The sequence below is a fragment of the Glycine soja genome, chromosome 10 (genome assembly GCF_004193775.1).
Source record: "Glycine soja cultivar W05 chromosome 10, ASM419377v2, whole genome shotgun sequence".
In the NCBI taxonomy this organism is placed as follows: Eukaryota; Viridiplantae; Streptophyta; class Magnoliopsida; order Fabales; family Fabaceae; genus Glycine; species Glycine soja.
In genome coordinates, this window is record NC_041011.1 from 51,028,804 (window position 1) to 51,100,892 (window position 72,089).

Here is a 72,089-nt window from a genome sequence, read left to right on the forward strand (position 1 = left end):
ACTTTTTATGATTGGTTAAAATTTATTAAAATTCATTAATTTTGGTAGTTTTATTTATTGAAAAAGTCTTGAAATTTTGTATTTTCATATTTATAAAATTAATGTTAAATTATTTCGTGTCTATAGTCTAAAAAAAGTTCAAACTCTCAATATCTCATGTAATGGTCGTAAAACTTATACTATTGACTAAAGTTAATAAAAAGTAATTTTTAATTCTCAAATCTATATAAAAAGAAACTAATAGAGGCATTTCATTGCAAATGCAATTATTCATAAAAAGGAATTATCATAAAAGTAAGAACTTTAAATGTCAATAAACAATAATACATTATACAAGGAAATAACATTAGAAAAGTAATACTTTAATATTTGGTCTCAAGAGGAAAAAACACATATCAACAATTGTTTTAGGTAAAAAAAAAAGAATATTTTTATATCCGCATAATTTCCTTATATTCACATCAATATTTGTTAGTACTAAATATTTTTATATTAAAAATAAAAAATTAGTTTAAATTCATTCTTTATATAATATGATAATATTTTTATATATCCACATAAAAAATCTAACTAAACAAGTTTAATGAACCAGTGAGTGAAAACTTGCTGTATATAATTGGGGACAGGCATTGACCCTACAATTAAACTAAAAAAAAAGAACTTCGTCATATAGCGGCACGTATTTACATTACAGAAGCCATCCCTATATACGACTGAAACTGAATCGAGTTTTTTTCTGTTCCTGCAAATTCAAAACCCAATCTGAATCTTTTCCTTTCCTTCATTTGAAATTGACCTTACCCACCCAGATCCCAAATTCCCACCTTGTAAATTATCCGCCTTATTTTCCCATTCCAAGGAAAGAAGCCAATCCACGACCGATCCAATGCCGCTTTGAATCGCGTGCCGTCCTCCTTCCGTGGGAACATCTTTGTTGCTTTTGAATTCGATTTTTGGAGCAGTTGGGCCGATGAGTAACATGTCACACTGTTTCTGAAACACAAAAAGACCCTTTTCTTTAATTCCCTTTGGAACTGCTCCGTGTTTGAAGAGTGTAAGAGAGAAGGAGAGTGTAGTGAATGGGGATGGGTTCCAAAATGGAAGGACCGTCTACCCCAGCAATTCGACGTGACCCATACGAGGTATTGTCCGTGTCGAGAGACTCAACCGATCAAGAAATTAAAACGGCTTACAGAAAGCTTGCTCTTAAGTACGTTCTCCTCTTTCGATTCCCGTTTGAGTTTTTCTTTTCTTTTTCTTTTATCATTATTATTGTTGGAATTTTTCATGTGGGTACTTGCATATGCGGTTCTGTTTGTTTTGGAAGCTGCTGTTTTTTGTTTTCTCCAAGTGTGCTAGGTTTTCTTTTGTTTTGTTGTGTAGTTTTTTACTTTCTTATGCAAAGGGAATGGTTTCCATCTTGTTAGATTTCGGAGATTCTTTTTATGCAAAATAGGGTTTCTCTCTGAATTTTTTCTTGTGTTAAACGCTACTACAATCTTCTTAAGCGAGGTTTGTTAATTGAAGAACCTTTGAGGGTGACGAACATTCTTATCTAATCTGATAAGTTGTAACCTTTCGTGTTATAAAGTGCACTGAATCGAAGAAAGGGACTAGGGTGCAGAGATTGGGGAGGAGGATTAAATACGGTTAGGATAAAACTTATTCAGAGTTTCACTTCAGTAATCTATACAATAAAGCTTTGCATCAGTTTTTTAACCGAAGGAGCGGTCTAGTATAGTGGCCATAGCGGACCAAATAGTGGGTGAATAGCGGCTGGGATGACATTGCCTTGTGTTGATTCCAAAAAAACCCTCTGAACAGAGACATTAGGGTTTTTTTGGGGGGCTATTTTTGGGATTTCATATTTCTAAAAATGAAATCTACAGCTGTAATAGTAGTGAAAATGACTAAGAAGACTTGGATTCAGAAGATGATGATTGGTGATTCCTATCTACGAAACTTGTATTTGACTTTTGTTGGTATTTAAGACACCTATGACTTTCTATTGTTAATTATGATCATGAATTCAGAATAAATTTTTATCATTTTTGAGAATTTGTATGCATACAATATACATTGATAAACTATAAAAATTTCAGAATAACAGCTATCTTGCTATAGCGTTTTATGGGGTCAGCCACTACTCGCTGCCATCTGGTATTCAAAACTCTAATTCTGTTTTTTGAACCACACCAAAAGCATCTAAGGAAATACAAAGATTTATCCATAGTTATGTCAGTTTTTTGTTTTGGTCTTGTAGAATTGAGGAGTTTGTTTACTTGTTTTCTGGTTAAGAATGACAATTATGATGATAATGTCTGGAATCTTTTTACACATCTCTATACGATTGACAGGTATCACCCTGACAAGAATGCCAGCAATCCTGAAGCTTCGGAGCTATTTAAAGAGGTTGCATATTCTTATAGTATCTTGTCTGACCCAGAAAAGAGAAGGCAGTATGACAGTGCTGGATTTGAGGTCCATTTCTTATTGTCCTTTCCATGTTTTCTCTCCTTTTTCTGTTTTTCATTTTCAACTCTTCCTACAGTGTGAAAACAAAAATATGGTTTTTGACATGGAAGAAAGATAATATTATTGGGCTGGCCAAAGTAGCTAACAGATAAGAAATGCATTGCGTGACTAGTTTGCTGTGTTTCTTATGGGGAGCATGTTTTAACATCTTAATTTTCTGGTGATCTATAACCAAACCTGCCAGATTGTCTTATGTTCTTAACTTTTACATCTCAGGAGAGAGGAATTAAATCATTCATATTGCCTGCCTGCAACTTGGAATTCAAGTAAATTGCATATCTGCAGTTATTATATTTATTTAACCAAAATTGGTTTCATGCATGCTAATTGGGAAATTTTGGTCATTTATTTCAGTGCTGACTTCCTTTACATAAGTGCTAGTTTTTAGTTTTCCTATCTTGATTTCTTTTGGTAGATTATTATCTTTGCCTTCAATCCATACATTCATCTTCATTGATATGGCTTGCCAATTCTCAGAGAATTTAAGTTTCATCAGTATTCTTCTCCTTTTATGGGTGTAAATGGCTCGATTTATGTATCATTATCTGTATATATATCTCTTGAAAGCTTTTTGATGTTTTCATTCATATTCTTCATGATATAGTTCTATTTGAAATGCAACAATCTTTAAGATGTTCTGCCTATACTTATCAGGCCCTTGATGCTGATAGCATGGACATGGAAATTGATTTATCTAATCTTGGGACTGTGAACACAATGTTTGCAGCTTTATTCAGGTGTGCATTTTATTGCATGACTATTTGTTTTCAAAATTATTTTGCTTTGTTTCTGATTCTATTTTGTTACAGCAAACTGGGTGTCCCTATCAAGACTACCATTTCAGCTAATGTTCTTGAAGAAGCTCTGAATGGAACAGTTACAGTCAGACCCCTTCCAATTGGATCATCAGTCAGTGGAAAGGTTCTTACTTTCATCATGATGGATGAAGCAAATAGTCTTCTTGGTGGTGTATTTGTTCCACTTATGTCACAATTTGTTGCAGGTAGAGAAGCAATGTGCTCATTTCTTTGGTGTGACAATAAATGAGCACCAAGCTGAGTCAGGCATTGTAGTAAGAGTTACTTCAACTGCACAAAGCAAATTCAAGGTATCACTTGTTCACTTGTGCCTTTATTATAACAATTCCTTTGTCTGTTCATCTGTTGTGATTTTGCTTCTGGTCAGTATGGTATTGGATTGAAATATTGAAGGCTGATTTTTCAGTTACTCTACTTTGAACAAGATGCGAATGGAGGCTATGGTTTAGCATTGCAGGTAATCTTCTTTGTTCTAGTGCCTCTACAGAATCTACACTTACTCCCTCCTCCCCTCGTGACTTTTTGGTTTAATGGATGAGAGTATAAATCTTGTGATACCAACTCTAGTTAGAATCATTACCCTTGATTCTGTTGAGAGTTCATATCTGGTGTTTTTTTCAACTGTGGATGTGTCTAGACTATTAAGATTATCCAACTGTTATTCATTAACAAATAGCTCAATTTCTCTCTCCTCCACTCTCTAGCCTCTCACTTTTTGTAACATAATATTGACAGCCATTGAGCATTAGAAAAAAACTTGTTTTTTTAATAAATAAAGTGAAAAGCACGACAGCACAAATCTGAATACTAGCATTAAGCCTTTGGCATTGTGGTAGACTGTTACTTGTGTTTCTCATCTGGATAAAACATCAAAGTTGGCCATGGATTATGTAAAGTGATGCTAAGCTCAAAAGTCACAGACATAATTATTTGTAGGAATAATGTTAAGATACACCACATGAATTGTTCTTAAGCTACTTGTAATTGATTTGTAGATTGCAAAAACTGCAACTAGTTATTTATTGATGCAACACTTATGCAATCTCATTGGAGTGTATATTTATATTTAACTGATATTGTAACTATCTTTCTATACAGGAAGACAGTGAGAAGACTGGCAAGGTGACATCTGCAGGAATGTATTTCTTACATTTTCAAGTGTATAGAATGGATTCGACGGTGAATGCGGTATGAAAATTATGTTCGTTAGGTTTCTTTTTCCTTTGGTGCTGGCTGTTTGGGAAGTGGTGGTTACTGTTAGTGCTATGTGCAGTTAGCAATGGCCAAGGATCCTGAAGGGGCCTTCTTTAAAAGGTTGGAAGGTCTTCAGCCTTGTGAAGTCTCGGAACTAAAGCCTGGCACTCATATATTTGCTGTTTATGGTCTGAATAATTTATCTTATATTGTTCTTTTGCCAGTTTAGGCTATTTTTATGTAAAACTATTTTAAGTTACATTACATATACTGATTCAAGTTAATATTGTTTAGGAGATAACTTCTTTAAGACTGCTAGCTATACAATTGAGGCAGTATGTGCAAAATCATATGAAGATACCACCCAAAAACTGAAGGACATTGAAGCTCAAATTTTAAGAAAGAGGAATGAGCTACGCCAATTTGAAGCAGAATATAGAAAGGTTATTATTCTCTTAAGTAATTTATGGTTAGAGTTTGTCTTGAGACACTTGTAGTGAGTGTTGTTTCGCTTAATGCTTTTCAGGCATTGGCACGCTATCAGGAAGTGACAGACAGATACACAAAAGAAAAACAATCCGTACGTACACTTTGTACTTGTGCCACGGTTACAACACCAATGTATATCTAGAAATGCAGGCATTTGCATTATTTTTAATACTAATTTTGCCCACAGTTTAGATGATAATTAGTTGAAAAAGTTGTATCTGTTCCATATAGTTGTGGAAAGCCAGATATGTCACAATTTTCTCACTTGGCTGGCCAAAAATAGGGCCAATAATCAGTAGTTATTTCAAATGTATATAATTAAAAGGGGGTGGGGGCTGGGGAGGCCCGACCAAGAAAAGGGTATAATGGAGTTGGTGGTGGATCTATGGACATGGAGATCCCTTATATCAAAAGTCTTCCTGGTGGGTGAATCTGTACATGGAGGCTAGGCGGCATGTCCCACGGCCGTGGAATGGTGGAGAGCATGGCGGTGCAAGGTAGAGCATGTTTCGCTTGAGGGAGAGGCTACCTTGTGAAAGAATCTCATATTTGAGGGAGAGGTTGTTGGAGTACAAGTGAGGTGAAGTCTCACATTAAATAAAAATGAGAAAATTGAGTACTATAAAAGTGAGAAGAAAATTCATAAATCCAAGCCATAAAGTTTTGGATTAAAGTGTGATGTTAAGTTCATTTTATGTGGTTAACAAAGACATTGAGGAAATTATGGAACCATGATTTAGTTGATTTCACCATTTCCTTTGCAATTTTTTTGAATTTGAAAAAAAAAAAGTGAGAACAAGGTGATACTTTTGTAGTTATAGGTGAAAAATATGTGAACTGAAAATAAATTGTTATTTTTTTTGTTAAATCTTTGTGACATTATTGAGGCCTATCTGCTTTGGTATCCAGGTAGACGAGCTTCTGAAACAAAGGGATGGTATCCATTCTTCCTTCTCCATTGTGAAGTCAACCAATATTAGTGGAAGTGGTAGCAATTTAAGCAATGGAAGTTCTAGCAAAATTAATGGTGACGAGAGTCCAGGGGAAGATGGAGGGTCAGATGGCAAGGATAAATCAGGCAAAAAGAAATGGTTTAACTTGAATCTTAGGGGTTCTGATAAGAAGTTGATTTAATATTATTAATTAAACACTTGATTTATTTGTCAGTTTCAATCAGCTTGGGTTGCAGTTTTTGTCTAGATTATTTTTCTCTGCTTGGTTCAGCCAAGCTGGTTAATCTGTTCATTGGTAATGTGATGCATTCGAATGAAGGTATACAGTATTTATCTTACTGTTTCCAATATTTTTGTTACTCCGACAGACCCACATCATCCAATTTCCTTGTAGCGACCTGTATACTTATAATTTTTATATTGTTATTTTGTAATGATATATTCATTCTTGTAAGTTACTTTCTTCATCCTTGCTCTGTGACTGTATTTAACACTGCAGCCTCTTCGAAAAAGATAAAAACTGTATACATATATAATATATTTATATTACATAACTGAATCTTTATTTTTGAAAAGAGGATAATTTTTATAGAAAATAATTATAATGTAGCGATTATAATATTTTTTAATTATAAATTATCACTCATGATAAAATTATTAATTTTTTATTTAAATGTAATTTTGGTTTTATTATTTTAAAATTGAGTCATTTAGTTTTTGTATTTTTTAAAATCGGTAACTCTAGTCTCATTATTTTAAAAAAGAGAGACATTTAGTTCTTCGATTTTATAAAATTTGTAATGAGAAAAAGGAGTATATATTGATAGTGTAAATTTTTTTACCGTCATTTAATTACAATTATGTTTTTTTTTTCATTTATAATATTCGAATCCGAGACCTTACTTAAAAAAATTAAATTCAAATTCAGAATCATTCAAATCAATTACTTATTAATGAATGCTTTGATACTTCCTTTGAGAGAGAAAAAAACATATCATATCAATTAAGAAACTAAGTTAATTATATGTAATTGCATCAACTTCAATTAAAAAATTATTTTTTTCTCAACTTATTCTTCATTAAAACTTAGAATTAAGGATATAAAAGAGTCATTGAATCTAATAACTTAATTAAATGAAGGTTATTTTAGAAATGTTAACATTATATAAAATATAAATAGTTAAAATATTTTTATATTTGAAATTAAAAAAAAAAGTATTTTCTTATATTTAAGACCACAAAGAATATATGTTAAAACATCAAGTATGTCGTAATTGACTTTGACTTAATTTTGGTATAAACTTATACTTTCAATCTCTATTATTAAAAACTTTTTATCCACATTCATTAATTTGTATGTGTAATCATCTAACATTCAAACATTCATGTGTACCCAAAAAAAAAATGTCACATTTATTAATTGGTATGTGTAACAGTGTAAGTGTTGGCACTTGGCTGAGATTCTTTCCTCCCCAAAGCTTTTGTCGTGCCTTTAACTCCTTATATTTTGATAGGGCCTAAAATTGGTTTTTTAGTTGAGCCTAAGATAATAAGCCCAACTCTTTGAGTTTGGAAATAGTTTGCTACTTTGTTTGAGCAGAAACTTTGGGTTGGGCTCCTTAAAATTTGAGAAAAATGTTATACACTAGAATCCTTTATCAAGAATTTTTTGACAAAAAGAAAACGATATTTTTTTTTATGATAATTGCATAATCGAGTGGGTTGTACCATATTCGATCTAATAATTACTCTTTTGAATCTTATTCAATTTTTTTTTAAAAAAAAATATTTAATCATTAAGGTAAAATATATTTTGGGTCTCTTTAAAAATTTTCAAATTTAATTTGTCTTCCAAAAAAATTTAGTCCTATTTTCATTTCTCCAATTTAGAAACTCATTTTTTCTAATCCTCAAAGTGTCTCTTCTAACAGTTTATATTCACCATTAAATGTAAATTATAACCAACAATAGCTGAAATCATCAACTTTGTTGAAGTCCCCTTTATCTATTTTTGGATCATAGTAATCTTGAAAAGTGATAATAACTCTTCAAAGGAAAAAAGTTAGAAAAAAAGAAGTAAATAATCATTTTTGTTCCTAAATGTGTAATTCGCTAACTAATGCGTCCCTTAAATATGAAATTATAAAATTTAGTCTCCGAAAGTGTAAAAAGTGCGACAAATATATCTGATCATTAACTTTTATCCATCATCGTTAATAAAATAGCTTACGTGACACAGAGGGACAAATTTGTCACTAAAATGATTGTCAACGTGATCATCCTTAATTATCAACATAGGGACATATTTGTCATATAATATTTTCTTAACTTTTCGTCTTTCCACTCTCTGGGAATAGGAATGGTTATATAGTCACTTTTGTCTCTAAATGTGTAATTCGCTAACAAGTGCGTCCCTGAAAAATGAAAATACAAAATTTACTCTCCGAAAGTGTAAAAAGTGCGACAAATATATTCAGTTGTTAACTTCTGTCCATCACTGTTTATAAAATAGTCAAGATTTGAAGAAGTAAAATATGAGATATATTTATCTTTTATTTATAGTAAATTTTGACTAATTATTATAATTTGAAAAAAATTGTAATAATTGGTACACTGTTACAATGTTTATTTTGGTAAACTGATGTAATGTTTATTTGAGATAATTTCTATTGTGACATACAAATTATGGTTGATAATCAATATTATCGTTATTATTATGTTTGTGTTTAAATTATGTTTGTCAATATATATTTTTTAAGTGATTATTGTAATGTTATGCTTGAAATTATTAAAAAAAGATAAAAATTTATCTTCAAATTATATTTTACCCTTAAATGAAATGAAATTTCAAGCCTAACAAATTACTCCAATAGAAATATATTAATATTTAGGTCCAATAAAAAAAATAGTGACATTTTCATCCAATAATGATAACTTATTGACATTTTGGTCCAATGGAATGTATTGGTATTTAGGTCCAAAAAAAATCATTGACATTTTCCTCCAATAAAAAATATTAACATTTTCGTCCAATAAAAAATTACTAATATTTACGTCCAAAAATTGCATCTTCCTGATATTTTCGTTCAATCTAGTCAGCATTATCACGTTGACCATTTCAGTGACAAATTCGTCCTTCTGTGTCACGTAGGCTATTTTTATTAATGGTGACATACAGACGTTAATGGTCGGATATATTTGTTGCATTTTTTATATTTTTTGGGACTAAATTTGATATTTTCATCTTTCATATATGCATTTGTTAGTGAATTACACATTTAGTGATAAAAATGACTATTTATCCTATGATTTATTTGGGGAAAAATTAAAAATGTTGGATGACTCAAAATTACAATACATGAGTGAATGAATATTTTCTAAGATGCTATGTAATAAAGGAGTTTTTTTCTTTTTTCTTTTTACTGAATATAAGAAAGGAGTTAAGTTGTAAAATAAAACGACAGTTATATTGATGTCATTTAAGAAGTAATAATATTCTCTAATAGCCATTTTAAAAAATAAAATAAAAAATCAACTCCCTGCCATATCGTGGTACTTTTGAAAGGAACAAATCAATATATTGGTTTCTCTTAAAAAAATTATTATTGACCTTACCGTTTGACTCATAAGAAACTCTACACTGGGTCTAAGATGCTATTATCATATCTTCATTAACTTGCAAACAATAAATTCCAAACCTAATCCAGCAAGGTTTCTTGTACACTCTATACTTGCTCTCGTGACTTGGTTTTACTTGATTTCGATTCCTAACCAATATATGCCGGCATCGATAATTTGCCGAAATTTTCCAATGATTGATTAGAAATTTGAACATTCACGCATAACATAATATAGTCATATATATATGTTGAAAATAAGTACCATAAATTGGAACACTATTTAGCTTTAGAAAATTTGAGCAGACCAGTTTTTTTTTGTTGGAAATTCAAGCAGGCCAGTTATTGGACGTTTACTACTGCTAACTTTGTTTTCGTGGGCTCTATCGGCGAAAACTTCTAAGTTTAACAATTTGGTTAGAAAATAAGTACCAATATTTAAGCTCTATTATCTTTTTCTTTTTCAAGAATTATAGAAAGGCACAAAATGCCTCTTTTTCCCTTGTTAGGATAACATTGGTAATAATACATTGACTTCATTGCAATTTCTTTTTTTATTTTTCCCAATCCAACCTTATTTGGAAAAGTACCTTGATTTTTGACAAAAACTTGCTTTCAACTAATTCCATGTATTAGCCAATGTGGCAATTTGGTTAAAAAAATGTATTGGCCATAATTTGACAAAAAGTTATTATTTGAAGATAAAACTATAATAATAATTCTTAATTGGTTGCAACGAATTTAATTATTTATTTTGGGCATAAAATTAGTCTTGGATTTACTGAATTAGGTTCCTCCTTCGATCAAGCTTAAGGTATGAGAATCTAATGTAGAATTGGGTTTATATGCAACAGTTTTGTGGACAGTTTCCTTAGCAATAAATTATCTCATTTTCGTACGTATAGGTTGGTGGGTAGCTAAGTAAAGCATGTTTTTTCTCATTGTTGTTTAAGGACAAAACTTAATTTACTCAACGGTTCTATCAGGAATTCAGCCTGAAAGTTCTTTCACATTAAGACTATATGAGTTCTCTTCTCATATCAATTCTATTATAATTCATTTTATATTTACTACTACTGCCTTCGCATGCAATTGAAAAAATAAAGAGGAGATCATAATAATTAATAAGACATTATTTGAATTGGAAAACAAATATTTCTGGCATATTAGTGAATATATAATAGTCTAAGTATAGCAAGATTTCGAGCACCGTTTCAGTCAACTTCATCTAATTTTACATTTATATGAATACTTTATTGTTATATACTATAGTCTCTATTAGTTTTGATCATAGGAATCTGAATCAATATTAATTTTTCTTTACAAGAAAGACAAGAGTTCCAGAAAAATGAAAGTTGTCTTATGTTTGGCAAAGGTGGGGGGAATGAACATTGAGAATCTAGGTTGGAGAATGAACACATATAGATTAAAAAAATTCCAATCATAGGAAATGGAACTTAATTAAATAGGAATCAAGGTGGAACAGCCAAAATTGGTATGTGGTATGTGGTAAGTGATCACTGGTCAATGAAGATAATTAATCTGGAGGGCTGCAAACAGTTTAGTGCCCATGTGGAACTAACAAAAATCCTGTGAGAATACCTCTTGTTTTCTTTATTATAGATTGGTGATAATGTTAGATTTTGTCATATATGTCACGTGAAAATGTCCCCTAAGTATGGATGCCTTTGGGTTATATGTTATGTGAGTGGCATATTACATTAGCATATATAGTCGTCTAAATGTTCGTCACTTTATTAGCAAACCGCGCACTTGTTCTTGTCTCATTGATTGACTACAGTTCCCTGCCCTAAGATCTATCAAAAACTTCATTCTCGGGAACTTTATATGCATATTTAAAACTCATAAAAAGCACAAGGGATTTTCGAATTACGTTCATTTTTTTTGTTATAAATGTGGACATTGTTGACCATTTAATCTAGGCTTACCTTTCACGTTGATTACATTATTAATTCTTTAGTTTTGTTGATTATACGAGAGAGAGAGAAAGAGAGAAGACTACACATACTTAAAGCTAACTCCACCCCCATAAAACATCCAACAATTTGGTTTTTAAATAGGGAGAATATTAATTTTTAAATGAAGTAGGTAATGTCACTTGGAATACATGGAGGGGCTAATTGAGTCATACCCACATTGTTTGGGGGTGCTTAAAAAGCACTTTGAACATATCTATAAAAAGGATTTCCAACTTGAAATCTAAGTCACATTGAGGTTATCTTTTAATCCTTTATGGATGCTTCCAAAGTAATGGTTGCAAAAAGAAACAAAGATGATTAGAAAGTTAATGGGGGGTTCTAATATGATAGGATTATGTCTATCAATTATCTTATTAAATATTTTGATTTATGATTTCATTGGTTAAATTCACTATAAGCACAACTTGGTGGGCCATAATCACGATCCGGGTGATCTTAATGATAATATGGGCGTCACTTCAATCAACAACAACAAAAGAAAGCATGATTAATGCCCTCCAGGGAAGTGTTTTTTTCTAAATTTGATGGTGGAAACCATTACAAGTAGTAGTTCAAAAATTTAATAAATTAACACCAATTAATTCTTTTGAGGACAGTTGTTTATCAATCAATACTAATTGTAAAGTGTGATTGGGCAATCTTCTCAGCATCCCCAACTTAATCATATCAAAGACATACTATAAATTTTAAGTGTTCATGTGGAGCAAGTGCATGCCATAAAACTTTCATGTGGTCCCAACGCGGGTAGTGCCTACTTATGTAGGTCAAAATAGTATAGGTAAAGAGTTTTTTTTTTTTTTTTGTAGTAAGGTACTAAATAGCTTAGTTAAGTGTTTATTGCATTGAGTATTTAGTATGTATAAATTATTTCCGTAAGTTGTTTTATAAAGCATATTCAAATAAGTTTAAAATAACTTGTGAATATATATTAATAGTAAAAAAATATTAGTTATTGGTATTAATTACCTTTTGTTACTATATAATTTTCATTATGAAAATTATTTTTTTATATAAATGAAAATTAAATTATTAATAAAAATATTTTATATCTATATTATTAACACAATAGATTAGACATGACAATGGGGCGGGTCGGGTACGGGTATTGTCTCTCCAATCCCTTACCCCGACTCCTCGACATATCTCCATACCCGTACCCGATACCCGACGGGTTTGAGTTTATTGTCCCATCCTCGTACCCGTCGGGTATCGGGTATCCCCAACTCCGTTCCACACACCATTTAGAAAAATATTTTTTTTTGTAAAAAAATATTAAAAATTTGATTTTAGAAAAAAATAAATTGATTGTTAAACATTTATTTTTAACTACTTATATATCAATAAATTTATTATAACACGTGTGTCTACATAAATAGTTAAGAAAATAATATTAAATTATGTAAAAGTTTTAAAATAAAATTAACTAGTAATAAAAATTATATGTCTTTTGATTAAATTATGCAAAAATTCTAAAGATTTTAAGTGGCAGGGCGGGTTCGGGTTCGGGGTCGGGACAGGTCTAGTAATCCCATACCCGTACCCGTACCCGACTTTTGGTTATCGGGGAAAATCCGAACCCGTACTCATACCCGGTCAACTCGAGTATTACCCGTCAAAGTCGGGACGGATTCGGACGGGTACCCACGAGTACGGATTTTCTTGCCATGTCTACAATAGATCATATTAATTGATTATTATATTAGAAAATATAAATGACTATAACACCAATTGACGTGTCAAATAGTTAGTGTAAAGTCATAATATCTATATTAAAAAAGATAGAACAACATAAGAAAATACGAGTAATAGAAAACTGGGTAAAAAATCAAAACAATTTAGAGACATTTTGGTTGTTAATTTTAAAAATTAAAAAAGATATATTAATTTAATTTTTTAAAAAATATTTTATCAAACAAGATTTTTTCTTTTAAAAATGAAAAACAAATGCCCTTAACCTATAGTATGATACTATTTATTTTTTCGTTCATTCAACTGAATCCTAAGTTCACCACTGGCTATTCTATTTGGGCAATTTAATTTAATAATTTTTTTGGTGAGAATTTAGTTTAATTAATTGAATATGATGAAAGAGAAGGTCATAATTTTGAGTGGGATGCCTGAATCAGTTACAAATAGTAGATCGGACTGCAACGTTATTGCACCAGATCGTCAGGATATGATTCGGAAATTACTTATAATTGCCAAACATCCTAATCAAACAAATTAAAGCCGAGTGGGTAGAAGAAGAAATTAAGAAAGCCATTTATGGAACGCAACAACACACAAGATGAAGCCAAAAATTGGTACAAACATTTTGGTTGGTCACCCCTGGTCACAACAACAACCACTGTCTCTACATGAAAGTGCTTTTAACCTTTTTGAATGAGACTACACACATCTATATGAGATTGTCAATTTCATATGCATATATATGTTTTGTGTGTGTGTGTGTGTGTTTTGCTTGAGGGGAGGGGGGCTGTAGTGAGTAGTGACAGAGGCTGACTCCCTGAGCCTCAACCTATGGGTAATTGTTTTTTGTTATTCCCTTAAAAATATTTATTGAATTATTTTTTTGTGATATCGAGTTGGATAAAATTGTTATAGAAAATAAAACTTTCTTCAAAATCTTTAATGTAACTGCATACGCTTTTAAAAACTCAAAATTCGTAATTTAGTGAAAATAATCCAATTGACCCACGTGTCTAATATAATTAACTAATTGAATGAACTTTATAACCATTGCACAGGTTTTCCATCATATTTACACAAATTGAACAGACATATATTACTATTATAATAAATAATAAATCGCCCAACATCATTTTAATCACACAAGTATTTATTAAAAACATTTGAAATCCTGAAAAATTCAAAAAAAAAATTATTTTTTACAATTCAAAAAAATTTTATCATCGCTAAATTAATTTAAAGAATCATAAAAATAGAAATAATGAATTTATCATTGCTAATTAGGATCATTACTACTTAATTAGAGATAGAGATTTGAAGTTCAACTCCTAATCTCCTGGATATGCATTTGCATTCAATACTTATAGATAGTTTTGACTACAAGAAAAGCTCAAATTAGTCAGTCAATTACCATCGGCCTCTACCTTGACACTAAATGATTAGATGACACTAAACCACTATTAAAATGCTTCTTGTTATTTTTAATATATATATTTTAATTATTATCATTGGTCAAACATGCATTAATTAATAATTTATCAGAATTTCATTTGAACCCGAACACATAAAGCTATTCCAAACTAACTTTTTAAAATTTAAAATGTATCTTGTATTTCTTATTTTATCATCAACCTTCTTCCCTTCCCACTTTGTTAGCCTCCTTCTTACTCTTTCCCTTTCTTTTCTGTCCTTTTCATTTATTGATGATGTTCTTTTCTCTGTGTTATAAGTGGTTTTCGAGGTAATGAATATCAACGAAGATTGAGAATGGTGATTTTAGGTTTGTGGTGGTGGTTGCTTCTTTTCTCTTATTGGTATTTTGTTTTTGCATGTAGTGGTGGCTCTATGCGATGGCGATTTGAGGTGTATTTTTGGGTGTAGCATGGTGGCTCTATAAGGAGTATGATGGTGGTTTGGTGAATGTGGGTGGCAATGTGTGATGGCACTTTGGGGTTTGGTGAATTTGGGTGGTGGTTCTAGGGAAAAAAGAAGAACATTATAGACAATGACATTCTTTTTGTTCAACTTTCACAATTTTGTGTTGACTTAAACGATGACTTAAAGGTCAAACATATTTAACTGACACCCTCTAATTAATGTCTACTTGATTAATATTGGTCATGAAGTCATCACTTAATCGACACTAAAGTAAAATTTGTATTGACTTTTAACCATCATTGTTACTTTTGATTGTCACTCATTCTTGGTTCTCTTATATTGAATTCTGCCCATCATCTAAATAAAAGAAACATTGTGTTACATATTAACATGAATTTCATTTATTTTATAGAACACTTAAACTTGTTATCTTCATTCTCACTTTTCTTTCTCTTCACATAAAACATTTATTTTTGCTAAATTACAATTTTAGTAATTTTGGTCTCCCTATTTTTTCCACAATTTTAATTTTTTTTAATTCTTAATTCATGATTTTGCTAATTTAAAATTTTAGTTTTTCTCCCATTTTGCATATATAGATTTTTTTTCCTTCTAATTGAACCCTAAATCTAACATATTTTTAAGTTACCTTCAATAAATAACTCAAGCAATTAAAATGTAAAAATAAAAGAAATAAATATATGTAAAATTAAAGATTGGACTAAAAACAGAAAAAAATACGAAAACAAAATCGTAAATCAAGAATTAAAAGCCAACTAAAATTACAATTTAATGTTTTTTATATTTTTGAATTTTGGATAAACGGTTCGACCACTGTGGATCAAAATTTTATTAGTCCAACTCCTATTTAATATTGGGTTAATTGGGTCCATTTACTGGATTCAACCCACACTACTACAAATATTGCCTTTTACATCACCTGTGCTACGACGGTTATTTAGATAACCGATTTAAATAGTGACGCGGTGGCATTTTTGCAATTATTTTGAAAAAAATTACATTTTACGACATACATTCTAAGGCGGTTATTAAAAACCGCCTTAGAATGTTATATTATATAAAATTTACGCCGGGTTTTAGTGTAAAACCGTCGTAGTTGGGTTAAAAAAAAAAACAAAGCCCGTTAAAACCTAGGTAATGACGCGGTGGCATTCTAAGGCCTTCCCCTCTTCGTTACTGAACCCTAGCCCCTCTCCCTCCCTTTCCCTCAGATTTCTCACTTCCTTTTCTCCTTTCCATTTCTCACCTTCTCCCTCTCTCTTCATCTCTTCTCTACCCCTTTTTTGGTTTTCCTTACTCTTACGAATCAAAACCCGCAACTTTGGACGTCGTTGGAGGGCTTTCGTCGCTACCCACCATAACTTACGAGGTAAGTACTCTAAATTTCTCATTTCAGGAATTTGAAGCCTGTGCTTTGGCTAAGTTTTTTTTTTTTACCTTTACTCACATTTTTTTACCTCTTCCTTTGTTGATGTTGATTGCGATTGGGTTAAAAATATTGGGTGAGGTCTACATCATAGCTATGTTGCTAGATTTTTGTTGGTATGAAATTAATTGAGCGAAACTAATTGGATGTATATTTGCTGAGTTTTTACAATAATCAATCCATGTTAACACCCGCTTTCCCATTTTGATATTGCTCATTTGAGAAAATCAAATGATTTCAGAAAAAAAATACTTTTCGTTAGGAAAATCACAAACAAACATTTATTCTTTTGCTTTTTCTGAATATTGCTCCCATAGCAGTGATGACTCTTGTCAAACCGTGAGAGAAGAGAAGATTTTCATAAAAAGTCTCATGTTGGTGACCTTCTTTCCCCTCATTCTTCTTTTCTCTCTTCTTCTACACTGTTTCAGGGGTGACCACTGGTAGCAAGGTGTATTAGGTCCAATTCATAGTACCTGAAAGCACACTTTACTCAAAGTGGGAGGAGGTGTTAGTAGGAAACAACACGTCTGGATCCACAGGTTTGCCATATTTACGCTCCTTACAAAAATTATACAGTTATAAGCATTATGATATAGAATTTAGGTGGGAAAGAGAAAGACAGAAAGAAAGAGGGGAAGAGAGAAGGAAACAGAATAGAGAGGATGGTTAATAGTTTGGTTCAAGAGTTAAAACTGAACTGAACTCAACTGAATTAAAACATGGTTATTAAGAACCAAAGTGAACCATTTATTTTTCATTCTGAACAGAACTGAACTATTGCAAGTTCAGTGAATTGGTTCTTTATTAAAAAAACTGATACATGTTTAAGAATTTTTTATTTTTTTTGCTAAACTGATCTCTGCTGCAAATTTTCTGTTGACGGCATTGCTGAAGGTTCCTGCAACACATTCCAATTTGGGTTCTGCAACTATTTTCTGTTATTTTGTCATCTCCCATCTTGGCTTTAAATTATTTGCATCAAACCCCACCATAAATTATTATTCAAGTATCAATTTCGGTTATTTAATGTTTAAGTCTAAGTAATAAATTGCCAAGAGCTTCTATGATGAAATTTATGAAAGATTCACAGATCTTATTAAGAGCCACCATAAATTATATAGTGTTGTTGGTAACAGGCACTGCTTAATTGAAAGCTAAGCTTCTATTATTAACAGTTTAGTTCTAGTGCACTGAACTATGTTTAATAGCAGTTTGATTAATAAAACTTAAAACAGTTTAGGTTTAGTTTTTTATAAAATAATTCAGTTTTTAATAGTTTAATTCATTTTGGTATTAAAGTAGTTCACAGATCAAAATAATTTTTTGGACACCCCTAAATACTTTCCATTTGATAATGGCATAATATATGGGAGAATTTACATAACTCATGAATGATACTTACTAGGCCTACTGCAATGTCAAGGTGATACTTGCGTCCTGTAGTGTGCACTGCTCCACCACGACTAGAAGTCCGGTTAAAATTATCATTTATCACATCACCTACTAGGAATTTAGAAGAAACTCAGTATAAATGCTAAAAGAGGAAGTAAAATGATATGAAGATAAAAAATTAGATGATCTAAAACGAAGCATAAAGCACCATTCATAGTTTATGATTTATTTTTGTCAAGTTGTGCTACTTATGCTGATATGAATTTTTTCTTTCATAGGTGTGACCGAATTTTGTGGTACGGAGAAGGTCTCCATCAGTTATCATATGTCCGTGGAGAATCAAAGTTTTCAGACCACAGACCTGTTTATGGCATATTTTGTGCTGAGGTTGAGTCAACTCATGGCAGATTGAAGAAAACTATGAGTTGTTCTCGTTCCAGAATTGAGGTGGAGGAACTTCTGCCATATTCTGGTGGATACACTGAGCTGAGTTTTTTCTAAAGGAAGAAAGGTTGGATATACGTATCCATTCACATTCAGTTACACTATCTATCCCTTATGCACTTCCACAATCATGCTTGTGTTGTGAGATAGTGGAACTTAGGTATCTGAGTGATTTTTCTTTTTTCTTCTTAAGTTCATACAAATAGATAAAACTAAAAAACACGTGCAGGGCTCTTAGCAAACCTGATCATGCCCCATTGGCCCAAAGGGTGGCCTCAACTTTTTCTTTTTTCTTATTTTCTTGTTGGCTAGACCAAAAGTACTAGATTCCGAAGCTGTAAATGATATATATGGGGTTGAACATAATAGAGTGGAACCTGCTAGTGCAATCAAAACATAGAGTCTAAAAGAATATACTAAAATGATGTTGGGCATTAGGTGTATCTTGCTTTACTAGATATGCAAATTGATTTCATGAATTCGGAAGTCAATACAAACAGAATATGTTCACAGAATAATAATCTGAAAAGTATATATCTCAAATCTTTTTCTGCTTTGAAGTCCTTTGGTTCTTTTCTTATTGTCAATACAATTATTCTTTTCTCCTGAATTAGAAATCTTACATCCACCTATTACTGTTCAGCAATTGGTCCCCCATTACCAAGCTGGAATTACTTTGAAGAAAACTCATTCATGGAGGGAGATAGGGACAACCCATTTCCCACATACCCAAAAAGGTTAATTTTCTTCTCTTTCATGCTTTTCTCTGTGCTGCTTTTGGCCTGCTTCTTTGTCTAATTTTACCTTTACTTTATCTTTGTCAGTTTATAATCTGTAGTTTTGGGCTACAGTCATGCTTTGCCTAACACATGATCAGTACAGTACATCATCATCTTATATAGGTTTAGTGAATTAACAGAAAAATATTATAGTTCAACTTTATGAAGTAAAACATTGTACACATATGTTCATTCTTTTTTTTTTTTTTTATTTCGTTCAAACAAAGGCTCATGGCATTACAAGAGAAAAGAGAGGAAAATAATATAGTTGGAATACTGCTGACCAAAAAAAATATAGTTAGAATACATTGCATACAATGAAATTCAAATATTTATATCAACAGTTCGTTGATTTGAGTAAAATTAAAATTAATTTTTAAAATAAAGTTTTATATTCAAATTTTATGAATAAAAAAATATATAATTTTAAAAAAGAACATACTAAAGATCGTCAATTTAATTCTCTACTAGAGATTAATTATTAAAGTCAATATTATAAGACATAATTTTTCATCCATATGAATAAGATATTTCTAAATAATATTTTTAAGAATGATATTTCTAAAAATCTACACTATGCCCACATTTAATGTTATTTATGACTTTTTTTTATATAGAATATCTTATTATAAGAAAAAAAAATGTTCAAAGTATATAAAATTCCCTTCTTTATGATTATCCACTATTAATTTCGTACTACATGAATCATTCTCTTGAAAATGAAAATATGAAATATACCCACTTTACTTCATAGGTATAATTTGGTGTAATTAGTCTTTGTTGTTTAATTTTTCTCCCTTACAACAAAAAAAATAGAGACTTTTTTTTGGGAAAAAATCATTAAACAAATATGGAAAATTTTACAACCGTCTTAATTTTTCAAAAAATATTTATCATATTTTTGGAGTATTGAGATAGATATAAAAAAATATAGAATGGTCCTTATAAAGTTATAACAAATCGCCACGGCGCGCCACTAGCTATAGTTAATAGAACTTCCCTATAACAACTTTAAAAGTGCTAGCTGACTTGAATCGCCTGCTAAGAACTTTAAAGTTTGTTTCTAAAGCTTGCTTTAATTTGAGAGAAAATGAGTTATGCATTGAAATTGTAAAAAAAAATATCATTTAATCATAACTCATTATTATTATTTAGGATAAATTTATTAATTTTTAAAATAATTATTTTAAAATAATTTAAACATTAATTTATTATTAAATAACAATAAAAAATCATTTTACAATATCCATGCATAAACATTAAACTCTTAATTTTATTCTTCTAGATTTTTTTTCTTTCTCATTTCACTTTCCATGGTTAACCTACATCTATGATTAGCTCATTAATTGTTCTCACATGAATTTCATATTTCATCTGTTGAGAGTTGAATGAAAAAAAATTAAAGATTCTTGTTGTGGCCTTGTGGGTATATAATTCAAATTCAGTAAAAATATATGGTGAATTCGAAAGAGAGAAAAAAAACTACTGGTTTAAAACACCATGCAACAATTTTTTAATATATACCACATAATAATGAAAGAATTGAGAGATTTACAATAATATTTTCCAAGAGAGTACATCCTATTATAGCACAGTTATGGCTTTATGGCAACAAGTTCGTGTGGAAAATGACCATGACAACAAAATAAACCTCTTTACTGGTTGTACTATTTTATAAACCTCAAACATGATGCATTGTTATTTGAGTATGATTGATCCAGCTGATAGTTTCCCCCATTGATGGTACAGATTATATGTCGTCATTACAACATTTGTGTTAGTGTTTTCCCTGTAACTGCATCCCCGCACTCGTTGTCATTGACACTGAGCATCTTTCGAGGTATGTCTCTATTTTTAAAAAGTGGTATGATTGTAACATGTCGTTGTTCAAATATCGATATTGTTTCATGTTACTAGTTAGTTGCATTATGAGTGAACCTTAGTTCCCCGTTCGAGATTCGATACATCGATTAATACGGATAGTTTGAATTAATCGATGTATTGATTCTTGAATTGTCCGTTTGGACAGTTTGGGATGACATATTTTTATAGTTGAATCATACGTAGAGGTAAATTATCTTTTGAATGATTTGAATAAATTTTGGTATACTGCATTTGACATTGTTCTTCGGGTGCATATTTGATCGCGGTGATTGTTCACACATTCATCGCTTTTGGTTATTGTGAACATTACTGAGACAAATGTCACTATATTGGCTTGTATTTATTTGGAAATATATTTATGAAACTTTGTGTTTTGTTGTCTCTACCGCTTACATTTTTGCTATACCGCTTATTCTTTTTTTTAATAAGACAGCAGACATAAAATTCACAAACTTCTAACTGTTGTACATACTTATTCTTTTATAACTATAAAGAAGCAATGCTTCTTATTGGCAATGAGATTTCTTTGCCTCTATCAGATTTAGAGTGAATGATGGGGAGGACAACTACACAACTCTTCCAAGAATAGACCCTTCTGTGAGCCAAAGGATCCCGACACAACATGGTAATTTTACATTTTTTATTTATTTGTGAATGAGTTTAATTTTTCCTTGTTGAGGCTTTTGCTTTGTAGGCAGAATAGCTGGCCCTAGGCAAATCATATGATACATCAACTCCAGTGTCTAGAAATGCAACCATATATTGCAGCACTGAAATTTTGTCACTTGACTGGGAATGTAAATCAGACCGCTTGGTATGTGAATTGATTTATCATGGTGATTGAGTTTATTCAGTTGTAATGATTATGAGATGAGATTATGAATTAAATTATTAAGTTGTTCCTCTTGATAAAAAGCTTCTTATAGGTACATCCGATGGGTGCATTAAGGCATGGAATGTGGATGCAAAGAGAGTTGTCTGTGACCTCAACACAACCGAAGCATTTCCAAGGTATTTCCTAATTATATATTGGCCTAATATTCGCAGAAACATATTTAAACCTTGTATATTTTCCAGGTTTCTGTGTATTGCCTTTTTAACTCTCCTACTTGTGGTTTTACAGTGTATTGGACATAAAGTGCAGTCCTGTGGAACCTATTTTTGTGTCTGCAGCAGCATCTGGAGGGTATTTGTTAAATTTCTAAATATTGAATTCTTTGTTGAACTAGTAATTTAATTTATTGATTTGATCCTCTGTTGTAACTTTTAATAAAATGTTAGTCTTATTATGATATGTATGTTTTGCTGTTTTGATTTCGGACATAAGGATGAACTATGGAATATGAGGACCTTACTTTCTTTGTAGGGCTGGTTCTAACTATATTGACAACCTGGGTTTTGCTTCACTTACTGTGTGGAACATGAAGACATGGAAAGCCATGGTATGTTCTTCTTTGTATAAAATGTTTTATGTTTATGTTGTTTATGGCTATTTTTAATTTTGGATTTCATAAAGACAGTCCTTCCTCTTGGAGAAGATCCACCAGCAATTACTTCTCTATGCTTTAATCACAATGGAAAGATTTTGGCAGCTTCTGCCGTTGATGGAATGATTCACATGTTTGGTATCCTTAATTTTGTTCATTTGATTGTTTCCTTGGTTTGATATACTTAGTGATTAATATGTGAAGTAAAATATAATGTAATTTTGTTGCTGTTAAACATATTTCCAATATAATTTGATTTGATTGTCATATTTCCATATTTCTATTGTTATTTGATTTCTTTCTAATTTCTCTTAATTCTTTAGTTTCTAATTATTTATCAATAATATCCATCACACTTAAATCCCCACAATTTCAACAATTGGTTGCATTTATTAAGTTATATCTTCCCTTGCTGGAGTTGCCAATTTGCTGGGATTTCTTGTTCAGTGAAATAAAATGGTGCATTTCTTTTAAAGATAAATGTATTTAGAATGTTCTAGTAGTGGCCACATGATTTGACAATCATGTCATCCTTAACTAGTCGAAGACATGTCTGCTGGTCTACAAATCACTGGCTGGCCTGCACATGATTCTTCCATCAGTTCAATTCTGTTTGGACCAGATGAGACTAGCATTTTTAGCCTGGGCTCTGATGGGAAGGCAAGTATTATAAATTTAATGTTATTCCAGCTTGTGAAATGGGTTGTACATTTATATTAATTTATTCTTTGTTGTCAGATTTTTGAGTGGAGTTTGCAAAATCAAGGTCAAATCCTGTGGTCGAGAGACTCTAGTAGGTATATTTCTAGTTTGACACCTTACACTTAGATGTACACTGTTTCTTTTTTCTTTTGTGCGGCTCAAAATAGTTTTTATTAGCCAAATGCAGGAAAATTTGATGCATGAAATAGAGGATTGTCATATCAGACTCAAGAAGTAAACAGACTTCATTATTTATGAATAAATTATAGAAATAATCTGGTTTTTTTAGGCCAGATTTTAGTACAAACTTCAACAAAGACAGGGTTTCTCCCTAACAAGGAATTTCCTCTTTCAAAATACCAGAAATTCCAATCAAGCATCTTAATTGCCTTCTACAAATTAGTCACACAACCTATATATAACTATCATGCAACATATAAATGCCTAATCCTAGATAACTTCCTAATACAGAATTATAACATCCTAATTACAATTTGGGCTTTGGGTCTAACAACTCAATAATATAAAATTGGTTTGGAAGGTTAGGATTGTCCGAGTCTTATAATGACTATATTGGCCATATTTTTTTTAGTCGATGTGGGGTCCCAATATTATAAGTGTAAATATTTTATTTAGAGTATTTGGCTTGCTTTCTAAAGCATTTTTATCCCGGTTCCTCCTATCCTTGGTTTTATACTTGTTTGAAGAAATAATTCACAGCATGACCTTTTTTTTTCCTTCCATAGGTTCTGTTACCCCCTCAATGATTCAAAATATTGCAGACATGAGATGGCATTAGATGCAAATGGGAGGAGACTCTTGGTAACATCCAGTTCATTTAGAGCACCCATATACCAGGTTAATGATTCGTGGTGAATTGTGATTAGACCATTGCCTTTAGGGATTATAATTATATAATTATCCATACATTGGTTTGACTTGTTACACCCAGTAAATTTTGGCTTTGAATATATCCGGTTATCTTGTTAGTTATCTGGAATTGTTGTGTCTGGTTGTCTTGTGTCAGTTTCATGGTCAAATATAAAATAAAAAATGCTATAGCATTGTTGTTTCCTTTAGCTTAAGCATGTGGCAGCCCTCCTTGAATTACAGTCCTAGCTTCTCTGTAGGAGACTCCTCACTATACACAGAGCCTTGGTTGAAACCAGGGTTATCCTATCTTGTTGAAACATCTAGTGTCAAGGATTAACGCTTAAACCTTGAAGTTTATAACTAGAATGGTAATTTTCTTATAATTCCCCCCTCAGTGCTTAAACCTATTGCTGAAATTTATTTTAGTTATCAGACTGGGACAATAAGGATTGAATTCTTGATCACTAGGTCATGGAGATCTCATGCAGTCATACCATGTTAAGTACTAACTTTTAAAGTCTTACAATTTTTAAGTAGGCCCATGAGTATTTTTGATATCTTGCAATTTTGTCCAACTAGTTAAAATGGGCCATGGCTCATGTTTTGTTCTATATCTAATTAAACATTCCAGAAAATTTCAACCTGGAGACTCCTGGTCCCTAGGCCGTATCTTATGAAATGCCTTAACCTAATATAAGGCCAAACAAGTATATCTTGAAGACTCAAAGATCTCGACAAAAGGTTAGAAAATCTAGCTTGCCTTAATCCATTTATTATTAAGCCACTATTACAATATAATATTGGATTAATAGAAGAATTTTTTTTATTGAGTACACAAAATTACAATACTATAATTTTTTTGTATGTTTCTCTATAATTTTCAAAATAATATATTTTTTTAGTTTCTTAATTAATACATGTTAACAAGACTCATTTGTAAAAAAAGAAGTAAAGTAAAATAGAGTGATATTTTATAATTACTTTTATAAAAATAAAATAAAAACTTAACTTCACAAACTGAAAACTATTTCTCAATGGAATGTTTTCTGAAACAATGATTTTCTTTTTTTCCTTTTGTAATATAGAAAACGGTATTGTTATTTTGCCCAGCAAAAGTTCAATTGAATGTAGTGCAAAGCAACTAAAAAACACATTTCCATCCAAACTCTAATCTGCAGCAGCCAATATCAGCTGGAGGACTAAAGTCCAGCGGCTTGACAAGCAAACAAACAGAAGGCAAGTCTTGCTTAAGTTTGCTTTCTTCCATGACTCCGTCTTAAATGTCTGCCATTCATTTCTTGGATTGCGTCCATGACTACAATCTGTTCGAACTATTTCCTCAACCAAATCATTTTGCTCTCCTTGTGTTTAATTTCAGCAAGATTTTGGACTTTTATGTTTTCTTCTGCTTTAATCAGAGGAACAAGGCGTGGGTTTTCCTGCACATTTAATAGGTTCATTTTTTCTCACTTAAATAAAGCATTTCTTTTCTGTGATTCGTATTTCTTTCAGTTTCTGTTTGTGTCTCTTCTTTTGTTCACTATTTATTACATTTATTTGTTGCATTGTCTTCCTTCTTGCTTCCCATTTGCCAAGTGAGTGGAAAGGGGAAAAGAACAAGTTTTGCTTCTTATGTTTGCTTCAATTTATTTGAGTTTGAGATATTTAGGGCTACTGTAGAATCAGCTTCATATCTTCTCAACTTCGCAATCCAAAAGTTAAAGATAGATATATAATATAGATCATATGACATAACGTAATGCATACTTAATAGAATATAAATAACCCAATGCTCACAACCTCACACATTGCTTTTAGCTGTTGATAACTTTTTATAGGGATATAGTCTTTTTATATTGTATTACGATTTAGGAGATAAATATGCATCTTATCTAAACAGTAAATGAAGTTTGCGTCTCCATTATCCTCATCAAAGAAAAGTGGGAAGTCTGCTTCCTAGATGTCAACCATAGTAGCAAAACTGTCTAAATGAGCTTAAGTGCTATCGTTTGAAGGCCAAGAAAAAGATGAATTCCCCAAATCCAGAAGTTAGAATTAGATATAAGCTTGAAAAGGTTGGATTTCATTGCGACTGTAATTTTTAGTTTAAAGTTTTGTTTCCTGTAGCTGTTGTACCTTGCTTCTTCAATGTTGTTGATAATTTACTTTTATGATTTTATGATCTATGTTTTATGACATCCTCCAGTTTTCTAGCAAGTAACAATGGTATGAGCATTGTCCTGGTATTCACTAAATTAATGTGGCTCCCCCTTTCTTTGTTAATGACATGGTACGAAATTCTCTATGACTATGTGGTCTAGAGATCAAAGCATTGAGGTGTGAACTTGAAGATGAGTGTCAGAAGCTGGAAGAGGAGTTGCATCTTCAAAAATCCAAAGTATGGAATACCCTGATATGATAAATTAATTTCTTGTCATAATTTTTATTATTATATTTATTCTTTGGAATATATTGCAGGAAGACAGGCAAAGGGCTTTGTTGCAGTTGCAGTTGAAAGTGATGAGTGACAAGCCCAAAGAGGACCAAGAAGTGAATTCAAAACAGGTTTACTTGTGTTTCAATCTATTTGTTTGTGTCTGTCTTCAAATGGATGCCATATTTGCTAATTTTCATGTTGGGATACCTTTGGTAGTTTGGTTTGATAGGATATTCCATTATTTCAGAGCTTCCTAATTTTGTCTGGTGATGGTGTGTTTTTACAAATGCTAAAATTAAGATAGACTCCATGCTATTACTTACTAGTAACTGTTTCCTGGAATTCTATAATTTGTTGTCTCAGACTCTCAGTCATAGCCTCTGCCAGGGAATAAATACCTTGAATTCAAATGTCAAATCAGACACTGCATTCAAAGGCGGTTATTACATAATAACCGTCTTTGAATGTTACATCTGGTCGACATTCAAAGACGGTTATTATGTAATAACCGCCTTTGAATGTTACATCTCCTCGAGATTCAAAGACGGTTATTACATAATAACCGTCTTTGAATATGTAACATTCAAAGGCGGTTATTACATAATAACTGTCTTTGAATCTCGAGGAGATGTAACATTCAAAGGCGGTTATTACATAATAACCGTCTTTGAATGTCGACCAGACGTAACATTCAAAGGCGGTTATTACATAATAACTGTCTTTGAATGTCGACCAGACGTAACATTCAAAGGCGGTTATTACATAATAACCGTCTTTGAATGTCGACCAGACGTAACATTCAAAGGCGGTTATTACATAATAACCGTCTTTGAATGTCGACCAGACGTAACATTCAAAGGCGGTTATTACATAATAACCGTCTTTGAATGTCGACCAGACGTAACATTCAAAGACGGTTATTATGTAATAACTGTCTTTGAATGTCGACCAGATGTAACATTCAAAGGCGGTTATTACATAATAACCGTCTTTGAATCTCGAGGAGATGTAACATTCAAAGGCGGTTATTATGTAATAACCGTCTTTGAAAATTTTTCACTTTCAAAGACGGTTGTTATAATAACCGTCATAAAAAGCAATTGCGTTTCAACGACGTTATATACAACGACGGTTTACAACCATCGTTAAAAGCACTTATTAACCGTCGTAAAAAGCCATTTTTCTAGTTGTGCCATTTTCATGTTTCTTAAAAATATAACCTTATTAATTTGAATCGACGGAGAGATTGTGCTAATGATAATTTATAATTACGAATCTAGGAACTACGCAACCATTAAGAAGGATCACAATTAAACATTCACTGCAAAGGTGATATGTGGCGAGGGATATATTATAAATATATTTTTCTTACATGAGAGGAAATTTGACTAATTTGGAGGGAATGGTTTAAAATAAAGAATAAAATATAACGCATATTGGAAGGAGGGGACAAGGTGGGTCACAGTAGGAGTTGTGACGAAGACTTTAGAATTGAAGAAGGCTTTACTTTTCTATTTTTAAATTGTATGATAAATATCGGTATAAGTATTATGATTATGATTAATTATGCTTTTTAAGTGGGAGATTACAAGCCTACAAAAAGCTCTCACTCTCACTCTCTCGGAGTTAGTAAGATTCGCAGAGATCTCTCTCAAAGCTAGAAAACCAATATATAAATTATATAGATATAGATTTCAACGTCAATCACGCAAACATCATAAACAATAATTCATCATCATCAACACGTAACGGTGGGGACCCAAACCCTAAGTTTCGCAAACACACACCTGAACGTTATAATATTCAATTCAATACACTCCATGTCATAACACTAAAAATGCCCTTTCAGACAAGCCAACTCGGAAGTGTACAATAAGTAAAGTATCCACTTTTTTTTCCCGTGTCCTCTCTATCTCAAAACTTAGTATGAGCCACAAAGCCAAGCTCCAAGCTTATTCTTGAAACTTTGACTTTATTCACTAAATTGCCATCATGGCTAGTGATGGCATCTGTAAGAAGAATCCAAGTAGGAATAATGTGAAATTAAAGGATAAAGATGTATGGAAATTAATTTCATGCTATTTGTACATAACAGTAGGCTGATATATATCTTGTCTCTAATATCACACAGATATATACCGTGATATTTTTCCTAATTACAGACAAGATATCAGTCTGAAAATTTAACACCATGAAATAAAAAATATATAAATATAATAAATAATATGACATGATAAAAGAAGGTATATAAGATGAAACGATATATATATATATATATATATATATATATATATATATATATATATATATATAGCTAGAATGAGATGTATAAGGGCGATTAGGATGTTGACACGTAGGTCATGCAGCAGTGATTAGTGGGGCGGTGTTAATTAGACCTGAGCGCCATATATGGTCCAATTTAGGATCTTGGATGCTATACTATGAAAGCTCCTCTGTCTATCTCTCTTTGTAGGGACACTTCTACTTTTTCTGGAGAGAGATATGTGCGATAGTGGTGGGTGAAGGTGTCGGCTTATACTTATAGATTGAGCCAAGAAATGTTTGTGTAATAGTAATATTTTAATTTTCAGATGAATTTTGTAAAATTTTTACTAAGTAATATATTATTAGCTAGTGTTTTTCATTCACGTGATTGTGTGAGAGAAGCTAAAAATGGAAAGAAATATAAAATAAACTAGTGAGCTAGGTATGGAAGCGGTTCAATATCTAATTTTGGGACATTCAATTGCTTTCATAATTCTTTGTATCAGCTGCAGAATTAGTTGGAGTCAGCAGAAGCCAGGGTGGGAGGATAGAGACATGGGCTTCACGGTGGTTTATTGGGTTGCGTTCCTTCTTCAATAAAATGTTTTAAATGAAAGAATATAGTATATGATATTTCAAAAGTGTCCAAAAACGAGAACTTTCGATTTCAAATGGAACATCTGTTTTCTGAATTGATGTTTGATTAATTAATTGTTTAACAATCTTAAATAAAGTCATGGAGAAAAGGGTGGCATGAGCATTATGGAGAGATATATATAGTATGTGTGTACGAGTCATAAATGAATTGGGGTTGAGATGAGCTGAAGTTCGAGTTGAAAGTCAGACCTTTAGCAAATGTTTATCAGTTGATTATGCAATTGGTGGTAAGCCTTTGATTGGTCATCTCAGGCAACGTTCAAATGCATGAAATAAAGGTAAACAATTGCCAAACATCTAAAATTTTCTAACCTGTTGAAAATTCTTAGGCCCAGCTTATTAGACATCGTGTATAGATGTAGAGACGAAGTATTTTTAACATATACAGTACATATATTCGATTCTGACAGTTTTAATCTTAAACGAGTTTCTGTGTTATTTAATTATAAATAATTATTGATAGGACTTATAAGATAATTTTTAAAAAAATTAATAAATTTATTATAAATTATACTTTTTATTGAATGATAGTTTAATTTAGTGCAAGATCATTTTTTTAATATTAAATAGAATACTTATAGTAAGACAGCCTAGCTTAAAATATTTCTCCAACCCTAGCTTATTCAAAAAGAGAGACTCCAAAGACTCTTTCTCTCTCTACTGATATGAGTTAGACATGCAAATTATTAAAGTCTGTGATGGGTTGGGATGATAAAACAAGGAATGGGTCCAACTGTCTATTAAATTTTGAATAAGTTAGTGAGCCAGTTTAATGCCTTTGATAGTGCTACATATATAATATATAATTCAGCAAATGCAAGTTGATTGGTTGAGACTATGAGTTGCCCTATAAAATAGCTACCCTTTTATTTTTTTGGTGAGTCACACCTACTATAACTATATATGCATAATATATGTACAGTGTCTCGTACATACACGAGGGAGAAGTGTGTGAGCTGAAAAGATATCGAATGATATAATATGACTCCGCTTCAAAGCCAATCATTTTATACAAGACTTTCATCGATCCCGTGCCATACGCCCATCACATGCATCACATTCTCAAACCCAGTAGCCCTGATTCCATTTCCCAACGATTTTTTGCATATATATAACAAAGCTGGCTGTCTTGTTTCTTTTGCCACCCCTAGGATTAAATAAAATTGATTTTGAAGTAACATAATTCATATTCAATTTTTAATTTTATTTTAAAAGTAAGTCAGTAGAAACACTGGACGTATAAAAAAAATTAATATAAAAATCATTTAAAACTATTTTAACTCAAAATAAATTTTATACTTTGAATTAATTCTTTAACATGAAATTAAATATACAAACATTTACTTCAAATTAATTATGCTGTAACTGATATTTTAAAATGATTATGGATAACTTAACGTGATGTTTTAAACATTTATTCAAACACGCACAAGTGTGTAAATAAATAAATGTTTAAAAAATGAATTTAAATAGAATTAATTATATAAAATTAATTTTAGTTAAAATTAATTTTAAAATATATCATTTGCGTGTGAATATTTACTGAAAATAACATTAGATAGTATTTCAGCTTAATTATTCTATATCATCTGCCTTGAATTCCTACATGCTATAAGGTCACCTTTGTAATTTGAACAAACGAGAAAAGGGCAAATGGAGATAAAAAAAAAACTGTAATCAAGAGACAAATTCCAAGCCTTTGGGTCCCTTGGCTGTGGGTCTTCTAGGGTTGTGTTCCCATATTTTCACACACTTTCTTCTCCTTGGGACATCCGCAAGGACCCCACCTTTCTCACCCTTTATTTGCAAAATTTCTACACAAAATTTGCTTTTTGTCGAAACCCATTGAATCCTGGGTATAAATAGGCCCCAACACATGCAACAAACTACTCCTTAATACAAACACATTAACTACCCTTCTTTCTTGTTCCACACTTTCACTACTACCCCTTCCTTCCTTCTCATGGAAACCACCCAACTTGACTACAACACTAAAAAAACAAACCCCACTTCCCCAACGCGCTTGAAGCTCTTCGGTTTCAGCGTACACCACGAAGACATCATGGACGAAGACGAGGTGGCGCATGATGACGTGGCAGACTCCACCACCAAGGTCACTTCTTCCACTTCCCCTTCTTCCCCGTCTGACTCGCCGGACTCCTCCGTCGCCGGTGCCGGACCACCTTCCTCCGCCGACCGGAAATACGAGTGCCAATACTGCTGCCGAGAGTTCGCAAATTCACAAGCACTTGGCGGACACCAGAACGCGCACAAGAAGGAGCGTCAGCAGCTGAAGCGGGCGCAGTTACAGGCCTCCCGAAACGCCGCCGTTTCGTTCGTTCGGAATCCGATGATCTCCGCCTTCGCCCCTCCGCCGCACCTTCTGGCTCCGCCGGGGACCGTGGTGGTCCCGGCGGCACCTCCCTCGTGGGTGTACGTGCCACCACGTGCCGCGCCTCCTCCCTTCCACGTGTCAGTGTCGCACGGTTGTGCGTTCCCGTCGGCGCATGGCAACAGCAACAACAACGGCTTCAGCAGCAGTAGTAGTAATAATAGTAATAACGTGACCATAACAACGGGTGTGAAATCTGCGGGTGCTGGGATGTTTCCCTATGTTGGCGTTGTAGGAGATTCTTCGTCATTAGCTTTGTCAACGGTGCAGGTTCAGGCCCGGGCCCACCACGCTAGGATTGATGGGCCCTCTTTGAGTAGGTTTTCCAAAGGTGACAGTGGGCCCAAATTTGATGATGCATGGGGCTTGGACTTGCACCTTAGTCTTGCGCCAGCTGCGCCCTCATCTCTCGGCTCGGCTTGAAATTCTGTGACTGTGAGTCTAATAGTAGTCTCTTTGTTCAGGCTTGACGCGCCGTTTAAAGGCATATCATGGCTGTTTCAGCTTCATATAGTGTACATTTTCATATTTACTTCCTATTTTTTCAAGCAAATTATTTATTTCACTTAGTACATATTTCAACCGCTCCTATAGACCACACACTCTAACTTGATTTTTACTTCACTATAATTCAAAAAACTGAAGTAACTTTGTGTTTTAATTCTCTTTCATTTGTTTATAATACCCATCATAGTTCTTAACACATGTGATCAGGAAATTTGATGTCCAAAGTCTTGTATATAAAAAAATATGTTGAGAAATATTGATTTCTTAAATAAATAATGTTAATACTTTAAAGAATTAGTTAACTTCTAGTGGACATACCTCAATTCAATCGTAAAATTGGATAAAATAAGGCTAATAATTAAGAAATCTAAGCAATTAATCAAACCAATTAGAGCAACTTTAAAGACAGTATCTTAATATTAAGAAAATCTGACTTAGCCAATTACACTGCCGGAGTGAGTTAATTTGTTTGTAATCAGGAAGCAGCTGCTGTTACTTATAGAAGTAATGTGAACTCACTTATATAAAGTATTGCAACAACCAATTGGGTATCAATTATCATTAATAAAGATGCTCATATGTGTAATTTTCAGCATGGGATCGGTGCACTGATTCTTATTGAGCACATTGTGGTCCATTCATATAATGAAGGGATGCTAATATACCTTTCAGTAACCAGAAAACACAATTCGCTTTTTAATTGATTTTTGTACTAGAAAAACTTGCTAGTGGGCAAACAGCTAAATTATTTAAAGAGAATTCAAACATCAATTTTGTATATCTTGAGTTGATGCTTATCTCTGGATCGTGACTATAATATAACTGCATCCTGGAGTAGGGAGAGTGACCTATCTGACATTTATTTTATCGTCTTGAAGATTTGAAGCATGGCTTTGGCTCATTTACTAGGATATTAGTAATATTTTAACCACATATATTCCTGTGGTGAAAAAAATAAATAGAAGTGCCAAGACAGGCAGCACACATAGCTCTAAATAGTCTCTATATCAAAACCAACTATCTTTAGACAAATTGTACACAGAAAGTACAATCAATGTGAAAGATCATTTCATTATATTGTTTTGAAGTTGAGTAAAAATAATTTTAACGAAATAATTTTAAACCATTAAAGTTTAAACGTAATAAGACTATATGCAAAAATTAATGTTAGCTGTAAATTTTTATTGAAACGTGTATTTTTCGTTAGAAAATAACAAGACTCAAAGTAAAAGAGTCAAGTACTGAGCAATTTGACAAATCTTAATTCCAGCTGTGATTATGAAATGTACAAAATTTGTATTCACATGATCAGTCGTCTTTGAAAATATTGTACTTAAGTTGAGGTGAAAAATGAGAAAAAGCTAAAGCATCCCAACGTATGTGGTACTCGCTCAATGCTTGTTACATATTATTAGAATGTACATCTTACGCATTTTTAACTTAGTCACGAAGCTTTTAAATTGTACTTGTGGTCAGTTTCATTCAATTCTTAATGATGTAGAAAATTATGGATAAATACGACGATATATGTCTCAAAAGTCTTGACGTTCAGGCTATAAATCGCAGTCGCAAACCACTTTAAAATCTTATAAGCCACGAATGCAGATTTTATGTGAGTCTTCTCTATAAAATTAGGTGTGATTTCTGCACATATTATGCAGATCGTAGTACGCAATTTTATTTTTTTACCTTCCTTTCATGGTTTTATTGCTTCTGTCATTCCATCAACGGTTAAAGAGTAGCTGATAGTAAGAATAACAATATTGTCAGAATCACGTGGTCACAACATATGAAGCTCTATGTCTATTATTGAGCAATGACACTCGAAAACGAAAATTTAACAATAATCATGAAATTTTACTAAGTGTAAAACGGGAAGTTTCTGGGTAAAAATTTTGTGCAACATATATGATGGGAGGAGCTGAGGGAATGATAACTGGTCTGTTTCTCTCTGTCACTATATAAGTTATAATACCACATTTGAGGCCTTATTAAACACGAATACCTTATAGCTGATTGGAGACATCAATGAAAATGCGTATGATTGTGTTCCTTGTTACCTAAATGGTCAATATGCTTCAATAACATTAGCCATGCAAGAAGAAAAAGAGAATCTTTGATGAAGATTGATATATTAATTCCATCGTCCCCTTAATTGATTTTTAAGATCATTTTGTCTCTCAAAGAACGTGAAATATTATTGCAATATTTCTAGACGCTAAAAGCTCCAATTAACCCTTCGATGGTTTGTTTGTTGGTACCTTATTTTCTTCTTGAATTAAAAAAGTTGATAAAACGCGGGACCAATAACAAGCAGACTAATATATATTTGTGTAAAATGCAACTTGGAAATGTACAGATTAATTGGATGAGCCGATTGAAAAACAAGTGCTTGATTCAACCACACCATTAATCTTTCCTTGTCTTCCATAATTCACTGAACAAGCTTGCTATCAACGATCTGTAGGTTGCTGTCCTAACACAAGGTGATAGAGAAAGTATTTATTTGTTAAGAAAATAATAGACAAGAATCGCTCCTCACGCAGAATAGACTTGTTGGTAAGAGTAAGACAAACCTTTTTACTAATTTTTAAAATATAGAAATATTTAATAAATGTTCTATTCTTTTAATAAAATCTTCTATTTATTTCTTGATGTGTGGTAACTTGTTAAATTCAGTATCTTTTTCACTGTTTATTCTAAAGAGATAGTGTAAATATATAACACTTGTAAATAAACAATTTGAGGTCCCAAATAATATCCTAACAAGAACACTTTCTTAACGAGAGAAACGAATAAACTTTGGGGAAGAGAGTGATGAGCTAGCTAGAAACGGTCATGTTGACAAGTGGTATATTCCCAAAATTTTCAATCTTTTTTATATCTTTCTCATGACTTAAAGTGAAGTTCAGAAAATGAATATATATTTAATGGAATTAGGATAACGCAAAGTCGGTGCTTTTGCCACCCATTATATATATGTATATCGAGATCTTTGATTCAAACATGTCAAACCCAAAAGAAGATTTGGGCCACTTTAATTAAAAGTTAAGGTGGATGATTCTATCTGCCTAGCTTAGCCATAATCTTGGTTTTAATTTATCTTAGTTGGAAACAGGTGGAGTTGGTTTCCGCAAGGGAGGTTAAGGCAGAATATGAATATTTGAGATTTTCTTGCGAGGTTGGATAGATATGCTTTCGGTTATACCTTTCTCTTATTTTGTATGGTTGAATTGGTAATTTTGGTTTTGATTTGTGGAAGAAAAAAGGTTGATTCATTTCAGAAACATGATGATATATTTGAAAACATGAGAAGTTAGAAAAGTTTGTTGCTCCTTTAGAGCTTTTCGACATAATAGAATTAATTATCCCTTGTGGTTGGTGAGAAAAGAAACTAAAAAAATCTAGCTCAATCCCCCACCTTTTTACACTAGATATCAAATTAACACGATATTAGCTGTGAATACGATATATCAAACCTACTATTTTGAACTCCTAAGTTAATCTAACATGGCTTAGACACGCAAGTCACAACCTAGTCAAGCTTTCTAGTTAATTTTAACCCGTGAAATGGAAAAGGAGCACGCAAAAGCTGAAGTAATTAAGTTGAACCATCTTTTGGTTTCTTATTAGTCACTTTAATCCAATTAGAGACATGATTAAGTTTGAGCATGTTTAAAAAAGAGTTGTTATTACCAGATATTTACTTCTTCCTTTTTTTCATCTAACCGGACTTTATCTTATTTTTCTTTTTATCTCTCTTTATTTCTTTTTTTATGTAGTTGTAATTTCTTGTTACATCTATATTTTTTCTTTCTACTTTTTCTTTTCATCCACTCATACATCCCAAAAATGGAATGTACTTTCACCATTTTTCAAATAAATTAGGCCTCCCCAGGCATGCATGTAACTTGGGACCATGAAATTTTAATTGGTTCTTAACGAGGAAGTCATTTCTCTTCCTTCTAATTGGCTTGAGCTTGATGGAGAAGTTAAGATAGAGAGAAAAGGTCAGCCATTACACTCAGTGTATTAGACATCATACCCAATCTAAACGAAAACAAGGATTGTTTGTTATAGCAGATAGTGACTTTTGGAAATTACTACCCCTCCGAAAGTCTGTCTTTACGTACCATAGCTTTGCACTATTGGTCAACAAGGAGGATTTCACGATCTATGATGTAAAGGGACATAGTAGGAGTTGGAAGCTGACTAAGACGTGATTTTTTTTTCCTTTCTTTTTCATCTCCTTCCCCCCCACAAACTTGGATATTGATTGGCTTCCCCATGTTATCGCATTATGAGTATTTGTTCGGAGACAGGTAGTTGGTTATAATTTTAAGAGAAATTATACTCATAGTTCTACCCCTACTATATATATATATATATATATATATATATGTTCTTTGAAGATATAATCGTTTGAATTACTATCGGACACAAAATATATATGTAAATATCATTCTCAACATGAATTTAAATATTAATTTATTACATCATAAAATGATAGCTTATTTTACAGGATCCAACTCCAACTCGATCTCATTGGTAAAAGATAATTATAATAATTTTTTTATTATCAAGAGAAAGGTAAAAAGAGAAGATAAAGGAAATACTTTTTCTATATCATATTTGACATTTAAGATTTTTAATTTCACACAAATTAAAAAAATAATTAAATATTTTTTTAAAATTTTTATAATTACATTATTAAATATTTTAAGACAACAGTTATTTGGCATTAAAAAAAGACAATAGTTATTTGAGGTCGTAACTGAAATAAATAATAATAATATTTCATTCAAAAAGTGTCAATCAAAATGCGCTTACATGATAGAAACGCAAGTCATTTACCGCAAGTCCGCTAGAGTAATAATGCATGAAAGTCTTGTTTTTTAATCGATCGGAAGCATTAGGTATAATCATTTTGGTTGGATCTTTTGGCATATGCATATATGGTTGGGAAAAAGTAGATTAATCATGGCTGAGAAAATTATTTTAATGCGGGAAAAAGAGAGTAAAAAGGATAAAATCTGTTAGAAGGATAAAATTTCTGACTTCTCAATCTTTTTTCGCTGTATCACATGAATCATGAACACAAATAGTATCTATACTATCATGAACTCAAAAAATGTGCAACACTTCTTTTTGGTAAATTGCATATAAAACTCATGTGTTATATATACTTTCATTTCAAGTTTTCTCCAAAACTTTTCAGTTAGTCCTTATGATACTTTGAGTTAATAACTCACGATACTTTTGCTCACTTGTGTTGATGATTAGCTTGGTTTTGTATTTTGAAATTTGTAATTGGTTTTTGTACTTCACTATTAGAATGGCCTGGCACTCCTTGTGATTAGTCTGTTGTTTCTGATATTAATGATATCTTTTGCTTTTAAAAAAACCTTCAATTAGTGAAAACTGTAATTATAATATACAAATAAGGTGATTCATCAAGCAAAAACTATACACACAAAGTTAAGATTTAAATTGTATTTTTTTTTATCTCTCTAGTATTATAATTGTGTAATTTAATTTAGTTTAATGAGTTCATTTAATTATGTCAATTGAGTCTTGTAGGTGTTGAAAAATCATAGTTTTACAATGTGATTTAAGTCTTTCAAAATTTATAATTGTTTGATTGGAACTAATTTTTGGAAACAAAAATTACATAATTATGATATCTAAAAGATTAAAATCGTATAATTATGATACTTGAATATTCCATCAATATTTATTTTTTCTCTGAAAATATTATAAATTATTTTTTTCTTCCATTAAACAATTTTTTTGGGATCTGTCCCTACTTTAAGCCTTCTCCTAATCCAAACTTTTTTTTTTTTAAAAAAAAGTAGCATCTTATTTGCAGATAAAATACCTTACCATTACCATTTATTCTTAAGTGCTTATCTTTTCGTGGAGCTTTCTGTGCAATGTCCTATCTTAGGCACTCTCTCTATCGAGCTTGCATGTCGTCATCAGCTAGCCTAGCTAAGAAAACTTGATTCGCTAATTTCCTACGAGATGGGCTATATATAAAAGCGTGTTATATGACATACAAGAGTCCATTACTATACAGCCATTTAACCTTTTAGCCAAAAAATAAATAAAAGTGACTGATGAGTCTTCAAGTTCGTTGACATGCAACCTGATTGCTTTACCTGACACATACGTGATTAAGATTAAGATAAATGGCAATGGAGGATTTCCGTGTGCAACAATCCGAAGTTTACTTTGAACCTTTTTCTCACGCGATGGTAACCATTCAGTCAACCAGATCTTGCTGTAACACATGGAAAAAGAAAGGACGATCGACAAAAGAACACTGATCCATCCAAAGCCGCACGATCTGGCTTTGCATGACATGTTAATGGTGAAGGTGGGGTCTTTAACTATTCACGCAAGTCTAGCTCAAATTAATGTGCGGCCGATTTCACATTCCATCTCAACACCAACAACCAAATATGGGAAAAAGAAAAAAGGCATCTAGCTAGGTACTTTGGTTTAGCTTGTTAGGAAGGATGGAAATTTTAGGTGGACCATGTCTAAAGTTTAAGTAATAACATGATTGTCTATGAAATTAATTATATGTCTGAGTTGGCTATGCTCCCGTTTAAATGTTTGAAAGATCTTTTTGCTAAAGCTTGTCGAAAAGCCTTTTAGAATCGGTGAATGCTTAATATTATTTAAATAAATAATATATAAAATGTAAATTTTTATATTATCGTCTAATTATAAATTGTTATATATAATAAATTTATTAACTTTTAAAATTGTTATATATAATAATATATATTTTTATATTTTCGTACAATTAATGTTGTTGTAAAGAAAAAAAATATATACAATTAATGTTATATGAAGTTTATACCACCATGTTAAAATTGATAACGTTTTAATGAATAAATCCACCTTAAATATGCGTGCGTTTGCCTTTATGAACAGAAATTCCATGTGTGATGAAGTGGAGGAATTATAACCTATAAAGATACTCTGAAATTCTAGTTAGGGTCACTGAGACAGCAGGTATAATAGCTAACCTTGGTCAAAGTATACTTGAGCTAGTAATTATAAGCATATCATTTATAAGATTGAAGTGATAATGTGCCATAAACATTGATAATAGCTGAATCCCACAGGGCCTTGGGCTAGGGATTCATTTAATAGAATGCTCCAGACAACCCAACATAAGCTGCGTGTTATTCTTGGGGTTCAATTCAAAAGTCCTCAGTCATTGGACTTGACTCAGTCTCTAGCTACAACAACATTTGCACTATTTTGTTTTCTCTGTACTTTTCTTTTAATTAAACTGATTTTTAAACTATTGTAAAATTCAAAAGATTTAAAATTAGTCTAACAAAATTATATTTATAAATAATAATTTTTTTAAAAGTATATATATATATATATATATATATATAAACAATATATTTTAACCTAAAATTTTAAAGTTGAAGTTTATAAAAAAAATTTCACTTATATATTACTTAATTTTTTTAATATGAGACTGCACCTTACATTATTGTAATACACAAGTTCAAATCACACGGTTACTTATGAACTATATAGGAGTCTTACGGTAAAAAAAATTAAAGTGGTAGCAACTGTAAGGACCAAATTTGTGCGAAAATAAGATATTCCTTTTACAGTGACTACATGTCAAAATTTTAGGTGAAACATGTGTGATTGTCCCCGACTTGTCTTGTACTTTTAATAAAGTTAGATTGCCATGTTTCATGGCGTGCACCTGCAAGATATGAAATTTATTACTTCACTGCCGAAAAGGTTATTTTTTTCACTTAACTAAGGCGTAACTCTCAATCTTCTTTTTTTCCTACTTCTGATGCAAGTTTCGTTTGGTTCATAATTTGCATATACCAACCTTACAGGACTTAACTACCCTAATGTTATACAATTCTGAGATTGCGGGGATAGGAAGCCGCAACGAAGATACAAGGTATAAAGAGCTTCTTTCCTTTGTACCACATAATACTATATACTAGATATATTTTATATGGATAACAACTTAGAGACAAATATAGCTTAAAGTTTATTTAACTTTTGAGAAGGCATATTCTTATCTTAATTGTTGTTGTCAAATAAGCTCTCTTATATTGTTCAAATGAAATTTCCAATTGCGGTCTTGAAGATGCCATAATACTGGAGCGTACTGCAGATGAGATCGATGCTTTTGTATGAGCGGCTTACACATTGTTAACTCAATAACGTCATAGAATAGAGAATATGTGACAAAAATAGCTATGAAACTTTGAAATACAATATGCCCTTTGGTACTTGTGAAACTCAAAAGCAAGACAAGACAAGACCATTCGAATTTCTATCCGTTTTATCTTTTTATCCTTTTCCACTGTCAAAGGTGAAAGGGTCCAAGATATTTTTTAAGGACTGACATGCATGCTCCAGAGGAAGTAGCAGTAGTAGAGTACTAAGTAGTGTTGGATTGGCACAGTTGCTACGTACGTCTTTCTAAATTTTCTATGGTTCCAAAAGCTCCTGTGGTCAAGTTGGAGACAAACATTTGCGGTGCATATGAGAGTAGTTACTAGTTAGAAGAAAAAGTTGGTTGAGTTCTCTGCTCAAAGTTCCTCGTGTACTTCAACTCTAGGGGCTTTTACTTAACAAAGAGATAAACATGGGACCCAAAATTGTTCTCTGAAAAAAAAAAGAGCTTGATTGACTACTACATGTGTCTACATTGACGTGATTTTGATATGTAAGTTTAAGCTATTAGTTAAAACTTTTAACTTAAAAAGGACACAGAAAAAACAAAAAAACAACATGGAACTCACACGACCACTAACATCGTACCTCACAATTACTTATTGATCTTTTTTTTGTTTCTCAATCTTATCTGCAAGTTTTCAATCACTCGTGAAGAGTAGAGAGTCCTCTCTCGTGGCTTATGTGTAAGCAAAAATGGTGGTATCCGGTCCTTTTTGGCAGAACAATGTTTGGTGCTTTTTGGAGAAATGTGGGTGGCCCCACTAGAGCATTTTTCCTTTGTGGCAATAACACCCTATTTGCTTTATGCCAAGCTCTTGGGTTGTAGGCACTTTCAACTTTAACAAAAGGGGACAAGTTGAACGGTATTTGTGAGTTGGATTGGTCCTAAAGTCTAAAATGCACGGTGGAAAATTAGTGCTGATGAAATTGAAATCACCAATAGATGTAAGACATTAATGGTTAACTCGAAATATTATCATCATAATCTATTTGGGAGATTCGGTGTATCAGAAAAAGTGGGATGAGGAGAACGGCATCTGTCATAGAGCTTGCTGATCTAGTCATTCCCAGCTATTAGTACCAATTGGCCAAAAGCACATCAAAGATATTTAAACACATAATAATACTACTAGTACTATAATGCTACATGGAAGTCATGTGGGATGTCTTACATGAATAATAATTATAGTATATCTGTAGAAAACAAGCTAACTGGCTTCATCTCAGTTATAAAATTAGGCTTTAATATCGTTTGAATGTAGTTATTTTTTTCAAATTTATCAATTGGGTTATTTTAGAATTATTATTCATTTTGAGATAAATTGTAACATATGTTATGATTTATGGGTTGTAAGTCATAGCATCCTTTTTTTTATTGTTTTTTTAACTGAATTGCAACTTCAGTTATTTATTTTATAATTTATGACTTTAAAGTGGTAGTTTTTTTTTTTTTACATTTACAATTTTAAAATCGTAAATATTTTTTTTACATTATGTCTTTTTTTTTTATTTTTCTACGTTAATTTTTTTTAAAAAAATTGTAAATAATTTTTTAAATTTAATTATTTTTAAATCAATATCATTTTAATTTTTTAGTTTTACCTAATATTTCTATATGGTTTTATTTAATAATTTATATATATATATATATATATATATATTCTATATCGTTTTATTTAATATATTTCATATTTCATATTTTTTAATATTGTTTTATTTAATATATTTATTTATATTTTATATTTTATATATTTTTTACTAATATTAAGAAATTTATTTGTTTTGTAAATGAAAAAATAATACAAAATACTTAAATTTAAAAAGACTAAAGAGAAATATAAAAACACAACATAATACATTAATATAAATTGACTAAAATTTAAATAAAAATATTAAAAATATTTTGTTACTAATATTAACTTATAATTATTAAATAATATTAATTTTATTGTATAAATGAATTTAATATTAACAATAGATATATAATATATTAATATAAAATGAACAATATAAATTAAAAAAATATATAAAAATAAAAATAGTATTAGTCGTCATTAAACTAATGTATTATATTTTTCTTTAATTTGTATTGTTTATTTTATATCAATATATTATTTTTTTATTATTTGATTTAATTATTTTGCATTTATAAAAAAAGAAAATTCCTTAAAATTAATAAAAAAAATATTAAACATGAAAAATATATCAAATAAAATAATATTCAAAAAATATATAAAATATTAAGTAAAACCATATAAAAAATATATACAAAATATTAAATAAAACTAAAATTTTTTAAAAAAAAACATTTATTTATTAAGTAATTAAATAAAAAATTATTTGCAATTTTTAAAAAAAAATAACTTAAAAGATGCTTACAATTTTTTAAAATAAAAATTAACATAAAAAAGTAAAAAAATATATTTACGACCTCAAAGTCATAAATAAAAAAAATATTTATGACTTTAAAGTGGTAAATGTAAAAAAAAAAAATTACAACTTTAAAGTTATAAATTTAAAAAAATAAATCATTAAAAAATTTATGACTTCAGTCTAAAAAAATAAAAATAAAAAGTCATAAAATTAATAAATTTGAAGAAAAATTACACCAAACAGGATTAAAGTCATAAAATTACCTTGATTTGCTTATCTCATAAAAATAGTACCTTGCCTCACGTAAATCGAACTGACAAGTGAAACAAAACAAAAAAAGAGATAGGTTTGTTTAAAGGTCTATTTATAGCCTATCAACGTTTATAAGCTTTATACAAAACAGGCCGTGTAAGTAGATTTTCAGCTGAGATCTTAAAAATTGACATGTAAAAAGTAGGTGCATGTTTGGAACCAAGTTTGAGAAGCACGTCTGCATCCTCTCTCCATGTCCAAAGACCAAAAAAAAAATCAATAGATTAGACTCAAATTTTGTAGTTATAAATCATATCAGATTAAAGCTTATCAAACTTTGGTCTAACCTTTTTCAACTACTAATATAAGTTACGGCCTTCTTCTAGCTAGCTCAAATACCCAATGGCAATTGTTTTAATTAGCTAGATCTCATGATGATACAATGTAGTTTTTTATTTTTATTTTTTCTTTATAGACCACAATACTATCCTAGAAGAGAAGTAATCCTGACCGACTCAGGTAAAATTATTATAAATAATAAATTTTTGCCTTCTATTTAATTAAGGACTTCTCGGACCTTTAATTAAGATGATACAATACATTTAACTTCATTAAAAAAACATAATTAAATCTACATTAGGTCACTATTCAGGTTGCTCAAAGATTAATCAAGGGTTGATAAAATAAAGATTTAATTATTTATTTAGTCTTATAGTTTGTAAATATATTTAGTTCCTATAATTAATAAATAAATTTTTTAATCTTAAAGTTTATCTTTTAATTTCTAAAACATCATTGTCGTTAAAAAAATTTAACCAATGGAGTGAGAAAAAAAATTTAACAATAATGATCTTTTAGAAATTAAAATATAAATTTCAGGAAAAAAAAATTACTCATTAAATTTTAAAGACTAAAAAATTCATTTATTTATTATAAAGATTAAAATAGATAAATTTAAAAACTATAAAAATTAAATGAGTAATTAAATCTAAAATAAAGTGAATTTCTGTTCGACTTTCCTATGGTAAATGTTGACGAATCTTTTCTATGAAAAACTGGCAATGATTTAATTCTGACATATCATATATATGAAATCGACTCTTTCAAATGAATTAAATGACTTACTTCCTCCTCATTTTGGGCTCAGGTATGTTCTCATCTGTAGCATAATTAAATCTGTCCAATTAACATTATCTACTTTTCCTGTATTTTTTCTGACCAAAAGGTTATTTTTAACACTGGAATTAGGTTTTGATTTATACAGGTACTCTTCCTCCGCACAGAGCATTGCTGGCGTCTCCCTCGTTGAGAATTGAAACCATTTTAATTGATATCATAATGCTTTATGGCAAGTTATTTTATGTGTAACAGAGCGCTAAAATGAATATAATAATTCATTTTTTTGTCTGATGAAATTAAAACACGTCTCAGGTTCTAACTTTTCCAATGGCACGTTTTAGAATGTGGTTTATGGGTATAATTCAACATTATAAAATCAGTCTGTAACGTGAAATTTGCACCTCATCCCTCACTCCCAAAGTTTGTAAGACATAAGCGACTCGTTTGATATGATATCTGTCTGATAACGGCGGCCCTATCAATAAATTCTCTAAAACTTGCTTGTAAGTTAAGGTTGGTAATTCACTTATATATTACTTTCTTTGTTTCTAAGATTATTTTTAAAAAAAATTATTTCTTTTTATAGGATATTTTTTCAATTTTTAGATATATTAATTATTTTTTTCTATATAATTTAAATATTTAATGAGAAATAAGTTAATACATAGAGAAGATACTAAAAGGATAATTTTGGAATAATAATCGATAAATTTAATGTGATAAGTATTCTTCTAATAAATAAGACGTAACTTTTGTGATTATGATTTCATTATTATTGATATAATCTTAGTTGTGTAATTGCAACATTTGAAATTAAATATATTTTTGTTAACTACCAAATAAATTCCATCACATTCACAACTTTAAACAACAAAAATATATTATAAACATTTATTTAACAACTTTCATATCTTTTTATTTTTTTTCTTATCGTATTATATCATCATTATTCATTTACTGTTTCTTATACAGATCAAATCAATCACCACATACATGTAAAAGAGAGCTCAAATTATATCATTATAAATTATTATATTATTCAATAATCTTTTAAGATAAAATAACTCAAAATCTACCATTAAATTGAAAATTTTAATCATATAAATTATATCTACAAAAAATTATATTAATTTAAAATTATATAATATTTTATTATAATATACATAAAAAATGACATGCTATATACTTTTAACATATATAAAAATAAGAGTTCTTCAATAATATTTTTTAATTTTGACAAAAATTAAAATAAGAATCAAGTTAATATTCAGTTATTATTTAATAATTAGATTGATAAAAATCACATATAATAATTAGCTTAAACAAGTTTTTGTTAATAAAAAAAGAGTAAATGATTTTTACATTATCCTTTGATTATGAATTATCATATAACTAAAAATTATTAAAGTTTACAATAATTATTTTAAAAGATAATTTTATAGTGATTTTGAAATTGATTCACAGTATTAAGATCATTATGAATTCATCAAAATAAAATAAAATCATTATGCTAAATATGTATAAAAGTAAACTATAAATAATTAGTCAAAGGTCCTGATATCCGATATTTTAAAAATAAGGCAACTTCGGTTTAACGGCATGCGCGGTTGATATAAATTTTTTATATTATCAATAATTTGTGATTAAATGTTATTAACATTCAAAAAAATTTATATCATTATTGTATATATTATTCATTCTTATTTTAAAGTGATTAACCAAGAGTGTGTTTATTTTTATTTCAATTTAGAATATATTATGATTTTAAGTAACCTATTAAAAAATTTAAATAATCGTACTTTTACTCATCCACGTTAAATATATAAGCTCATCACTTCAAAACTTTATTTTAGTAAAGACGTCAGTACAGAATATTCTTATTGAATTAGATACTCAAAGTGTAATTTAGCTAAACCATAGTTTTTTTATTCTAATTGACGAGTCCCTAAAAATTAAATTATTCCAATGAAGTAAGAAGTCTTAATTTTTTCTTTCTAAAAGTAAAAAATACAAGATTGCCAAATCCTTAGCTCCAATTCGTCGGGTCCTGCTCCATTAAAAGTGGTTTCACATCAGCATTTTCTTTAATTATTTGATTTATTCGTGTGATTTAAATTAAATACGCTTAAAAAATCAAGAGTAGCGTATTTGAAACAATCAATGTTTAAGCGTTACAATAAAAACAATTGTCGCTGTGAAGTTATAAACTTCTTTCTTTTTATAATCATTATATTTATTTATGAAAGTCTCTAACTCATTTGGAAGATTAGTGTGCATAACTGGTTATAAATCTCATCATATTTTTTTCTGATTTATAGGAATCAAAAAAGAATTATTGATATGTAAATATCATATTTTAGTAAATTATACATTTTTATTTATAAAACTCAAGTTTAAAATAATATTTATTTTTTTATAAGACTCAATTTATAATATTTTATGCATTAATTAATTTTTTATTAGAAATATTCTTTATGAAAAAAAATAATGTATTCATAAACAATTAAAAGAAAAAAGACTATTAATGACAAAAATAGTTTTAAAAAAATTATAAATTTAAAATAAATTTATTATTATCAACTAAATTAACCATTTTTCTTAATCTAGATAATTGAGTTTTATATACAGAAACAGAGTCAATACTATTCTCATTGGGAGATGTTTAAATGATATTATCATATTTTATTTTAAGAACTATAGTTGTTTTCCTTGAAAGATTTATTTATATTTGTTACACATAACCCATTTTAATGTGAATCAATTTATCAGTGATTAAAACCAATATAATTTCTAGGGTCACTAATAATTAATTTTAAGAGATTGTATTATTAATTTTAAAGCTTCAATAAACGAAGTGATGTTTTTTAATTTTATAAAAAAATGTTTTGAATATTTATATCATCAACTTTGAAACTTTACTCAAATTAGATTCAAAATCACTTGCCAACAGTGCTGAAAGGTAAAAAAAAAAAAAAAAAAAAAAAAAAACCATAAAAGACTCTTTTTTCTGGCCATGGTATAAAATAGACAAATTATAACTCATTATTAATTTCTCAGAAAGAAAGAAAAATAAAGTGCAATTTTCTCCTAATTTTAATATTCTATAAAATTAGAAAAAAGTCAAATTAGGTCAATTTTTTAAATTAACACCAACAATTTTTATATTTTTGTAAAATGAAAACCAATAAAAAGTTAAAATAACAATTTATGCATTACCTTTATAATTTAACATTTGACTTTTATTTAACAAAAATATTAAATTAAAAAAAAAGTTTAAAATCTAAACCAGTTTTGTCATCAATTTGTCACCTTTGTATATTCACTAAACTGGTTTCCTTAAATGAGCTAAACACCTATTAATTCGCTAATTTCCTAACAATTTGGCATTTTCATTGTTTCAAGAAATCTTAAGTATACCTCATACAAGACACGAACGATAGTTATCAAGGTTGCATTGATTTGTATATCTAGGCTTTATAATAACACAATATTACTCTACTCTAAAACTACATCAAAGAAAAAAGTTTCAGAAAATCAAACCGTTGATAATTAATATGTAGACTTAGTTTGTGCATTTAAATAGTAATTACCTAATTTTTTTCTCTTTTAATGTTTTTTTTACCTAAAAAGATAAGAATTTAAGTTCTTTTGAATTTTTTGGTTAATAATATTAAAGTAATTGAATTTACCATGTTTTGTTTTATTCTGTAGAGTTATGGTGCATCGACAAATGGCTGAAAGATGTATAAAGAATTAGAGCAACGCAACAGGCCAAGTTAAAAGTCAATTGTACTGTGCATGTGCGCTAAGCGCACATCTAGAGACTTAGCGCATGGTCATTTAAGTCAATTGTACTATGCATGTGCGCTTTGTGCACACATGCAATCTTAGCACATAATGATTTTTCGAAAAGCATGACTAAGCAACATTTTAAAAGGAGTGATGCACAGTTCCATTGGAAAGGGGAGGTCGACTAAGGAAAAATATCCATTTTGGGAGCTCTTTCTCCTCCATTTCTTTCCTTTTCTTCATTCTATCTTCATGTTTCGAGTCTCTCGTGATAATGAAAGACTAACTTATCTATTGTTGAGGGCTTGGATACAAAAAACTTTGTGATGTAATGATTTTTATTATCTATTTAATGTTATCTCAATATTATTGCTTCATTTCTATGTTTATTATTTTTTATGGTTTGATCACCCATTTATATGTATGTTATAAGATTTTAATCACCGAAAAATATTTTTATTCTAAGAACTTGAAAAAACTTCTAAATAATTCATGTCTAGGGATAGAATAGTGTTAGTTAGCATTACCTATCCATCTTTATTCTTAAAATAAGTTACTTAGTTTAACTTTCTAAGAAATTATGAATGAAATCAAGTGATTTAGATTTTTTCACATGAGGAATCATGATTAAAATAATTTAGTTGATGAAGATAATAATAATTAGAATGAATTTAAATGATAAAAAATTATTAACATTACGTCAATAATACTTTTAGTAGACCAAACACTTATGCAAAAGAACTGCACTTGTTTTTATATCCTGTATTATCGTAGAATTTTAATCATTTCCAATCAAAATTCCTATGAAGATGATACCCAATTTTCCTGTTTATTATTACTTGAACAAATTGATAGATACACTTGTCAAAAGAATTATGACTGTTCCAATGATTTGTCTGCAAATTCCGATGTCATTTCCTAAATTCGGAGATTTGACTGTCTAGGCATGGCTTCGACACTCAAATCAAATGAGATAATCACGTTAAGCAGAAAAATAACAAACTAATATAAGTTTTTTTATCTGCACAAATTAATATAAGTAATCAAGGTAGCGTCGATCAAGAGCAAACCAGATAAGAGATAATCAGACTCTAGATTCTTGAAAAAATATTCCGGCTTTCTGTAATACAAAGAGCTAAATACCCAATCTGAGTATCAAAAAAACAAAATCTCCGTTAGGGGCACGTTCATGCAATTGTCAAATCAGTTAAACTAATCCAGAGACAGGACCATAGAAGACCCAACATGAGAAATGTGTAAAAATGATTCGCGTCCTAGACACCTAGGTATGGTCATACATATCTTTCAACTGGTATACAATCTTCAAGCGTTGTGTAGTATTGATAAATTATAACATTTTCCGTATTAATCATAGCTAAGGAGGGACACATTGACTCCACCTTCATGTTGTTGTATGTGGGCCATTCCCTTCTCGATCCCCAGGTATTTCTTCCACTTTTTGATTCACTGGAGTAGACTGCTTTTCCTCAACTATAGGTCTCTGAACAACTTCTGCAACAAGTGGCTCACTCGGGATGCATGGTCTCCATGTTATTTCGTTGCCCACATCCATAAGTGCAATGCCCTTTGTAGCCAAATCAGCCCTCATCTTATCACTTTTGGCGAAATCCTTATTAATCCTAGCTTGAGTTCGTTCATCTATAAGATGTAGCACTTCATCTTCTGTCAGACCTGCTCTCTTCAATGCCTTATCTTTCAACTGCTGCAGAACCTGATGAGCAAATAACAATAACAATTGTTAAACATGCAATGGCTTTCCAAAAGAGTGTCTTTTAGATTCATTATACAAAACAGGCAAATTAATTAAGCTCTTGTTAATAAAATGAGTCACCTCAGCATAGGATTTAGAAGACAACAATCCTAGTACGTCCAAAACTTTTCCAACTACTTTCTCAACCTCCAATAAGGATTGAATCAATTGCAACTGTGCTCTTTTCTGCATTTTCTTCTGCAAGATAGACAATATTTCATGAATTACGGGCACATTTCCAACACATGAAAATGCATGTAGCACCCACGCATGCAATACAAGAAACTGGTCCCATTTACATACCTTCAACATCTTCAAAGAAGTGTTCACAAATTTCAAGGCCTCTTGGAGAGCACCAGTTAGTATCACTGGTGTCTGCAAGTCATCTGACATTTTTGTTTGAAACTCAACATTCAACTTCTTAATACATTCCTTGGCAGCCTCATTAATTTGAGGTACCTTTTCATTCTTCTCAGTTTCCCCTTGAAGTAATGGTGATACAGCATCTTTACAATCTTGAAGAGTCTAACAACCAAAAGAAAAAAAAAAAAACACTCATTTATGGAAATCACAGAAGTAAAAAGAAGCTGTTTTGAACAATATCCCTAGAGTAATGTCATCAATTAAACCTAACAAAATTGCAGTATTGCAAACAAGTATCAGTAGCTTTAATACTTTATGTCAATAGATTTAAATCATAGCAAAATTTTGGTAGAGTTGAGAGAATTTACTTTTGCAGCAACTAACATCCAACCCTGATAAACAAAACTGTCTTTTGTGTAACTCTACCTTTTCCCTTGTTTTACTTATAGGTTATAACAAGTACACCGCAGAGGCCAATAATTTTCCTTATAATATGACTCACAAAATCGTCCTTCCAACATTTAGGCATTTAATATACAGGCAGGATTTTCATCACATCACATTAGTAAATATCTTCTTCCTCAAAAAAAACTAAGTAGAAGGAAAGAAGCACTGGCAATTCTATATCCAAGACACAACATGCTTAACTTACGCAGCAGAATTAGGATACAAAATTTCAGATCTATTCACGAAAAAACATTTGCAGGACATAACACTGAATAAAAACAATTTCAGATTACATAATGACAAGACTCTGTCTCTGTCAACCTTAAGAGAGAAACTCACCCATCAACTTTTAAGCAACAACACAGAATTCCTGACACAATTTTGGAGGCTGCTTACCTGAAATATATAGTAAATAGCATCTGATGAGTTCTCCAGCTGTGAAATTGAGTAATTTAGTGGAGATCTGTAATGGGCACTAATCAAAAAGTGCCTCAAAGCAAGTGAATGGTAACGCTCAGTGATCTGCAAGAAAAAAATGTCATGAAAGATATGCTCAAGACATCTTGCACGAGACTTCTACCACGCAATAACTTATACAAATATCTAAAAGAATTAAAAACCATCATTAACCAGAAGAATGGTGAAAAAGTTAGCTAAAGGGCTGACCTGACGAATAGTGAAAAAGTTGCCTAAGGATTTTGACATCTTTTCATTGTTATTAGTGACATGCCCATTATGCATCCAATAACTGACATGGCTATCATGGTCTGCAGCCCAGCTCTGTGCAATCTCATTTTCATGATGAGGAAAGATTAAATCAATTCCACCACCATGGATATCAAATTTATGAGTTAAATAACAAGCACTCATAGCACTGCACTCAATGTGCCACCCAGGTCTTCCAGGACCCCAAGGGCTGTCCCAGCTAGGCTCACCTGGTTTAGCAGCCTGCAATTATTTATTATTGAGAAATATGAGAGATCTCAAATGTTACTAAAATATGTTAAAATAACTGATAAAGGTTCTCACACCTTCCACAATGCAAAATCAGCTGGGTGACGCTTTCTTGAGTCCACAGCTACTCGTTCTCCAGCTCTATTATGTTCTAGTCTTTGTCCAGATAGCATGCCATAATTTGGGCATTTATCAACAGCATAAAAAACATCACCATCAACTTCGTATGCATAGCCATTGTTGATAATCTGCAAAGTACATTAATGATTAAGCATCTTTTGAATTATTAATTAATTCCTTAGAAGTTCAAACTAAAGTCAAACATACCACAACCAAATCCACATGTTATATTGTAATTTTTCATGCTTCAACTTCAATGACACATTTGACTGAAAATGACAAGCAGCCTCAATTAAATATGCTTCTTGTATCATTAATAAATAAAAATGGTACATTGTTACCACTTTGTCTTGTGTTTTAAAATTCCAATGCAGATCTTTGAAAACAATTAATAAAATGAGAATAGTGTCAGTTTTATAATTATTAGACAAAACAGGGAAAAAAATATATTCTCAAAGCAAAGAAGCCCCAAGTTTTTCATCATTTGCAATCTCTTCTCAATGATATTTCAGTTGGAGATTTTGTGCAGCTTCTGAGCTTCATATCTCTCAATATTAACAAATTAAAACAACCGGTCTTTTAACACTTTTGTTTTGCTTTCATAATTCCTGCTTAATTTGAATATCTTTATTCACAAGTTAATGAGCTAAATTATCATAATAGGATACATTATACATTACGTTGCTGGAAGATTGAAGAAGGAATAATAGTTGGAGTAGTAGGGTGGGGTGGAGAGCATGAGAACAGAAAATCTAAATTCATTCTCAATACAACAATAAGTTTTTTTTTGGAAGGCAATACAACAATAAGTAGTGAATACTAAACAAGTTTTTTCATAACAATAAGTAGTGAATACTAAACAAGTTTTTTCATAAAAAGCACAGGACATAACATAATGTATACAGATCGTCTTATAAAATAAATGATATTTTAATTAACTTGTTACAGGAAACATATAAACTCCATATGCACTTAACAAAAAAGAAGTATTGACTAATATAAAACAGCATGGAAAACTGTCAATTGGAATTTAATTGAAACAAAAGTGGAGCAAAAGGCTTTTTTTAGCAGATTCGATTAAAAAATTTCAAACAAAAGCAGAAGACGGCAATCTTATAGCAAAAAAATTAAACCTGGGTTATCATGTCCTTTATCTCGTTAAGGTGTTCAGAAACACGAGGTTCCCTAGATGGTGTCTCGCACTGGAGATCAGCCATATCAGCATTATATTCATCACAAAAACGGTTGCTCAACATCAATGGATCCTCCCCGGTCTCATTTGCTCGCTTAATTATCTGCAACAATTCTGATATTAGCAGTCTCTAATAAGCACTTAAGAATCATATAAGAAACTCACGTAGAATAATACAACACTTTCAAGGTCCATGTTTTCTAGGACAAATGAACTTGGAGAAACTTATATCCAAGGTTGTCAAAACCAAGATCCTAACTAGGATTGGAAAGGGAGGGAAACTGTATGAATCATGGTATTGTGACATGAATTGTAAGATCTTACCTAAAACAAAAAGTTATATTTAAACATGTATATGTGCATATAAAGTAACAGTTAAAAGAAATAACCTTCAAATCACAACATTTAATTTAACTTAAATAGAACATGAATAAGAAGGTCAAATACCAACTCATAAGTCTCAAACTCATAAATGGCAGAGAACCACATAGCACAAACTATGTTGATCTGGAACATGACCAGAGATTTGAACAGAGGCAGATGGATTTAGGACAGAGACAAAGGAAAATTGAGGTCTGAGAGGAAGAGAGGAGAAATGGATGAGAAATTGAAGGGGCAGACAGTGGGGTAAGGGAGAGAGGACAAATGAGGTAAAAAAATGAAGAGGGTAGGGTGTTGCTTCTCCTGAGTCAAGCAGCCCAGTTTGTCTATGTTGCAGGTTCAGAACTCTTTCAAGCTTGCTGAACCCATAAGGACAACTTTGAAGGCGGTGAAACATATAGGATCATGCAATCCGATGAGTAAAAAAAATATCACGCTTTTGACAACAATGATTCCAACAGTGAGAGCTATCACTAATCATGCAGGAAAACCAGCATTGCTAAAAATAGGCTCATCATTCAAATTCAAAGGGATGACATTTTAGAGTAAAGAAATAAAGAACAGCAAGTCAACAGCAACAGAAATAATGAAATAAAGATAGTTCAAACAAACAAGCAAAAGAAGACACCATCAACTTGAAGACTGACATTTGAGCTATTATCAGAAAGGATGATGCCCCCAGACATGAAGGATGAAGAGATATGTACTATGTCAATGGCTTATTTTAAAAGTTATGTCCATTGAATGCTAAGCACTGATTTGATTTTCATGTGATACACATTTCTTACATGCTAAGGGTCAGTTAGGCATACCATAATGTGACAAAAACAGAGTATTGCACTCAATTCAATAATACTATAGCACATGGACTGAATAATCATAGAAGCCATTGGATTAAATTTAAAAATTTATTTAATAAATTTAAAATCAAATCTCAGTCATTGAGAGTATTACTCTCAATATATTAGTATTTATCCAAAAAATGGGGGTCAATTCATAGATCAGTTTTGAATACAATTTTACAAATAAAAACAATGAATGAATATTTATTAACCCCATTTTTACCTCCATACCAAACTGACCATAAAAGGGAAAAATCATTGGAAAAATTCACAATATTTATTAGAGAGGGAGCTGCCATATATTGACCCAGACTTCAGCAATATATTCATAAACATGGGCAATACTGGAAGCATTCAACCCATATGGCCATCTCCAAATACATTTTACTTAACTAGGAAACGCCACTGCTACTGCTACTACATAAGTACATATGTCCTATTAAATAAGATGCTTTGATTAACACAAACCACATGTCAATCTTTAAAGCCTTGATACTATATATCTTTCACAGAATATTGAAAGGGTTAAACAAAAGCAACTAGAATCATGTGAACAAAGAAGGATGAAAAAAGGGAGAAAATTAAAGATGCAATGGTAGCAACAACACCAGCAGGTTAGAGATTGTATCCTTACCTTGTCATCAACATCAGTGAAATTCCGCACATATGTAATCTCATAGCCCAAGTGCTTAAGGTACCTACAAGTTTTCATTTAAACCAAAGTACAAACCACATGTTAACTCCCAATAGAATAAGCGAAGAAGATAAAACGGAAAGAATGAGTAGAAAAGATGGTAAAAGAAAGTGTTCCAATTCCAACTTTTAGGTTCAAAAAGCTCTGAGATAATTTAATATCTAAAACCACGTAAATCTAATCTGGAGAATAATAACAGCTAGAAATACCAAATTGAAGCCATTTGCACATTTAAATTAAAATAAATATGGGGAATAACAAACAGAGCCCCATTATTTAAATGCAGAAATAGATGCATCTGAATAAACTTTAAAACCTTGTGCTAAATTCCTAACTTCATCGTACCTGAAGAGGATATCGAAAGAAACCGCAGCGCGAGCGTGACCGAGATGGCTGAAGTCGTAGGCAGTGACTCCGCAAACGTACATGGAAACCTTGCCGGGGACTTTGGTTTTGAAGATCTCTTTCTGCTGAGTCATGGAATTGTAAATCCTGAATTCACCTTGCTCCTCCGCCATTGCCACACTCACTCGCTTCGCTCTTCCTGCACGCAGAATCTCTCTTTCACTTCACACCTATGACCCGCTTCGCCCTAATTTTTATTCTTCTTTTTCTTTAACCCGCTCTCTCCTCTCATTTACTTTGTCTTTATAATAAATAAATAAATAAATGATGACGATAATAAAGACCAGTCTTTGCAGGATCTGTCCTACAAAATAATAATCAATTAAATCATTTTATAAATAATTTCATTGATTCTCTACCCAAAAAATTGATTTAATCCAACTGTTCCTGACTTACTGTTATGTAATGTAATTAGCGTTTCTTCTCTATTTTTTTTTTTCTTTTAACGAAAGGGGCGTTTCTTTTGTTAAGTAATTACGGTTTTTTCTTTACATTGGCACTTCTTTTGGAATCATAATAGATTTGCTTAATAAAGAAAAACGTGTATTTGAAGGTTTTATCACAACAGAAATACGTGTAATTAAGGAAATATGTTTATTTGCTTAAATTTGTGCGATTTGAAATATATACGATATCTTTTTTTTTTTGGAAATATATATAATATACAAATTTCAGGACTTATATATTGCCATAATTCGATGATTTGATGATATTTGGAAGGTGCTTAATGATGCCTCTTTTTTTTTGTGGTGGGGGGACATCAGCCTAAAATTGGCAAAAATGATCTTTGTCAAAGGTAGAACCCCACAAAATTTAAGGTGAATCAGTTTGTGCAAAGTTGTTTTAGAGTTGATAATTGATATAAGTGTCTGTTATTAATCCTATGTATGTTCATCTTTCTGAATTAATTATAGGATCACTCCAAAGCAGCTTTATAATTCTGGTAGAGGAAAAATAGATATTGAATCAGTTTATTTAAATTTATTTATTGAGATAGGTGTTTATTTTAATAAAATTAACATTTTTTTTGTTTAAATTGTTTTTTTAAAATAATTTTCACTTATTTTAAGAAATAAATCATCTATACTTCTTAAAAAAGTATTTATATAAAAAAAATTATTCTAAAATTATTATTTTTTAGTTTAAGCAAACTCAATCAATATATTTACTGTAAAAGAAATTTTTTTCACTACGTTAACAATAACAAAAGGTAAAGCAAGATCTTTGCTCTTTAAAATATATTTAGAGAATACACATGATAGAGTGGACAGAGGCTACCTTTAGAAAACTTTCTTAGACTTTGTGGCTTCCCTCAGATTATTGTGCATTGTGCAACTACTTATATTGAACTTAATTTCTTCCTTCTAGGGGGCTTAAGACAGGGAGAGATACCCTCTAACTCCACGTCTTCGCCTATTTCTGTATTTATGCATGGAAATGTTGACACCGTTTATTCAAGAATGGATTAGTGAAGGGTTGTGCGGCTAGTTAGTATTTCAAATGATGTGTTCTGTTTCTCACTTGTTTTTCAATTATGAGTGTTTCTTGTTCACAACAGCTAAAGCTTCGCAGGTCAAGCTTATAAGTTAAGTCTTTCATATTTTTGGAACAGCCTCTCTAGGCTGTTTGTTAATGTGGATAAATTAAGATTTCTGGCTTCAAAGAATGTTCCAAGATCAAAATGTGCTAAGTTTGAATCAATTTCTTCAATTCATTCATTCATTCATTATACGACTAAAGTAAGGAAATACTTAGGTTTCGCTATTGTTTCAGGTTGGATGAAAATGAATGATTCAACTTTATTATTATTGAGAAGATGGGCTTCTCTGCTTGCAGATTGGAAGGGAAGACTCCTCAATAGGGCTGGGGGGAATACTTAAGCCACATTAGTTCTCTCTTCTATTCTTATTAATTCAATGCAAAGCTTATGTATTCCAATTGGGACGTCATTGATATCTAGTTGGAACTTGATCAGAAGATAGAGGGGGCTTGACCAGTTGACCAGGATTTCTAAATACTAATGTTTCCCTCCTTAGCAAACATGCTTATAATTTGTTGGTCTAAACAGGACAAATTGTGGGTTCATATGTTATCTTAAAAAATTCTGAAGAATTCCCACATTTTCCACACAGCAGTATCTCCCAATGCATCTTGATTCTTATGTTTGGAAATATATGCACAACATTTAAAGAACAGGTTCTGTATCCGTGTGAGCAGAGGTGATGTTTCACTTTGGTAGGACAAATGGGTTGACATGGCAATTTCTGTAATGCTGCAGTGGTATTTCTGGTACCTCATTTCTATATATAATTTTTTTATTTGTCGATTTAAAAAAAAAAAATGGGTTGACATGGGCCAACTTGCACTGAGATATATACAGAACACTGACTTGAGGGTAAAGGATTTTTTCTTTGATGTCTCTTAGCATTTTGACAATTAATTCGCCTCAAATCAAATGCTTGCCGATTTTTGTTGACGAGGGTGGAGATGATTGATGAAGATACCATCATGGTTTGGGGTCATAGCAGGTGTGTAATATTTTCTTTTTTAATGTGTAGAATAGTTATACTGAGGTTAGAATCTTTAACTTGATACATATATGCATCCTCTAAAAAGCGCGCAGGTATAACTTCCTTCATAACCTTTGGTTTACGAGTCAAAATATAAGGGCTTTCTTGGGTCTTATTGGTACTGCTTTGGTCTTATAGGCTGAGTTGATGGCTATGGAATAGAGGCACTCTTAGCATTGTATACAACAGTGATTCTTAACTTGTTAGACAAGGAGTTGATTCATTCCACTATCTTGCTCCTTTGATTAGAAATATTCTTCTTTGGAACATGTGTTGTGAGAAAGTAACAATCGCACGGATTGGTTACCCAAGCACAGATAAGATTCCGAAACTTCTCTCCAGGTGTGGGATGCTTTCCCAACATCTTATTTCTCTGTTTTCTTTATTCTTATGTAGCACCCTTAAAACAAAATCAAAGCTCAATTAGTCTATTATATACATGTTCTTGAATAACCCAATTTTAACCAAACACAAGTTTCTTTGTAAGTACCAAGTTACCCGTGCAGGACTGCAGGCATTTTTTAATATAAATAAAAATAAATTAAAGAGAATAATAAATATCTCGGTATCAATAACAAACATTTTATTATATTCAAATAAAGAAATACAGTAAATATTTTGAAATTATTGAGTAAATTTCAAAAATAAATTATTAAAATTTGATACAATGTGTAAAATATAAAACTTTAAAATTAAATTTGAGTTAAGATTCGCTAACATTATAAATTTATGATATCTTAACATTCATTTTATCTAAAAATATATATCTTCAATTGATTAGTGTATCAAAATTTAGAATTTAAATACTAACAAACTTTTGATCCTAGTAATATAAAGTTTGGTCTTAAGTAAGATATTGACACTCGAACTTTATGAATAAAAAAAAATTGTACTTGATCAAAGAGATGATAGATTAAAAAACTCAAATTTTAATCAAATTTTTACTACAACTTAGATAAAATGACTAAAAATAACAAGTTTTAATCATCAATTATTTACTTAATTTACTTTTGCATAAAGATTTTTTCCTCATATCTCTACTGTGCAATTTATTTCTGCAACCAATAAAGAAAAATGACAAAATTTTCACATTTTAAAATTATTTCAATATTTTTATTCAATTAATTTCATACCTGATTTTATTCATAATTCATTAAAATGTTTTAATTACATTATCAATATTATGATGTCATCATAATTAAAAATTTGAAATATACAACATTATAACTGGACTATATTAATTATTTACTAAAATATATTTTTCATTCAAGTAATTTAGTTTTTTTTTTTCATTTTTGTTCTTAAAAAAAATTTCTTTAGATTTAATCCTTCCAAAAAGTGTATGTTTAATTTTTCATTCTTAAAGAATTTTAGATAACACTTTAAACATTAAAAAAAAACACTATCTAAAATGTTTTAATAACGAAAAATAAGACAAACACATTTTGGCTATATTCAAAAAAATATTTCAATTAGCTTATAAATTTTTTTTATTAGTTGAAAAACTCATTTGATTATTCGATAAATAAGTTTTTTTAATGTCTTTTAGCATTTTTTTAAATGTTATTTGGAGTAGCATTTTTTTACAACACTAACTTCTAGTTCTTTATATTTTCTTTCTTTTTATTGTTAACATATTTATCAAATTACTTGTTTACTCTTTTTAAATAAATCATGATTTTATCATTTTTCAGTCATTTTAAACTTTTTCAGTTATTTCAACAACCAATTTTACTTGACACTTCTAATTTAATAAATTACATTTTTAACTATCAATTTTGAACTAACTTTTCAACTTTCAAATAATTTTGTTGAACATGATTTTTGTCGACACTAAAACAAAAAAAATACAAAAATAAAAATTAAAAAAACATTAGGCAAAAATTGTAAATTTGATCCTTTATTTGTCTTAAAATTAGATTTTGATCCTCCTATAATTTAATTCACGAATTTAGTCCTATAGTTTTTTTGCAATCTAGTTATTTTATCCCCCAATCCTAAAATTGAACGTTAACCATTAATTGTTTATTTTGATTGTCATGTGTCACGATTTTATTGGACATTGACCATCACATGTCACGATTTTATTGGAAGTTGACGTTAATTAAGTGTATAGATTGACGTTAATTAAATGCATGAAATTAACGTCCAATAAAATTGTGACACATGATGATCAATGTTGATAAGCAATAGTCAACATTTAATTTTGAAATTAAAAACTGAAAAAACATACTAATAAAAAAATTATAACGAGATTAAATTTATAATTTTGCCAAAACATTAAATTACTGAAACGAAGTTATTTAAGCCTTAACTAGTTAACTTCTCATACCCTCTTAAACCTAACCTTGATGAAGCTCTCGATCCCCACAACTCATGAATAGCTTCTTATGTCAACACCCCATCCAGCCTTGGTCCCAAACCTATAAAGTATAATCGACTTGTTATTTTACAATGTTTGACACGTCCATTGCACTTTGCAATAATCGCTTCTTCAGCTCAATATTGCTCCTATCATTCTTCCTTCAAAAATGGACTCCTGACACGCATTATGATGAACGGCAATTAAGACATCAATGGAGGACGACGTTTTAACGAGGAGTTTATATATATATAAATGTATGGTTCATCAATTCACCCATAATCAGTCAAACTCGACTGGTAAATAAATAAACCTAACCGTCTTGATCTATTCCACAGTCGTTCAACCAATTGATTTGGATAGTGTTAAGTTTTGGATTCAATTAAACCTTGGACCGCATTTTAATTTTACCAGTATCAAAATTGTATTAAAACTTTTGCAGGAATAAAAAACATAAGTTTTGAATTTTATAAGTATGGAAAACATATTTTAATTTTTTAAAATTAAATATATTATAAGTATTTTTATGTTGTATAGATATTTTCTATTTTTTAAGAAACTAAGTGAAAGAGAGAATGGCCAATACGAGTTATTGCTTATTAGTACTCGTCTTCTTTTTTTAAAAAAGAAAAGAATAAAACAATCAAAATAAGTTGCATTAAAGATCGATCACATGAGAATGTAATTAAATCTAAATTTTATTATGATATTTAACATTTGTTAATGGATGACTATATTCCTGTTTTTTTTACTGCTGATGAGTATATTATCTTCTTCTTCTTTTTTTTTTTACTGGCGATGAGTATATTATCTACAACCATATAAAAATTGTCCGGTGTTTTCATGGGTCGGCTGAACACTTTTTAGTTTGTATGTAGCCTTTTGTTTTTAACTTCATGATCTCATTTATTATTTTTTTTGTTTTTTTAAACGGTGCAAATGCGGGAACCACCATCTAGTTTAATATATGACGTGAATCCTATATATTTAATAGATGACGTGATGCTTATTTATTATTTAATAAAAGTTGCCTTAAATAAAATATGCTTATTTAATAAAAGATGCCTAAAAAGAAATATTTTATTTTAAAGAAATAATTTAATAAAAAAATCAGCAGAGTTTGATAATATTTTGCAACAAAAATACTAGTAAATTTACTTACTGAAATTTCTTACAGATTTATTTGCAGAATTACTTGTGATTTTTTTAAGAAAATTATTCGCATATTTTTATTTCATGAAAAACATTGAAAAGGTTTTTTGAAACACTAATTTTCTACAAACAGTGTTGCTGCAAAAAATTTGTATATTCACTGTGAAAAATTTTTAAAAAAACTGCAAGAAATTTTATGTGGATTTCAAAATCCGTAAGTAACTAATTATTTTTGAACATATTACTTGGAAATCAAAATGCACACGTGATTAGAAAAAATATAGTAATATTTTCATTTTTTATGGTGATAATCGACTTTTTTTTGTCACTTATTATCTTAATTTAAACAAAGTCAATATGGGTAAGTATTAGTGAAGGAAGATTAAGGAAAATGTTAACAAGTTTTTATTTACCCTTCATAAGGTAATGTTTGGAATTTACATTCTTCCTTATGGATTATATCCTTCATTATTCTCATTCATACTTTGTGATTGCATCACAATATCCCCATACTCAAATGGGGGAGCAAATTAATCTTAATCGCCTATGAATATTGCGCGAATGGATTGCATAAACACATTCCATTCGCGGAAGTACATTTCAGACAAGTTGGACAAAAATGTTTATATTGTGAGTCTCTATTAGAGTACCTCTTTTCAGATATTGAGAATATCGTGCTTTAGATTTACTCATATCTACATGCACACACAAACAATACATGGGCATAAGAACAACTTTGTATGTAACAAATCAAATATATGAAAACAAAATTGGTTAAGGGAAAAATCACTATGGAATGAATAAGAGGAAATTAACTCATTAGATTCAGTTGAAATAGAGAATGGGAATAAATTATGATTTCTAACCTCAGACAATGATACAGAAAGCCAATAAGAATGCTAATGTGATAAAAGATTTCCTTGTAGAGTCCATCTTGTCATACAACATGATTTCATTCATTTTTATTAAATTTATATATATTAAAAGTCCATTCATTTATTAAATATTAAATATATATTGCTAATATTAAAGTCGGGCCATTCATTTATTATACACACTAGTTATTACAAACTTGACAATTCATTTAGAGTGTGTTTGAATGGAAGAATTTTAAATTCTGATAAATTTTAAATTCTAAAAATTTCAAATACTTTAATTGAAATTCTTTTATTTTCAAAATTTTGTGTTTGGATAAAAAAAATTAAAATTATGAGGGTGAAAAAAAATTAATGAAAAAAAATATATGATTGGTGTGCTAGTTATACGTGTTCCTCTATGCTCAGACTCAATTGATGTTCTACAATTTCATACGGTGTTTCTTGAAGAAGATGGTAAGAAGAGAATTTCAATTTCTCACCTTTTAGAAGAAAATTGAAATTTCAGATTTTTAATTATTTAAAATTCTGTTTTAAAATTCTTAAATTTTAAATTCTTCACAAAAAACATTCAAACAATGAATTTTAGACTACAAAAATTCAAATTCTCTGATAAATTACTTTCCTCAGTTAAAATTCTCTATCCAAACATACTCTTATGATATCAACTTTTCTTACTAAAAGACCCATCCGTTGTCACCTATGGCTAACCTTCATTTTCTCTCTTTCCATATTTTTATATATTTTCTTTTATCTTATATGATGAGTCATATATATCCAATTATCCATCTTCCGTTCCATAACCATTAAATAACGAATATAAACGAACTTCAAGTTTACTTTTCTCACAATTTTAATATCTTTTTAGTCTTTGAAAAAATATTTTTATTTTGATTCCTCTAAAAATATTATGTTTAGCCCGGTAGGTCCCTTATGTCAAAAAAGCATGTAGTATCAACATGGATTCAGCAGATCAGGTTGATCATTTGAGTCGGAGGAATTCGAATGCTGGTTTTTTAAAATGTAACGTAGATACTTGTGGTTGAACAAAAGTAGAATCTAGGGTGGATTTTGGTACAAAGAGAAATCGATCGAGTTTGATACATGCCTTGATCTTGATCTAGAAACTTTTACTTTGATTATATTGTTTTGTTTGTTAATATTAAAATATCTTATTCCATTTCCATATATTTAAACTTTTTTTTCAAAATATATATTCACTTTAATTAGATTTTTATATAACTTTTAATTTATATTTATGTTTGTATTTAGTTTTGAGTTAAATTTGAAATTTCTATATTTTGAATTTTGGACAGGATCTTGGGCCTCTTCAATTTTAAACTCAATCTGAGATCATCAGTCAATCTTATAAAGTTGTAAGTGAAAGAGACTTCAACTTTCAAGTTTAACCTAGTAGCATTTGAAGTTGATTGAAGAATAAGTATAAAGGGACATCACCTCCTTTTTCCCTTCCAAGGTAACTAGGTAAGTAGTCATCATACTTTTATAATATTGGGATTGTAATGATATCTCCCTTTCTTAATTAGTAAAGTGGTCCCCGGTGGGTAGGCCATGCTCAGCAAAGGAGACTATCGTTATGAATTTTACTATGTAGTTTTTTTTTTCATTTTCATTTTATTTTTGCTTTCCTTTCAAGAATTCAGCTAACCAAATAATAAGATTAGATGTTTTCTAAATGAAAAACAACTGGGCATATAAATATAATTTGGCTACAAAACAACGTGATAACAAGTTGTGGGTTCCTTCGTTTGCTCCGATTCATATTATTTAGAAGGGAAAAGTTAGGCAACAATGACATTTAAACACAATCGCCAGCCCGAAAAAAAAAAACAAACGTAATAAAACTTTATCATATAGCCCATCAATTTGCGGGGCAAGTGTCCATTCATTCTGTCTCCTTTGAAAGAAATTTTAGAAAATAGATCTTAAATCTTTTTACATAATAATGCATAATATAATATATTGTTGTTATGCAATATAATTACAGAAGGTTTTAGAATATATGCATGAGAAACATGAATTTATATTCACAATTTTGATATGATCTTAGAGGAAATCTTGAGTCTGATACAATCTTAATTTAAACCAGTAAAAAATATATTCTCTCATTTAAATGCCTAGGTTTGTCCTATAATAATACTTACTAAATTGGTAATAAAACTGATTTTATAATCAAGTCAAATAAAAAGAAAATTCCTTAGGTAGGATATCTTCTATTATTCCAGTAACTCATTTTTTTACTTTTGATATTCTTAAACGGATTTCACACTTTTAAAAGTTATTCATATCTACATCTTATAATTTAAGTAACTTGTCTCTTCAATTTCATAACACTGAATTTTTTACTAAATAAGTTTAACAAATAACCTTTCATCTTTACATTTTATCACTATTTCATAAAACTAAGTGAGTCTGACAAAATTTGTAAGGATCAGCACCTATATAAACATTTGTTTATTTGTTTGAAGTAAGCTGTAGAAATCATTAGAATACAATTTATCTTTTTTAATAAAATATTTTTTATATATGCAAGATAAAAAAATCAAATTTCTATTATCATGCTTAAAAAATTTAATTACCTACTAATTATGTTGAACCTTATTTGTTATAAAAAATACTCTCTATTTCATGATTGCTTCACCAAAAACTTACTCTCATGAACATCTTTTTTATAAAAATCAATGTTTATGAAATTTATTACATATCCTAAGTCCTCAGGGAACAAAGATCGAATGAAGTAATTAAGAAAAACAAATAAAACAATCACTGAAAAACCAAAAAATGGAGGAATGTTAGAATTGAAAAATACAAAATTAATTTCAACAAAAAAAAAAAGCTCCACAATTTGTCAAAAAATGAAAGCATAGACAAAAGTGATTAAGCGGTGCGGCACATGTGAATGTGAAGAGAAGAGCTATAGGGATTCCTGCCTCTGCATTCTGATCTGCTGGTAGAAACTCTCAATGAACCGCTCAGCCTTCTCATCCACCGATTCTTCTTCGCCTTCATCCTCTGCTCCTATGAACCCATCTTCAATTTGGAAGTTCCCATTTGGCAGACCCTCCGCCAGCTGGCATTCCCCACTTCCTTCCACTTTCAAATTCCCCAAGCACCTACACAGATACAAGAAAGAACACAAACCTCGGTGGCCTCTGTTCTTGAACTCTTTTCGATGGTAACGATGAATGAGAGGAGTGCTCGAAGCGGAGAACTGGTACTCTCCATAGTCATAGTGCCTCAGGAGCTTCAACTCCTGGCGCTTCACGAGTTTCTTGAGGAAAAGGAAGAGTCTTGGGAGATGGAGTGATATTTTTCTGGGCATTTTTGGGAGTGAGACATTTGCAATTGCAATTGTGAAGAGTTGAAGAGAGTTCTTTAAGGTGGGAGATCGGAGCCAAGCTGTAAAAGGCGTGGTCGGTTCTATTGAAGGAATGTGCAAAACTAGCCGTTGAAGCTCTCGTGCTCGTGTCGTGGGTACCCTTTCCCTCCAAAATACTACACTAACTTTTTCGTTTGAGTTACTTTCACTTCACCTATGTATATTTTTCTTCGAGCTGCTGTGCTAAGGCGTATTTTTCTGTTTCGTATGGGAAAAACAAATACACATAATCTACATTACTTCTGAATGGTCAATATTAATATTTGAGACAACTATGTTTTTGGTTATTATCTGGCAATTATTTTTATAGAGCTATAAGTTGTTTAATGAAAATGTTTGCAGTTTGTGTGATTAAATTTCACAATATAATTGTGTCAATAATTATGTATCAGTATTTTGGTCATGTGTATTACATAGGTCAAATATTTTATTTATATTATTGAAATTTATAATAACCTAATATTTTAATCTATAATTTTTATCATAATTTAAATCATAGTTAATAAATATTTTTAAAACATCAACTATATTTTTATTTACAATGAATAATTTAAATCGTGATATATAGTTTTTAAAAAAAATATTGATCATTTGTTTTAAAAAACGGTTGAAATTCAAAAAAAATTATCATTCAATTTAGAGATTGAAATAAAAAGATAATACGTTGAAATAGATTATTGGTTAAAAATATTAAGCATACAAGTAAAGATAAGATAAGAATAGTTTGAAATGAGTGAAGGGAATTTTTTTTTACAGTTGCATGGGTACGTGGAAAGTACATTCAAATGAAAGAAAAGAGAAAATATTGAGAATAGCTAATCAATAGATAATAACAAGGTTGAGATTCTGAGGATTGGAAATCGAATCGGCAAAGTCATTGATTCAAAGTTTAAGTATTCAATTAAAGTTAAATTGAACTGGAATTAATTTTAATAAAGTGTTATCTTTAAAGAACTTATACAATATATTAAGTAATATTAAATAAAATAACATACACATAAATTTATAATGTTAAAATTAAACCTATCTTCAAAGTGTCATAAGTCTTGATATATAACAAAAGTAAATTACATATGAAAATAAATCTAATACATCATAATATTTAAAATTTAATAATAACAAATAAAATTTATTAGCAACTACCAATTTGAACTTAACAATAACAAATAAAATCAATTAGTAAAAAAATAATTATGATTTTCATTGAACCGTTAAAGTTGATCCAACAGCCAATTTTTAACAATTTTATCTGTTCATAACCAATTCAATCGCACACTAACTTTGGGATTTAAACCAGCAGGGCATGCCACTTATTCAAGCATGGTAATTATAGTTTATAATATAGAATAAGATGTTTTAAGTTTTTTTTTCTTTATATGTAACAATCAAATAGATATTAAAGATATTTATAATAATTCATACAAATTATTCAATTGACTAATTAGACCTTTAGAATATGCAATAAGGATTTATTTATATATAAGTCATGAATGTTTTTAACAGTTTTTCTATTGAAAATACAGACCTTTTTTCAAAACAAAATTCTTACATAAAAGAAGATTTTATATTTAACGGATTGGTTTTATTTATTTTTGTTGTCAATATAAAGAAGATATAAGGTTGATTCGGGAAAAAGATAATGAAAGAAAAGAAGAAGAAGAGATAACTGGTTAAAAAAATAATTAATATTTAAAAAAATATAATATTTACTGATAAAAAAATATTATTGAAAGGAGACTTAGGAGAAGAGAAAAAAATGGTAGTCGCGGGCTATTGGTGAGCTTGGGTTACGTGTGGCCGACACCATCATGAATCGGTAAGGTTGAGAAGACTTGTTTGTTTGCAAGACATATTCTTGATCTGAATCCTTCATTATGTGGAGTTATGAGTTGTGACTTGTGTCATATGGCATCAGCACGTGTTTATGGAAAAGGAATTTCAGTCCATAAGTTAAAAAATAAAAATGTAAGGGGAAAGAGCTTATAACGTACCACATGGGATTTGCCCAGCGCTTCTTTTCTTTCCCTTTCATTTACATTCCGCAGATCCTTTGACGGCTTCGTCAACAAATCGCTCTCCTAACCTCTTCAAACTCGAATAAATGGTGCCTTTCGCTTAAAACATTAACCCATTTTAGTCGCATATGACTTTAACTTATTTCACCTTTTTGGATCAAATAAGTTTTGATTTTTTGTCTTTTTTTTTTTTAAAATTGTCCATTTTTAATCTTTTATTTTTTTTTATTTTCCATGTTTAGTCCCTCCCAAGCATTTATGAACAATAAAAATAAATGATAAATTGAAAATAAGTAAAATATACAGAAATTAAAACACAATCTAAAACTTGGCAGGGACTAAAAGCTTTTTTTTTTTACAATAATTATCTCATATTATTTCATTCAAAATAACTTCCTAAATACAAGAGAGGATATGATAAAAACAGATATGACTAACAAAAGTAGTGAGTATAGAAATATACTTGCTAATTTTTCCGAATAAAAGTTTATTTAACCCTTATGTTTTTAGTTCTTAAAATTTGGAATTTCCTAAGCTGAAAATAAATTATTTCAATCTTTATAATTAAAAAAAAGAGAGTCTAATTTTAGCCACTATAAATAGATCTCAAATATTGCTTCAAAGTGTATGAAACGAAAGGTTATAAGTTAATACGATAAAAAAATATTAATATTTTTTTTACTTTGATCAGAAAAAGTATCCACTATAAACTACTGATATTTGTCATAAATTATGTTTGTAGTCCCTGGAATTTAGAATGAATTTGATTTTGGTCCTTTGAATTTAAAAAGATGATTTTAGTCCCTTAAATTTTAAAAATACGTGTTTCTAATCCCTAAAAATTAAATTTGAGAGATTGTTTTTTTCCAAAGTTATTTTTAGTCCTTAAAAAAGTACATGGACTAAAATTATATATTTTTTATAAAAAAAAATTGAACAACTAAAATAATTTTTTAAAATTTAAAAGACCAAAATTAAATTCACCTCAAATTTAAAGACTAAGAATATAATTAAACCAATAATTATTGGCTATAAGCTAACCGCGAGGACTTCAAGTTTCCAACTTAAACCTGACCAATTTACTTGCGCATGACTTTTGGCAGAAAAAAAATGTACATTACATTCAATAAAAAATAAGAAATATTGATAAGGCCGATAAGGTTCAGCAGCTTCAGCTCGTTTTTTTTTTTTAATAACTTCAACTCGATATAAATTTACAGAACTCAATTTTTATATAATTTCTCTTGTGTATTTTGTTTGATATCTAAAAGAAATTCATTAACTTAGTTTGTAATTTAACTACTAGGATTAGCTTAATGAAAAAATATTGAACATTATATTTATATATAACGTCATAGATTCTAATATCACTACAAAAATAATTTTATTTGATCTATATTTTTAAGAAAAATACTGATAAATCTATATTTAAAAATAATAATAGTAATAATAATGTGGCTCATGGATAATTGATAGTTTAAGTAACTACCTAATTTCCATAAAAAAAAAAAGAAAAAGAAAAGTAACTACCTAATAATAGTTTTAGCCATAGGATGGCAATGGGTGTAGACTCGTGTAACGGATAGTTCGTTACAAATTTTAATGGATACAAGTATATCATTATTATTAAGAAATATATCACATTCCTTGATCAATCGAACATAAAAGAGATGATGTTTGTTATTTGTTAAAAGATAGATTTCATTTTTAATTAAAAATACCTTATAAGATAGATCATGATATTTTTTTGCTTAAAGATATGATTATGTTTTGTAAAAGATTTTAAAGGGGATTTTAATTTAATTCCTATTGTATTTCAATCAATATTTATATATAAGTTTTTTATAATTAAAGTGTAGGTAACAGTATAAGTATAATAGTATGGGAATTTACGGGCATTCAGGTACCTAACTGAAAATAATACAGGTGTTAGAGTTATTACTTATGCAAGTATGAATATCATATTCAGATTTTATGTGAATAAATTAATGTGAGATTATTTTAGTTTAATTAAAAAATTTATTTTAAATTTTGAATACATTTGTAATATTTAAATACAATAATTTTATCTTTTATAATAATTATATATGACTTAAATAAGATTTTTTTTTAATAAAAAATACTTGTAGTTTAGGAAAAAAAACTACCTGTTATTATTTCTATTTTTGGAATTTCACCAAGGTAAATATTAGGATTTAGGAACTCATTTCACTTATATGTGAACGCCTAATTTGTAAGAGGGGGTATTACTCAGAATATTTGATTATTATGTGAGCTAACAACCATTCACTGTTGCGTACTTGTGATAGAAGTCTTATCATGTTCAGGAATTGTTATATTTTGAAAGTATTTTAGAATATTTTAGTTTGCATTGTTTAGTTTGGAGTATTTTCTTAAGGTTTTTTTACTAAGTTACATTTTTAGTTTCTTTATTATATTAAATTCATGATTGGTCTCCTTTTAATTTTCCAAATTTAGTTTCTTAACTCTGTAAAACTCGCAATTTTATAAAATTGTAACACTTAACTACAACATAGTACAGGCATACGATGTAATAATTAATATTTAATAATACATTTAAGTTAAATTGTATTTTCAATCTCTATAGCATTAAGTATATAACGTGACAATTAATATTTAATAATATTTTAATGAAATTATATTTTTAGTCACAATGTAAATGTGATTGAGGGGAGGTTTTAACCCATAAGCTCTTCCTTTCTTTCATTTCTTAAACTATTAGCACACATAAACTACATACAATATACAACAAAAATAAATATAATGTTATATCAAACACTGTGACAAACAATAGAAAGTAGGGTGCAAAGTTAAAGTTCAATAAAAATAAAGAGGGAAGGGAAGTGCTGATATTTATTAGAAAGCATTACAATGTTATATAATATTACCATACTAAATGATAAAAAAAATATTAGAATACTAAAAAATTAACGTTTCATCCGTTCGATGATTTAATAGAATCCTTATTTATTATAAAACTCAGTTATAATTAAAATATATATAATAAAAAAATGTATTGTTATCGTCATTGCTTTCGCTATTTAACTATCAAATATCATTACTACTCTTGTCATGTTACTATTATACAAGTTGCAGTTATTTGTATTTTAATTTACTTTTTGAAAGTGTTTTAATTTTAATATATGGAAAGGAAATTTACATGGTAGGTATGGATATCACACTAGACGTACTTTTAATTAATATAATGTAGAAAAATATTTTATTCGTTGGTTCAACTTTTTCATTAAAAAATAATAATTAATAATTAATATTTATTAATAAATAAAAATATAAAAATATACTAATTATTATCTTAAAATATAAGAATATATATTATTGTGACCATTACCATTATTATAAAGAATGTGTTAAAGTAAAGGATAAGATCGATATCTATATCTATGAAAAATAATTGTTATTTTAATTATCTCTATATATCACTGTTAATATCATATTAGTGTTGTTTATAATTTTGGATTGTATTTGTAAATTTTACATTAAACTAATTTTAGAATTATTAACCCATTATCAAGAAAGCATGTTTTAACAAGTGACATTTAATTTTGAAAAAAACATATGGAAAGAACCACAATCATTATTATTATTATCACATGTTAAAAAATTTACTATTTCAAATTTACTTAGTAAAATATGTTGTTCCCTTAAAATATATATATATATATATATTGTCTAACAGTCATGAGGCACCCTTGAAGTATAAATAAAATTGATTAAATTAAATATTTAGTACCATACAAGTTTTTCATTTTTATCTACACGTAAAAAACTATATATTTTAATATATACTTAAAATAGTATTTACAAATGTTCCTTGCCATTTAAAAAAACCAATAATTAGAAAAAGCCTCCGAATACATATTCTTCAAAGAAAAATATAATAATTATAAACCAAATCCATCCATCACACACGAAACAAACTACTCAATCGATTGAAGATGTGGAACACTAAAAGGGTGACCCTTGTCATTCTTTGATGTACAGTAGGTTTTTTATTTAAATTAAACCCAGACTGGTAAATTGTTAATTAACCAACAACGATAATGTTCGTTCGTAATGGTATTAATCCTCATCCTTTCAAATCCTTGACCATGAAGAACCCAAAATCAATGGTCCGGTTGACCTAGCACCACACGGAAATCAGTTTATTTATTTTAATAATATTTAATCAACACAGCGAAATAAAACCATTTAAAAACGAACGCTCTGGATCAAATCAGATCATTTAAAAATCGTGAAAATCAACGGCTGAGTGGCAATTAAAAAAATAAAAACGAGGTATGTACAT

General features: G+C 30.0%; 4 protein-coding genes and 1 long non-coding RNA gene across 5 annotated transcripts; 4 read left to right on the plus strand and 1 right to left on the minus strand.

The window, feature by feature from the left end:
* Positions 1-655: 655 nt before the first annotated feature.
* LOC114372399 (chaperone protein dnaJ 15-like) lies at positions 656-6,443 on the plus strand. The gene is made up of 11 exons (XM_028329930.1): positions 656-1,210; positions 2,358-2,481; positions 3,190-3,272; positions 3,345-3,456; positions 3,539-3,643; positions 3,760-3,810; positions 4,452-4,541; positions 4,627-4,735; positions 4,842-4,990; positions 5,074-5,127; positions 5,946-6,443. Exons 1-11 carry the CDS (start codon positions 1,080-1,082, stop codon positions 6,168-6,170), a joined length of 1,233 nt encoding a protein of 410 aa, XP_028185731.1. The 5' UTR covers positions 656-1,079; the 3' UTR covers positions 6,171-6,443.
* An 11,911-nt stretch (positions 6,444-18,354) lies between these two features.
* On the plus strand, positions 18,355-19,355 carry LOC114370442. Its single transcript, XR_003657836.1, has 3 exons — positions 18,355-18,526; positions 19,103-19,196; positions 19,284-19,355. It is a non-coding gene; the product is annotated as an uncharacterized LOC114370442 (long non-coding RNA).
* Positions 19,356-20,835: 1,480 nt separating this feature from the next.
* Positions 20,836-24,204, plus strand: LOC114371858 (WD repeat-containing protein 91 homolog). Its single transcript, XM_028329172.1, has 11 exons — positions 20,836-20,853; positions 21,020-21,078; positions 21,662-21,747; positions 21,836-21,936; positions 22,039-22,133; positions 22,246-22,308; positions 22,489-22,564; positions 22,639-22,747; positions 23,157-23,269; positions 23,348-23,406; positions 24,058-24,204. Exons 1-11 carry the CDS (start codon positions 20,836-20,838, stop codon positions 24,185-24,187), a joined length of 909 nt encoding a protein of 302 aa, XP_028184973.1. The 3' UTR covers positions 24,188-24,204.
* A 7,184-nt stretch (positions 24,205-31,388) lies between these two features.
* Positions 31,389-32,521, plus strand: LOC114369891 (zinc finger protein GIS3-like). Its single transcript, XM_028327163.1, has one exon. It carries the CDS (start codon positions 31,507-31,509, stop codon positions 32,356-32,358), a length of 852 nt encoding a protein of 283 aa, XP_028182964.1. The 5' UTR covers positions 31,389-31,506; the 3' UTR covers positions 32,359-32,521.
* Positions 32,522-49,368: 16,847 nt separating this feature from the next.
* On the minus strand, positions 49,369-55,625 carry LOC114372003 (cysteine--tRNA ligase 2, cytoplasmic-like). Its single transcript, XM_028329365.1, has 9 exons — positions 55,329-55,625; positions 54,924-54,987; positions 53,008-53,169; positions 51,832-52,002; positions 51,467-51,748; positions 51,197-51,322; positions 50,294-50,515; positions 50,072-50,188; positions 49,369-49,951 (listed from the first exon to the last, which is right to left on the minus strand). The coding sequence occupies exons 1-9, from the start codon at positions 55,499-55,501 to the stop codon at positions 49,622-49,624; spliced, it is 1,647 nt and encodes a 548-aa protein (XP_028185166.1). The 5' UTR covers positions 55,502-55,625; the 3' UTR covers positions 49,369-49,621.
* Positions 55,626-72,089: the final 16,464 nt, after the last annotated feature.

Excerpts from the sequence above, each read along its gene's own strand:
- LOC114369891 (XM_028327163.1), top strand. The coding sequence starts at position 31,507 with ATGGAAACCACCCAACTTGACTACAACACTAAAAAAACAAACCCCACT.
- LOC114372003 (XM_028329365.1), bottom strand. The coding sequence starts at position 55,501 with ATGGCGGAGGAGCAAGGTGAATTCAGGATTTACAATTCCATGACTCAG. Across the intron at positions 53,170-54,923 it reads TCACTGATGTTGATGACAAG|ATAATTAAGCGAGCAAATGA; the intron begins GTAAGGATACAA and ends GAATTGTTGCAG. Across the intron at positions 50,516-51,196 it reads CTATTTACTATATATTTCAG|ACTCTTCAAGATTGTAAAGA; the intron begins GTAAGCAGCCTC and ends TTTGGTTGTTAG.
- LOC114372399 (XM_028329930.1), top strand. The coding sequence starts at position 1,080 with ATGGGGATGGGTTCCAAAATGGAAGGACCGTCTACCCCAGCAATTCGA. Across the intron at positions 4,542-4,626 it reads TGGATTCGACGGTGAATGCG|TTAGCAATGGCCAAGGATCC; the intron begins GTATGAAAATTA and ends TGCTATGTGCAG. Across the intron at positions 4,736-4,841 it reads TCATATATTTGCTGTTTATG|GAGATAACTTCTTTAAGACT; the intron begins GTCTGAATAATT and ends AATATTGTTTAG.
- LOC114371858 (XM_028329172.1), top strand. Across the intron at positions 21,748-21,835 it reads AAGGATCCCGACACAACATG|GCAAATCATATGATACATCA; the intron begins GTAATTTTACAT and ends AGCTGGCCCTAG. Across the intron at positions 22,748-23,156 it reads TGGAATGATTCACATGTTTG|ACATGTCTGCTGGTCTACAA; the intron begins GTATCCTTAATT and ends AACTAGTCGAAG.